We start from the raw sequence: 72,089 nt of genomic DNA, 5'->3' as shown, positions 1-72,089 counted from the left end.
TACAGAGCTGTAGTGATACCCGCCCTCCTGCATGGCCCAGAGACGTGGACCATATACAGTTGACAGGGACACCCTCAAAGCCTCCTTGATAAAGTGCAACATCCCCACTGACACCTGGGAGTCCCTGGCCCAAGACCGCCCTAAGTGGAGGAAGTGCATCCGGGAGGGCGCTGAGCACCTCGAGTCTCAACACCGAGGGCATGCAGAAATCAAGCACAGTCAGCGGAAAGAGCGTGCGATGAACCAGTCCCACCCACCCCTTCCCTCAGTGACTATCTGTCCCACCTATGACAGAGTCTGTGGATCTCTTATTGGACTGTTCAGCCACCAAAGAACTCACCTCAGGAGTGGAAGCAAGTCTTCCTTGATTCTGAGGGACTGCTTATGATGACAGTAGACACCTCAAATCGCTGGAGAAATACCACCAATGCTGCCTCCGTAAGATCCCCTGGGAGGACAGATGTACCAATGTCAGTGTTCTCGATCTGGCCAACATCTCCGTCATCAAAGCACTGACCACACTCAACCAGCTCCATTGGGCAGGCCACATTGTCTGCATGCCCGACACAAGACTCCCAAAGCAAACGCTTTACTCGGAACTTCTACACGGCAAGCGAGCCCCAGGTGGGCAGAGGAAACATTTCAAGGACACCTTCAAAGCCTCTTTGATAAAGTGCAACATCCCCACCAACACCTGGGAGTTCCTGGCCAAAGACCACCCCAATTGGAGGAAGAGCACATTCAGCTCCAGAAATGTGATGCCCAACATATTGGTAAAGATAGAAAAGGAGGCTTCCAGGGCATATGCCAATAAAGGACCTTGCGCCCGTTTTAGATCTCCCTCCCTCCTTTTGCAACATTGGTCTGCTCCGAACACAGCCACTGTTCAGGGTAACTAGGTCTACATGCGGCCTAACCAGCGGTCCTTAAAGGGACAGCTGCAGCCCACCTGCAGAGAGGTAAGTTGGTTAAAAATTACTGAACTGAATACGGAGCTGGGAGGAGCCCAGTTCGTGAGGTCTTCCTTTCGTGCAGAGCAAGTAGAAGATAGAAAGGAAGACCCTAAAATACCTCCACAAGAAGCAAGATCCGTCTTTCGCATGAAACGTTAAACCGAGGCCCAGTCTGCCCTCTCAGGTGGGCATAAAAGATCCCATGGCACTATTTCCAGGAAGAGCAGGGGAGTTATCCCCGGTGTCCTGGCCAATATTGATCCCTCAATCAACATCACTCAAACAGATTATCTGGTCATTATCACATTGCTGTTCGTGGGAGCTTGCTGTGCACAAATTGGCTGCCGTGTTTCCTACATTACATCAGTGACTACACTCCAAAAGTACTTCATTGGTTCTTTCTTTCTTTCTTTCTTTCTTTCTTTCTTTCTTTCTTTCTTTCCTCTTTCCTTCCTTCCTGAATGGGAGCAAAAATGAACAGATAGAAGACCAGAATTTAAGGTGCCAATTTATGATATCCCTTTGCTCCCTAGTGACTTGATGGGAAGTGTGTTTAAGTGAGGAAAACAGCGTGATGATCAGTCCTCGATCTGTGAAGGATGAATATCCAGGAAGGAAGATTATGTTTCTCTCCACAGATGCTGCCTGACCCACTGAAATTTCCAGCATTTTCTGTTTTCATCATTTATTATTAACGAAGATCAGTTGATGTAAAGAGTTTGAAATATTTGTTGATTACACATGGCCTCAAGGCAGAGCGCTATCTTTAGCTGGACCAATAATGTTAGTTTGAAGAACTGAAACTCCAGTTGGTTGTTGAAGGGAAGCTAAAAGCTGCCTGCTGACAATGAGTGGAGGTTGTGGGATGCCAATGTTATTGTGTCTCGCAGTCTATGATATGAGAATGTGCATAGTGCAAGATCCAATGAATCAATAGTACAATTGAATCTATCATTTTGACCTCTGCCAAAAATGACATACCTTCACCACCAACTCCATCCCTGACTATTGCCTCGCACTGAATCACATTGTTTGGAAACATACCGTCCGGTTTAGTGCCGAGCTGACCTTCCCAACCCTTGTCCTCTCCATCACAAAGATAGCCTGCTTTCACCTCCGTATCATCATCTGCCTCCATCCCTGTCTCAGCCTATCCACCACAGAGGCTCTAACTCTCCCCATGGACAGATTATCTGGTCATTATCATGTTGCTGTTTGTGGGAGCTTGCTGTGTATGAATTGGCTGCCGTGCTCCCTGCATTACGACAGTGACTACACTTCAAAATTGGCTGTAAAGCGCTTTGGGATATCCGGTGGTCGTGAATGGCTCTATATAAATGCAAGTCTTTCTTTTCTTTCATGGCCTTGCCCCTCCCTCCCTTTCTCCTCCAGCTCTGCAATTCCCGAGAACTTGCTGTTCCTCATTTGTACAACCCCCACCTCCCTTCACCCTGCCATCGTGCCATCAACCTCGGTCCCATTCGCCAGAAATCCCTTCCTAAATCCCGCCTCGTCCTTGTCCGCCTTTAAGACCCTCCTTAAAATCTACCTCTTTGGAAAAGCTTTCCAACACCCCTTCTAATCTTAAGAACATAAGAAATAGGAGCAGGAGTAGGCCATTTTGCCCCTCGAGCCTGCTCCGCCATTCAATAAGATCATCGCTGATCTTCTATTTCAGTTCCACCTTCCTGCACGATCCCCATATCCCTTGACTCCCTTAATATCTAAACATTTGGATTTGCCTTGCCGTTCAGTTTCCACAAAATTCTGTGAAGCACCTTGGGGTTTTTGTTCTACATGAAAGACTCGATATAAATGTAAATTGTTGCTGTTATTCATCATTTCTGTTTGCTCTCATAATGCTGTTAATTATAAATCATGTTGGGAAAGTTAATCTTGCCGGCGCTTTACACAATGGCCCAGATTTTTCTGAAGTCTCCCACCACATAGTGGCTCATCTGTGGCATACGCCAATAACTTAGGAACAAATCATTGGGACGTGGGCTTCGCTGGCAAGGCCAGCTTTTATTGCCCATCCCTAATTGCCCTTGAGAAGTTGGTGGTGAGCTGCCTTCTTGAACCGCTGCAGTCCGTGTGGTGAAGGTACTCTCAAAGAGCTGAATTTAAATTTAAATAAATCTAGAATAAAAAGCAAGTATCAGTAGTGGTGACCATGAAACTATTGGACTGTCATCAAAACCCATTCTCTGATGTTCTTTTTAGGGAAGGAAATCTGCCGTCCTTACCCGGTCAGGCCGATATGTGACTCCAGACCCACAGCAATGTGGTTGACTCTTAACTGTCCTCAGCATTTCTAGAAGGCAGCTGACCACCACCTTCTCAAAGGCAATTGGGGATGAATGCTGGCCTTGCCAGCGATGCTCACATCCTGTGAACAAATTTAATTAAAAAAACGCCGTGGGACCCCTGGAGAGCTGATCGACCACGCAGATTAATGGGAACATTGGTCTGAGCCGTAAGAGCCATGGAGCAAATCGCCTATTGGCCCTTCCGATATGCCGCCATGTTCGCATGGTGGGAAAGCAAATTGTGAGGAGGACACAAACAATCTGCAAAGGGATTTGGGGCTAGATTTTCCACTTTTGTGCTTATCGCCCAAAAATGGGCGTTATTTCCGGCGTGGGTGGTAAAAAAGGATTTTCAGATCGCCGGCTTCTTGCCATTCTCAAAGCACCTCGACTCCATTTTTTAAAATGGGCGTTACCGCGAGCGATATGAAATGGGCAGCAGCGTTAAATCTCACTGAGCTTCTGCCGTAAAGTGTTGCCGTCCTTAGCAATGGCATGGCAACGCTCAATTCCCGCGATTCAGGAGGTCACCAATGAAGCATCGCCTGAGGAGCTCCTTGGCCAGGCGGCTTGGAGTCAGAAGGGGAAGAGGAAGGGATAGAGGTGGGGAGGAGAAGCGGGGAGGGTGGGGGAAGGGTTGGTTTTTACAGAAATACTGATGATTTCAGACAAATGTTCGGGTTAACAGTTTTTTATTTAACAAAACCTTGTTGCGCATTGGCTCAGATAGCTGCACCGTTACACGCTGGTGATTCCTTAACATCAAAGGGTATAATGAAACTTAACTTCAATCAACTTAAACATTAACTGCCACCAAGGTGATGCCCACCATTGGTGTATCACCTGCATACCCAGCAGTGTGTCAGCCTTGTAAATAACACCAATGTTCTTTCAGGCAAAGCGATCATTGATGAGCTCCTGACGTAAGGCTCTTGCAGCTATCACGCCACCATGGGCCCTTTCATGCGGTCTACAGGTAGGGCGGGGGCATGGCGTCAGCCTGATTGTCTGGGTCGATGTCAGCGTCCGCCTCCTCGTCCTCCTCTATGGCAGCGTCCGCCTCCTCGTCCTCCTCTTCCTCTCTCTGGTGTGGACTGTCAGACTCATCAGACAATTCTTGTCCCCTCCTGATAGCCAAGTTGTGTAGCATGGAGCACACCACCACGAATTGAGCTACCTGCTCAGGGTGGTATTGGAGCTCGCCTCCTGAGTGGTCTAGGCATCGAAAGTGCTTTTTCAGCACTCCAATGGTTTTCTCCACGATATTGCGAGTTGCTCTGTGGCTCTCTTGCATCGCCTCTCGGCCTCGATGTGGGTGTCAAGCAGGGGGGTCATCAGCCAGGTGGTGAGCCCATATCCTTTGTCACCAAGCATCCAGCATTGACCTTGTGGCTGATTGTTAAACAAGTCAGATACAGTGCTCTCACGCAGGATGTGAGCATCATGGATGCTGCCCGGAATTTAAGCATTCACTGCCAGTATAATTTACTGGTGGTCGACAACCAGTTGGACATTCAGGGAGTGGAATCCCTTGCGATTCCTGAAAACCTTTGCATCCTGAAAAGGTGCCCGCATCGCGATGTGCGTACAGTCTGTTGCTCCCTGCACCTTGGGGAAGTTTGCAATTCTGGACAATCATGGAGCCCTCTTACTCTGTGCCTCTCTGGTCACAGGGAAGCTGATCAAATCCCTCCTGCATGCGTACAGGGCTTCAGTGACGTGTCTGATGCAGCAATGTGTGGCATGCTGAAAATGTCTGCAAATGTCACCAGCTGTGGCCTGAAAAGAACCCGAGGCATAGAACGACAGTGCCGTGGTGACTTTGAACTCGACAGACAGTGCAGTACTGATGGTGCTGGCAGGCTGCAGATCTGTCCTTATCAGCTGGCATACCTCAGTGATAACCCCTTTGTGGAAGCGCAGTCTCCGAAGGCAGGTGGTGTCGGGCAAATTGAGGTAAGAATGCTTCTCCCTGTACTTGCAGGAGGTGTAACGTCTGGCCCTCCTCAACAGTCTGTCACGTCTTACATTGGGCACATAATGCTGTGGAGCGTATCTTTGGTGATCTCGAGTCCGCTGCATGTAATTGGTCATCAAGAGAGGGTGAGAAAGGACAGGCCCCATTGCAATAGCTCTCATTTTTACACCAATTGGTCACAAACAATGAATGTCCTGATGAAGACACCTGTTCAATTCCAATCGGTCACAGTATGGTCACATCAACTCCAACGACCTCCAGAGTACATCCGAACTCCCCCGAGGTTGAAGCACAGCAGCCTTTTAAAGGATGCGTCATGTGATGTAGAACATGGCATCCATAACGCTGTGATTAGTTCCGGTTAGTTCCACTTTTTCTGGGTGTTTTTTTGGGCGAGCGATATTGTGGGCAATATGTGTGCGAGGTGGTGAAAGTGACGCTGGGCGATCTCATCGCCGCGAGTTTCAGTAAATATGCTCTTCACGGCGCGCGTGTATTATTTTTTCCGGCATTAAGCACATAGGGAAAGTAACGCTCGCCGATAAGTTTCCGAAAAATGCCCGTCAGTTTCCATTTTGTGGCTAAATGGGTGGTATATGGGCTTTAGACATCATTTCAGCGGTAAAATGGGCGTTAAGTGGCCGTTAAGCATGCAAAAAACGTGGAGGTTCTAACCCATAGACAGATTAAGTGAGTGGGCAAAAATTTGGCAGATGGAGTATAATGTGGGAAAATGAGAGGTTATCCACTTTGGCAGCAAAAATAGAAAAGCAAATTATAATTTAAATGGAGAAAAATTGCAAAGTGCTGCAGTACAGAGGGACCTGGGGGTCCTTGTGCATGAAACACAAAAAGTTAACATGCAGGTACAGCAAGTAATCAGCAAAGCAAATGGAATGTTGGCCTTTATTGCAAGGGGGATGGAGTATAAAAGCAGAGAAGTCCTGCTACAACTGTACAGGGTAGTGATGAGGCCACACCTGGAGTACTGCGTACAGTTTTGGACTCCGTATTTAACGAAAGGATATACTTGCATTGGAGGCTGTTCAGAGAAGATTCACTAGGTTGATTCTGGAGATGAGGGGGTTGATTTATGAAGATAGGTTGAGTAGGTTGGAACTATACTCATTGGAGTTCAGAAGAATGAGAGGTGATCTTATCAAAACATAGAAGATCATGAGGGGGCTCAACAAGGTGGATGCAGAGAGGATGTTTCCACTCATAGGGGAAACAAAAACTGGAGGACATAGTCTCAGAATAAGGGGCCACCCATTTAAAACTGAGATGAGGAGAAATTTCTTCTCTCAGAGGGTTATAAATCTGTGGAATTCGCTGCCTCAGAGAGCTGTGGTGACTGGGTCATTGAATATATTTATCATAGGCAGTCCCTCAGAATCGAGGAAGACTTGCTTCCACTCTTAAAATGAGTCCTTTGGTGGCTGAACAGCCCAATACAAGAACCACAGTCCCTGTCACAGTTTTGGTCTCCATATTTAATGAAGGATATACTTGCATTAGAGGCTGTTCAGAGAAGGTTTACTTGGTTGATTCCAGAGATGAGGGGGTTGATTTATGAAGATAGGCCTATACTCATTGGAGTTCAGAAGAATGAGGTGATCTTATTGAAACATATAAGGTAATGAGAGGGCTGGACAAGTGGATGCACAGCGGATATTTCCACTCATAGGAGAAACTAAAACTGGGGACCAAACCTGTGCTTGGTTTCTGCATGCTCTCAGCGATGAGACTCGAGGTGCTCAGCGCCCTCCCGGATGCACATCCTCCACTTAGGGCAGTCTTTGGCCAGGAACTCCCAGATGTCAGTGCGGATGTTGCATTTTATCAGGGAGGCTTTGAGGGTGTCCTTGTAACGTTTCCTCTGCCCATCTTTGGCTCATTTGCTATGAAGGAGTTCCGAGTAGAGCGCTTGATTTGGGAGTCTCATGTCTGGCATGCAGACAATGTGGCCTGCCCAGCAGAGCTGATCAATGGGCAGGCCACATTGTCCACATGGCAATATATTTAAGGCGTAGATGGACAGATATTTGAGCGATAAGGCAATAAAGGGTTATGGGCAGCGGGCAGGGAAGTGGAGCTGATTCCATGATCAGATCAGCCATGATATTGACTGGTGGAGCAGGCTTGAGGCCTACTCCTGCTTCTATGTCTTATGTTCTTATGTTCTTATGTACTGACCCTTGAGTCTGCGGATCAATCTGAAGAGATTGCAATGTCTCTGTTTAAAGAATGGGCTCAGTCGAGAATATTTCTTGGACTTTATGGGTTTTTTTCTCTGAGGTACTTTCCCTGTGATGGGGTCACCCTGTGCAGATACGTGAAAAGACTGGTTTGTTAAAACTCCAGAGATCGCATGGCAGTTGGCTGTGACAAAGAACTGTCAGTCATCCAGAATGTATGGGTTTGCCCCAGCAAAAGGAAAGGGGCTCCGATATCTGAGGCATGTATAAACTATTGGAAAACCAATCTAATATGCAAAGGCACTTCTCACCTCCATCTCAGAAGAGAAGCAGAACAATGGACTCTCTAGAGGGGCCAGTTCTTCCCGACACAAAAGCCGAGAGATGTTCCAGGCCCTGGGCCATCAGTCCAATACACATGGGTCTAATGGCCCATCACCGACTAAGCACCGGAGTACTTAGAAGCAAAAGGATTTCAAAGATTGGCGGGAGAGATAAACATAGAAAATAGGTGCAGGAGTAGGCCATTCGGCCCTTCTAGCCTGCACCGCCATTCAATGAGTTCATGGCTGAACATTCAACTTCAGTACCCCATTCCTGCTTTCTCGCCATACCCCTTGATCCCCCTAGCAGTAAGGACCTCATCTAACTCCTTTTTGAATATATTTAGTGAATTGGCCTCAACAACTTTCTGTGGTAGAGAATTCCACAGGTTCACCACTCTCTGGGTGAAGAAGTTCCTCCGCATCTCGGTCCTAAATGGCTTACCCCTTATCCTTAGACTGTGACCCCTGGTTCTGGACTTCCCCAACATTGGGAACATTCTTCCTGCATCTAACCTGTCTAACCCCGTCAGAATTTTATATGTTTCTATGAGGTCCCCTCTCATTCTTCTGAACTCCAGTGAATACAAGCCCAGTTGATCCAGTCTTTCTTGATAGGTCAGTCCCGCCATCCCGGGAATCAGTCTGGTGAACCTTCGCTGCACTCCCTCAATAGCAAGGATGTCCTTCCTCAGGTTAGGAGACCAAAACTGTACACAATACTCCAGGTGTGGCCTCACCAATGCCCTGTACAACTGTAGCAACACCTCCCTGCCCCTGTACTCAAATCCCCTTGCTATGAAGGCCAACATGCCATTTGCTTTCTTAACCGCCTGCTGCACCTGCATGCCAACCTTCAATGACTGATGTACCATGACACCCAGGTCTCTTTGCACCTCCCCTTTTCCTAATCTGTCACCATTCAGATAATAGTCTGTCTCTCTGTTTTTACCAGCAGGACTCCTTTAAAGATAGACTCTTTTCCACCATTCTCTAGCGTTCTGGACCGTTCTCCAGCATTCGAGCGTTCCCCCTTTCTCTCTCGCTCCAACAAGACTGACGTGACAAGAAGAAGGACCAGCTGAGCGATCGAGACCAACTGGTGAACATGGTCACGAGTGTCCCAAGCCGGTAACCAGAACGCCAGGTGAGCTGTGTGGGGTGTAAAGGTCTCAGAGTTTTCTTGGAAATGAAGCTTTTTCGAGCTATTCTGGGGAGGGCGCTACATGTGACTGGGCGCTACATGTGACTGGGTAATTCGCTTGATAGGGGGGAGTTAGACTCCACCATAGCAACAAGGAAATTACTGCATGTCACCGGTCCTCAGTGTTGTACTATATGTTGTTTTAACCTGGGTCTTATTCTCCACAGAGATAGTGATTTCGTTTAGTAGTGCATGTTTTAACCAGTGTATGTTAGACCAAATAAATAAGTGCGATTTTTCACCGAAGCATTCCTGTCCGTGACTCATTCCATTTACACTCTGAATAATAATCCCCGGGTATAGAATTCTCGTAAGGCGAGGGCGATTCGAACCGTCCATCTAGCCATTGGGCTAGGATCAAAACCGCTTACAAATCCAACTTGTAATTTTGATTTGATTGACTTGATTTTCATAATTTTGGGTCACTTGATTTGAATTAGGTTGCGAGCTTATCAACTTGGCTGGCTGCTAATGAATTAGGAAAAGGGCAACCACAGGGAAAAAGCCTCAATTCAATTCGGGTCATTCAAGATTGGACAGATTCTGGAAGTGAGATTTTCAGGCGCGCAGCTATAAATTGGAATATTTCCTTAATGGTAAGAGACTGGTAGCTGTGGAGGGGCGAAGAGGTTTGGGTGTGTGTGTACACAGATCACTCAAAGCTAGTTCACAGGGACAGAAAGTAATCAAGAGGGCTTTTTTCTCAAAGCGGTTGGAATATAAAAGTGAGGAAGTGATGCTTCAGTTTTACAGAGCCTTGGTCAGACCCTATCTTGAGTGCCTGCGCTCAATTTTGGGCACCGAGTCTCAGGAAAGATATATTGGCCTTGGAGGAGGTGCAGTGCAGATTCACCAGAATGATGCCAGGGCTAAAGGGGTTAAATTATGAGGACTGGTTGCATAAACTTGCTTTCTATTCCCTTGAGTTTAGAAAGTTGAAGGGAAATATGATCAAAGGGTTTAAAATGCTAAAGGGATTCGATTGGGGAGATATTTATTGTAAGGCATGGGTATTAAGGGTTACGGAACCAAGGCCGTTATTATGGAGACAGTTATTAAGATACAGATCAGCCATGATCTACATAGGATTACACAGGATATACAACAGAGAAACAGACTATTCAGTCCGACCAGTCCATGCCGGCATTTATGCTGCACTCGAGCCTCGTCTTTCCTCATCTAAATCGATCACCATAACCCTCTATTCCCGTTTCCCTCATATACTTGTCTAGCCTCCCCTTAAAGGCATCTATACTATTCGCTTCAACCATTCCCTGTGGTAGCGAGTTCCACATTCTCACCAATCTTTGGGTAAGGAAGGTTCTTCTGAATTCCCTATTGGATTTCTTGGTGACTATCTTATATTGATGGCCTCTAGTTATGCCCTTCTCCAGAAGCGGAAACATTCTCTCTGTATCCACTCGATCAAAACCTTTCATAATTTTAAAGATCTTTATTAGGTCACCCGTCAGCCTTCTGTTTTCACACGAAAAGAGACCCAAGAGAAAAGAGAATGGCATAAGAGGCTGGAGGGTCTGAATGGCCTAGTCCTCCTCCTGCTCCTCAGATAATGAAGCAGTCCATGCCCGCATGCAGTAAGTCTGGGGCTGATAAATGGCAAGTAACATTCACGCCACACAAGTGCCAGGCAATGATTATCTCCAACAAGCGAGAGTCTAATCACCGCCCCTTGACATTCAACAGTATTACCATCGCCATCAACATCGTCACCATTGATCCGAAACTTAAGTGGACCAGCCGCATAAATGCTGTGGCAACAAGAACAGAAGCTGGGAATTTTGCGACGAGTGTCTCACCACCTGACTCCCCAAAGCCTTTGCACCATCTACAAGGCACAAGTCAGGAGTGTGATGGAATACTCTCCACTTGCCTGGATGAATGCAGCTCCAACGACACTCAAGAAGCTCGACACCATCCAGGACAAAGCAGCCCACTTGATTGGCACCCCATCCACCACCTTAAACATTCACTCCCTCCACCACCGGCGCACCGTGGCTGCAGTGTGTACCATCTACAAGATGCACTGCAGAAACTCGCGAAGGCTTGTTCGGCAGCACCTCCCAAACCCGTGACCTCTACCATCTAGAAGGACAAGGGCAGTAGGCGCATGGGAACACCACCACCTCCATGTTCCCCTCCAAGTCACACACCATTCTGACTTGAAAATATATTGCCGTTCCTTCATCGTCACTGGGACAAAATCCCGGAACTCCCTCCCTAACAGCACTATGGGAGTACCTTCTGCACACAGACTGCAGCGGTTCAAGGAGATGGCTCACCACCACTTTCTTAAGGGCAATTCGGGATGGGCAATAAATGCTGGTCTCGCCAGCATCGCCCACATCCCATGAACAAATAAAATAAAATTTATAAAATGAAACAGAGAAACTATTTCCTCTGGTTGGAAAATCTAAACAAGGGTGCATAATCTTAAAATTAGAGCTAAGCCATTTAGAAGTGGAATCAGAAACATAGAAACATAGAAAATAGGTGCAGGAGTAGGCCAGTCGGCCCTTCGAGCCTGCACCACCATTCAATAAGATCATGGCTGATCATTCCCTCAGTACCCCTTTCCCTCTTTCTCTCCATACCCCTTGATCCCTTTAGCCGTAAGGGCCATATCTAACTCCCTCTTGAATATATCCAATGAACTGGCATCAGCAACTCTTTGCGATAGGGAATTCCACAGGTTAACAACTCTCTGAGTGAAGAAGTTTCTCCTCATCTCGGTCCTAAATGGCCTACCCCTTATCCTTAGACTGTGACCCCTGGTTCTGGACTTCCCCAACATCGGGAACATTCTTCCTGCATCTAACCTGTCCTGCCCCGTCAGAATGTTATATGTTTCTATGAGATCCCCTCTCATCCTTCTAAATTCCAGTGAATACAGGCCCAGTCGATCCAGTCTCTCCTCATATGTCAGTCCAGACATCCTGGGAATCAGTCTGGTGAACTTTCGCTGCACTCCCTCAATAGCAAGAACGTCCTTCCTCAGATTAGGAGACCAAAACTGAACACAATATTCCAGGTGAGGCCTCACTAAGGCAACTGCAGTAAGACCTCCCTGCTCCTATACTCAAATCCCCTAGCTATGAAGGCCAACATACCATTTGCCTTCTTCACTGCCTGCTGTAACTACATGCCAACTTTCATTGACTGATGTACCATGACACCTAGGTCTCATTGCACCTCCCCTTTTCCTAATCTGTTTTTGCCACCAAAGTGAATAACCTCACATTTATCCACATTATACTGCATCTGCCATGCATTTGCCCACTCACCTAACCTGTCCAAGTCACCCTGCAGTCTTTTAGCGTCCCCCTCACAGCTCAAACTGCCACCCAGCTTAGTTTCATCTGCAAACTTGGAGATAATACACATAATTCCCTCATCTAAATCATTGATGTATATTGTAAATAGCTGGGGTCCCAGCACTGAGCCCTGCAGCACCCCACTAGTCACTGCCTGCCATTCTGAAAAGGACCCGTTTATCCCGACTCTCTGCTTCCTGTCTGCCAACCAGTTCTCTATCCACGTCAGTACATTACCCCCAATACCATGTGCTTTAATTTTGCACACAAATCTCTTGTGTGTCAGGAAGCACTTTCTCCCACATGGGTCGTGGAAATCTGGAACTCTCTCCCACAAAAGGCTGGATCAACTGAAATTTTTAAGACTGAAAATGATCGATTCTTCTTGGATTAGGGTATCAAAGGATAAGGAGAAAGACTGGATAAATCAAGTTGAGGTACAGATCAGCCATGATCTAATTTAATGGTGAAAGAGGCTTGAGGGGCTGAATGGCCTCCTCCTGTTCCTTTACTCCTATGAGCTGTATACTCAAGCCCTCGCCTCATACTGAGGAATTTAAAGTTATTGAAAGCACTGTGCTGCATCCATCCTGTGGGCTACAGAGATTAGTATTAGCTTAGCTGTTATATAGGCAGACTATGAATATACTCTCTGTTTAACCACTGTATGGTTGCATAAGATGGAGACTTGTTTACCTGATGTACTTAAAATAAGGTTTACACTGTGTATATACTATGCTGGCACCACTAGAGGGTGCAACTGGTGGAGACTGGGTTTTCCTGCCCTGGCGGTTGCCTCACTCTGGAGTTATGAATAAAGGACCAAAGTCACTCCAGTTTGAGTACAACACATTGCCTCGTGGAGTCATTCATCACTACCTTTATGATAATTTTCCTTTCTCTCTCATTCTTTTCCCCACCTTTCTCTATTTACCCCTTTATTTGCTTTTCCCATTTTTTCATTTCACAGCTTGCCCGGCTGTGAGATTGACTCATGTCTCCTTTGCTTTCTTTCCCAATCCCATGCGTTAGGGTCCACCTGCCTATTATGGGACCAATGGTGGGCTGGCAATGTCCAGAATGAGAAATAAGAACAAAAAAGGTTAGAAAATGCTCAGCAGGTCAGGCAGCGTCTGTGAAGAGAGAAACAGAGTTAATGGCCCGAAAATTGCGGTCGGACATGCCTCCGACCAAAATGTTTTTGACGAAAATACCTGGTGGCCCCGAAGGAACGTAGATTTGCACTCTGAGGCTTAGTCCAGGTCAGAGGCCCATGTATTCCAGGATCGTATGTGTATCCTGGGATCACGTGGGCCTGGACCACCAATCACAGTGTAGTATTCTCATTCACAGTAATGGCAGCCCCGAGCTCCAAGCTCCCATTACTATCAATGAGAATACCACTAAAATTAAATAAAACACACACATAAATAAAAAAACACTTCACTTTTTCAAAATTAATAGAAATTGGATTCAATTGAATGTTTTAGAGAAAAATTTATTTGTGTGATTTAAAGAAAATTGTTTTAATAGTGTTCAAAATGAACTTACCTTCATAGACAGGGTTTTTAATATAAAAATAGATAATAACATTTATTTTTTTCTATGTTTTAACACTCTTACACTGGTAAAAGTAAGCTATAGGTCTGCTTTTACTAGGCGTAAAAGTTTGAAGGACATCCACTGTGCAAGTGTTGGACAAATAGCCCAAATCTCTGCCCGTGAATGTCCCTTTCCCGGGGCTGCTTGCGATCTGTCAAAAAACTCGCAAATGCCAGTTCTCGGCGCGTGTGCATCGCGTGCTGAGAACCGGATTTGTGGGGCCTCTTCAGATGCGTGCGCACATCATACGCACCCAGAGAGGCCGCAATTTCCGCGCCATTGTTTAAGGTTAGTTACCTTTCATCACTCTGATGAAAGGTCATCGACCTGAAACGTTAACTCTGTTTTTTACAGATGCTGAACTGCTGAGTGTTGCCAGCATTTTCTGTTTTTAATTCAGATTTCTGACATCTGCAGTGTTTCGCCTTTATCTCCACAGTGAGTCTCTGTAGGATTATAGGCCGGAATTCTACCTGCTCTGGAAGTGCGATTTTGGAGACGGGCCAGCTGTCAAAATGGCAGTGATTGACAGTGGGTTGGAAGTCGGCTCTGAACCCGCCTCCATGTCAGTTTCTCAAGTGTCGGGTCTTCCTGTGGTTTACAGACCCACACTAGGCAGCTGGGGAGGCGGGGTGGGGGGCAATTGAAGTCGTTAACAGTTTGTTTAAAGGTATTTATAAAAGGATTTTACCAGATACTTACCATTTCTCCAAGATTCCCAGCACTTGGCGATCACGCCAGGTAAGTATGTTGGGTTGTCAATGACTCTTCATTGCTGTAAATAGCTGACAGCTGCAAGGGTTTTATTAAAGCTACCATTTCACAGCTGTTCAATCTCCAATCTTTGAAGCTGAAGCCTTCAAGATTTGGAAGATGCTTTCCAGATGTCTGGAGGTTTGAAGTGTTTGGAATGAACTCTCTCTCACTATTGATAGATCACTTCTGTAATCTCAACTTCAGCTGCCATCTATTCCAGCAGCATTGGTGCCTTGAAAAAATATCACCTTGGTCCTCAGAATCCCACCATGATCAACCCCAACACCAATATCACTAAACACACCAGCAACACCAACCGTCTCTGCACTCACCTGATGCTGCACAGTACACAGGGCATCAGTACATGACCTCATTGCTGCTCGGGAGGCCAGGGATGACCTCACCATGACCAGATTTACTTCTGTTGACACTGTACACCCTGGCTGTCACATGATGCACCAGTTTGCCACCACCCCACACCAAGACCAGAATGCATCCCTACAATGTCCAAGCCATTCTTTTCACACTCATCACCATTGAGGGAGTACCATTATGTCTCACCATTCACGACAACTCATTAAGCCACTTCCAAATGTGCACACAGATCTGTCCAAGAAGGCAAAGGGTTGAAAACAAAGATTTCAATGTTTGACAACACATCAACATAAATTTACATGAGCATTTGCTAAAAGACCATAGTCTCAACCTTTGTGTGTAATTAGTTGGTATGATTAGACAAGAATGAGGGTGAGTGTGAGATGGGGAACTGATAATGTAGATAGAGAGAGAGAGGGCTGGGTGGAGATGCAAGATAAGTTGGTGTGAGTAAGGATTTGCAGGGCTCGCATAGGGGAGGCAGAGTGATGGGGATGTGATGAGTGGCACGGCAGGATGAGGTTGAGTGTGACTTTGCAGTAAGGTTTCGTGATCCACTGAGATCATTAAAAGGTTTGCTCCACTGCAACCAGGTCCTCCTGCTGACATCAGTGCTTGTGCCCTCCTGTGCGATGTGCAACCAGGCTGTATTGGTGTCCTGGGGTGGTCACTTCCGCCCATGGGAAGGGAAGAGAACCTCCCGTGTGCTGTGACTCCCTCCATATGCATATGGAGGCAATCATGGGAGAGCCTGGGTACAGCCGTGCACCTCTGTGCAGTGTTTGTCAGTGTTGGCAGCACCTCCATGTTGTGGAACACTGACAGCACAAGTCTCAAAATCAATGTGGGCATGGTCCCTTTAAGGAAACCAGCTGATGACATGTCATCAAATGACGTCATCAGACCTGCTTCCTTTTTATTTGCCGGGAACCTTGCAACGCGGGCGTAACAAGCCCAATCAGGGGAAGGTCGTGGGGAGAGCTGACATGGAGTCAGGAGTATGTGGAAAGGAAAAGGGATTGAGAATAAGTGGATGTCTCTTTCAGAGAGCTGATAAAGACATCCTGGACCCAATGGCTTCCTTCTGTGCTGTAAAATTCCATCATTGTTTAATCTTGACACAGGCAGCAGGGGCAATGTTCTCTCGAGGCCATGGAGAGGGATTGCAGTAATTATCAGGTCCTGGACTGCCTGCGATCATGTGCCACGCTGGTGTCAGATGACTGGCTGAGGTTTGTCTTGGTTCTTTAACAGGTTTATTTACACATCGAAAAGAACAGCATTCTAGAAGTTCTTAGCAACTTCAATCATACATACAGGTAGCACTCTCACCTCTGAATCAGAAAGTTGCGGGTTCGAGTCCCATTTTTGGTTGAGAAGTTAAACCGAGGCCCCATCTGCTCTCTCGAGTGGATGTAAAAGATTCCAGGGCACTATTTCGAAGAAGAGCAGGGGAACATAGGGACACAGGAATAGGAGGAGTCCATTCAGCCCCTCGAGCCTGCTCCACCATTCCATGAGATCAAGGTTGATCTGCGACCTAACACGCTATGGATTGGATTTTCAGTTTTGATGATTTCGGGGCGGTAATAGCGGTGGGGCGGTAAAGTTTGCCCCTCATGAACAGTTTGCGCCTCAGTCACCAACATTGGGCAACTGAGCCTTGAGTCTGGGCTGCAGCGCTAAGGGAGGCATTGTACACCTCTCTTGGACGTTAGCATAGGACACTCCCGAGCTAAAGAGCTGGGCCGGGAGCGCTCTGTGAGATGCCTGGAGGGTTAAAAAGAAAGCTGAAAAAAAAAAACAACAAAACATTCCAGAAACATTGACCACGCCACCACAACATAAATCGCAAAAAATTTAAAGACAAAACAATCACACATACCTTAGGACTGCATTTCTTCCCTCTCTGCAGTCGGTATAGGTTCCCTGCCTGATTTCCAAGGCATTCCATGTAGGGCGCGCGGGTAGGGCGGGAGTCAAAAAGCTCGATGGTCTCACAACCAGGGGCATTGTACACCGGCATAACTCATCCAGGTGGTACTGCTCCGCGTCTGCCGCAAAACCGGCCTCGAGAACCCCCGCGGGGCGCTGGAGACTTACCGCCCGCCCAGAGGACCTCACCACCGCCATTGCCGCTGCTCCTGGGCGAAAAACCGAGCGCAAAGGACTGAAAGATCCACTTACTAATTACCTGCCTTTGGCTCACATCCCTTAATACCTTGGGTAACAGAAAGCTAGCAATCTCCGATTTGAAGTTAACAATTGATCTAGCAGCAATTGTCATTTTGGAAGAGAGTTCTAAACGTCTCGCACTCTTTGGCCGTGATTTCGCCTACCGAGGAGGGCTAAGTGTGGTCGAGGTAGGTGGCGGGTTGCAACCCCACTCCCAGTGCCGTCGGGCTCTGTTGCAGAGATTTTGCCCTGATCAGGCATGTTAAGCCCGCCCTGCGAGGGTCCCGGCCAATTAAAAGGAAGCAGGTCTGACGACATAATTTGATGACACGTCATTCCTTAAAGGGACCATGCCCACATTCATTTTGACAGTCGTGCTGTCAGTATTCTACAGCTTTGAGGTGCTGCAAACACTGACAATCATTGCACAAAGGTGCACGGCTGTACCCAGGCTCTCCTATGACTCCCTGCATATGTTTTTGAAGGGAGTCACAGCACACAGGGAGGATTTCTTCCCTTCCAATGGGCGGAAGAGACCTCCCCAGGACATCAATGCAGCCTGGTTGCACATTGTACAGGAGGACACAAGCATGGATGTCGTCAGGAGGACCTGGCTACAGTGGCACAAATCTTTCTATGATCTCAGTAGATCACAATACGTTATTGCAAAGCCATACTCAACCTCATCCTGCTGTGCCACTCATCACATCCCCATCACTCTGCCTTCTCTATCCTGCACATCCTTACTCACACCAACTTACCTTGCACCTCCATCCATCTCTCTCTCTATCTATCTACACTATCACATCCCCATCTCACTAGCACCTCTCACATTCAACCTCGTCCTAGTCTAATCATACCAACTAAAACACATAAGGCTAGGCACTTGGATCTTTTAGCCAATGTCATGTCAAGTTTCTGTCACTGTGTTGTCAAACATTGAAATCTTTATTTTCAACACTTTACCTTCTTGGACAGATATGGGTGCATGTTTGGAAGTGATTAGTGAGTTGTAGTGAATGATGAGACATAACTGTACCCACCGCGATGGTGATGAGTGTTAAAGGAATGGCTTGGGCATAATAGGGATTTTTTATGGAGCTGGTGTGGGGTGGTGCCAACCTGGCACATCATGTGGAAGCCAGGGTGTACAGCGTCAAGTGAAGTAAATCTGGCCATACTGAGGCCATCCCAGGCGTCCCAGGCAGCAATGTGGTCAAGTGCTGCTGCCCTGTGTCCTGTGCAGCATCAGGTGGTTGTGGAGATGGTTTGTGTTGTTGGTGGCGATGCTGGTGTGTTTAGTGATGTTGGTATTGGGGCTGATCGTGGTGGGATTCTGAGGACCAAGGAGAGATTTTTTCAAGGGCACTAATGCTGATGGAATAGATAGCATGTAAGGTTGAGATGACAGAAGCGATCTGTCAATGGTGAGTTAGGTTGTTCCAAGGAGGTGACACTGGATAGAGAGTATACTCAAACGCTTCCAACCTTCCTGAAGCTCAAAAGCTTATTCCAAAGCTTCCTGAAGGCTTCAGCTTCTAACATTGGAAAGTGAACAGCTGTGATGTGTAGCTTTTATAGCACATTTGCAGCTGTCACCTATTCAGAGGAATGGGGAGTCACTGAAAACCCAATCTACTTACCTGACGTGATCCCTGAGCGATGAGAACCTCGTGAAAAAATTGGAAAATCGAAGTAGCTGGTAAAATGCTGTTTAAATACCTTTAAACAACCTCTTAACTGTTTAGATTGGCTCACCCGCCGCTTCGTAAAGTGCAGGCAGAGCCGGCACTTGGGAAACTTACACGGAGGCGGGTTCAGAGCGGGATACGGCTCCACTGTCAATCTTTTAGAATTTGATAGCGGATCCGCCTCCGAACCTGCCCTCTGAGCACCGGCAAGATCGAACATTTTGGGCCCAAGTTTCGGGCTCCGCCTAAAACGGCGCAGGCCAGACCTGGACGCCCGTTTGTCGCACCACAAAGTGCGCCTAAAAAAAACTCACCGATGGGTGCGGCGCAGCATGAGCTGGGGGGGGGCGGAGCCAGGTCCCGGCACTGAAAACAGTGCCGGGACCTCTACACATGCGCTACAGTGGGCGCGCATGTGCAGTAGCTCCAGGCGCCCAAAACTGTGGGAGGGGCCCGAAGCACGCAGCCCCTAGCCCTGGCCGAATGGCCTCACTGGGGCTGCGTGGATAAGGCTCCTCCCACTCGACCCGACCGAACCCGATCCGACTTGATTCCCGCTCCCTGGACCGGACCCGACCCGACCCCCGCTCTCCCCCCCCCCCGCCCCGGCGACCCGACCTCCGCTCCCCCCCCACGCCCCCCCCGGCAACCCGACCTCTGCACCCCATCCCCCCCGGCGACCTGACCTCCGCTTCCTCCCCCCACCGGCGACCCGACCTCCGCTCCACCCCCGGCAGCACGACCTCCACTCCCCCCCACTCCCCCTGGCGACCCGACCTCGCTCCCCACCCCGACCCGACCCAACCTCCGCTCTCCCCCCACCGACCTCCGCTCACCCAACCCCCGCACCACCCCCCCCCGGCGACCCGACCTCCGCTCCCCCCTCCTCACCGGTGACCCGACCTCCGCGACCCCCCCAACCTCCGCGACTAACCCCCCCGACCTCCGCACTCACCCCCCCCAACCTCCGCGACTCCCCACCCGACCTCCGCGACACCCCTCCCCGACCTCCGCAACTCACCCCCCCCCAACCTCCGCGACTCCCCCCCCCGACCTCCGCGACACCCCCCCCCACGACCTCCGCGACTCTCCCCCACCGACCTCCACTCACCCAACCCCCCCCACCCCCCCCCCGGCGACCCTACCTCCACTCCCCCCCCCCTCCCCCTGGCGAACCGACCTCCGCTCTCCCACCCGACCCAACACGACCTCCGCTCCCCCACCCGACCCAACCCGACCTCCGCTCCCCCACCCGACCCAACCTGACCTCCGCTCTCCCCCCACCGACCTCCGTTCACCCACCCCCCCCGGCGACCTGACCTCCGCTCCCTCCTCCCCGCCGGTGACCCGACCTACGCGACCTCCCCAACCTCCGCGACTACCCCCCCAACCTCCGCAACTCACCCCCCCCACGACCTCCGCGACTCTCCCCCCCCGACCTCCGCGACTCTCTCCCCCCCGACCTCTGCGACTCTACCCCCCCGACCTCCGCGACTCTCTCCTCCCCCCCCGACCTCCGCGACTGTCCCCACCCCGACCTCCGCGACTCTCTCCCCCCCCCGACCTCCGCGACTCTCCCCACCCTGACCTCCGCGACTCTCCCTCCCCCGATCTCCGCGACTCTCCCCCCATCTTGACCTCCGCGACCACGCCCCCCCGCCCACCCCGGACCCGGGACCTGAGACCCGAGACCCGACGCCACCTACCTGTAAATCCAGCCCGAAGTCTTGTGCCCGGCCGTTCAGCCTCCTTCTCTCCCTCCCTCCCCTCTCCTTCCCTCCCATCTTCTCCTACCCCCCCCTCCTCCCCTCTCCTTTCCTCCTCCTCCCCCCTCCCCTCGCCCTCACCTCCCACCCCCCAACCACCCCCTCCCCCCACCCCCCTCTACCTCCCTCCTCCTTCCTCCCCCTCTCCCCCCCCACCCCCCACCTCCCCCTCCCTCACCCCCCTCCCCTCGCTGTCAGAAACACAGACACTGACAGACAGAGAGTGAGAGACACACACACAGACAGACAGAGAGATAGAGACACTGACAGGGACACACTGGGGGGACCATCCCAGCACGCTGTTGGAGGACTCCCGGTGCTGCAGTCGGTAAGTAGAAAATGTTTTATTTATTGATTTTTTAAATTTTTTTAATTTTTTATTAATTTTTTTTGATTGATTTATTGGTTGATTTATTGATGTATTTATCATTTATTATTGATGATGGCTCTCTATTTGTAAAACTGAAGTGTTTAATGTTTGTAAACTTTCATTTAAACCCCCCCCCCCCATTCCCTACGCCTGATTTGTAACCTACGCCTGATTTTCTAAGTGTAGACAAGGTTTTTCTGAGCGTACAAAAATCTTCACTTACTCCATTCTAAGTTAGTGTGGAGTAAGTTTTCACTGCCTAAAATTTCAAAACGGGCGTAAGTGGCCAGACACGACCTCTTTTGAAAAAAAAAATCTGTTCCAAACTGAAACTGTTCTAACTGACTAGAACTGGAGCAAACTAAATGCCGAGAATTGCAATTTCTAAGACACTCCATTCTAAACCAGTTGCTCCAAAAAAACAGGAGCAACTCAGGCTGAAACTTGGCCCCTTTTTGTGTAGAAGTGTTTCTTAATTTCACTCCTAAAAGGTCTGGCTCTAATTTTTAGACTATGTTTAGTTTAATTTAGAAATAGTTTCTCTATCCATCCTATCTGATCCCCTTAATATCTTGAAAATTTTGATTAAACTATCCCTTAATTTTTTTAATTCTAGGGAATAGGGAGTTCTCCCCACTTGATATTCATCCCTTAACCAACTTCACTAAAACAGATTTGTCATGATCACATTGCTGTTTATGGGAGCTTGCTGTGCGCAAATTGTGGGCCGCTTTTCCTACATTACAACTGTGACTACACTCCAAAAGTATTTCATTGGCTGTAAATCACTTTGAGATGTCCGGTGCTCATGAAAGGTGCTATATAAATGCAAGTCTTTCTTTTTTTTATCACAGCTACGGATGATAATTGGTCGGTAAACCCAGAAATGCTATGGGAGGTCCCGACCTCATGAAAGGCGCTATAGAAATGGAAGGATATTTTTTTTCTTTATCTGACTCCTTTTCTTAAAGTAGAAATATATTTTCATTATAGTCAATGCTAATTATCATACGTATTAGGAAATGAAGCTGGTGCATCATTTTATGGGTGGAGAGGGTCATCCAATCACCACCACTGGGAAGTATTAGTATATTAACTACTTCCTCTATCATGGCTGATAAATTGAGGGTCTCTCACAAGGTGAGAGGTATCTAGTTGCTGGGTAGATAATACAGTAGAAAAAAATAATGCCGAGCGATTTGTTCAGGGGACTGAGTGCAGCCGCTGGATCTAACAAAAGTACAAAACATTGCTGCAGTGTTTTGGGCCCAAATAGGATCATCCACACTTGATAGGTTTAAGCAGTCTTCAATTTCTGAACTTTTGATACTTGGTAATGGAAAAATAAGAGATAAGAAATAGAGGACGAGTAGAAAGCATGCAAGGGACCGCTTAAACGTCACAAGAGTGTGGAGTGTCAAGGTCTCGGAGAGCTTGGGAATGAACCGAAGTCTCACCATGTCAATGCAATTGAAAACAATTTGAGCAGCATAGCTCCTTGTTAGATGTGACTGACTATCCAGAATTGATTGAAAATAATATGTATGAAGAGGGAGGCTTGCTGTGACAGGATTATCAGAGGACTCGAATCTCACTGTTAATAATGATTTAGAATAGAAGAACATAAGAATTGGTGCAGGAGTAGGCCATTCGGCCCCTCGAGTCTGTTCCGCCATTCAATAAGATCATGGCTGATCTTCTACCTCAAATCCACTTTCTTGCACTATCCCCCTATCCCTTGATTTCCTTAATATTCAAAAATCTATCAATCTCTGTCTTGAATATACTCAACGACTGAGCCTCCACAGCCCTCTGAGGTAGAGAACTCCAAGGATTCACCACCCTCTGAGTGAAGAAATTTCTTCTCATCTCAGTCCAAAATGGCCGAACCCTTATCCTAGGACTGTGACCCCTGGTTCTAGACTCCCCAGCCAGGGAAACATCCTCCCTGCATCTACCCTGTCAAGCCCTGTAAGAATTGTGCATGTTTCAATGAGATCACCTCTCATTCTTCTAAACTCTATAGGCCTAGTCTATTCTCCTCATAGGACAATCCCCCATCCCAGGGATCAGTCATTTATATTGTAGATATCAGATTATTATATTATATATATTAATTCTAGGGATATGGGCATCGCTGGCAAGGCCGGCATTTAATACCCATCCTTAGTTGCTCTGAGATGGGGTAGGGGAGATGGTGGGCCTCCATCTTGAACCACTACAAATGATTTGACACAACTGACTGGCTCGCTAGGCCGCTTCAAAGGGCCGTTAAGAGTCAATCACGTTGGTGTGGGTCTGGAGTCACAAAAAGAGCAGTCCAGGTAAGGGCATCAAATTTCCTTCCCGAAAGGACATTAGTGAACCAGTTGGGTTTGTATGACAAGAGGATGGCCTCATGGCCACTTTTACTGCTAGCTGCTTTTTATTTCCATATTTTTGAACTGCATTCATATTCACAATGCCAATGGTGGGATTCAAACTCAGGTTCTCTGAATTATTAATCCCGGCATCTGGATCACTACGAAATAATAATTCTTGGCTTTATTTAGCACCTTATCAGACCAAAATATTTCAACCGCTTGTCACGATGAGTTTCGTTGGAGTGCACTGAATGTTGTGACAGAGACAAATACACCCATTCCAACACCAGCAAGATTCTGTAAACAGCAATGAGATGAATGACTTAAGAAATATATTTATCTTCATGTGATAGCGGCGAAGGGAAGAATTCTGGCCAAGGTTCCAGTAGAACAGTGTGTGTTCTTTGTCGAGTGCCATGGGATCTTTGATGGGAGATTAGCTAAGAAAATGAACCCTTTAATGTCTGTCTTGAACCAATGGATCGGGTAGATGGGGCTTTGGTTTAAAGCAATGTGGGCTGGATTTTTAGGCTGTTGCCACCTCTGTTTGTGCCCCGGAAGATCGGTAATGGCAGCGGAAAGCCGGTTTGCGGGAGCGTGGAACAGTACCACCCAGGAATGGCGAGTCGGTGTGCAACGCCTCTGGTTGCAACGCCAACTCAAAATTTGTTTTGCATGCGATCCGTAGCAGCCTGTAGCACCCCCTAGTGGGAAAGTGGGCGGTCCGAGCTGTACCGGTCGCAGTGAGGGAAGGAATGTCTACCTGAGGTAAATGTGATTGTTTATAATTTTTTGTTTTTGTGATTTATGTTCATGTGGCTTCAGTAATGTATTGGAAATGTTTTTGTTGGTTTTTTGGATGATTTTTTTTCCCCCGAGGGATGCCTCTCTTCGGGAGCTCCAAAGCCGGCTCTTTAGCTCGGGATTTTCAGTTGCTCAGCCAGCCTAGTGCCCTAAAAGAAGAACACCTCCCTTAGCGCCCCGCTCCACACTCAGGGCCCAGCTGATGAATTTTACAGCTGCGGACGCAAACCATTTCCCGGCGCAATATTTACCGCTCCGCCGCCATTACTGCCTCAAAATTGGCGGTACCGAATTTCCACCCCACAGTGCGCCTCTGGCCATGCAGCACTCTCTCAGTACTGCACAGCAGGTCAGATTATTTGCTCAAAACCTGGAATGGGGCACCTGCAATCTTTTGATGCTGAGGTGTGAGTCCTTCTGATACACCACTCGCTAATTGTAGAGCGCTCATTGATTAGAGAGTTAATGCATGATATACAGCACATAAGTAAGTCCAATGTGAAATAATGAAGTTACTTCAGTGGTCGATTATGCCAAAAAGCTCTTCTTCTTGAATTTGCCGATGCCATTTGCCTTCACAAATCTCTCTGGGGGGGTCTGTTTCTACACACTCACCTCTCCATGTGAAGTCGTCAAACACCTAAACTGCCTATTCGCCTTCCCTCTTAGCAACCATCCATTTAACTTTGTCCCTGCTGGGAACATCCCACTCTTTTCCTTAATAAAAACAGAAAATGCTGGAAACACTCCGCAGGTCAGGCAGCATCTGTGGAGCGAGAGACGGAGTTAACATTTCAGGTTGATGACCTTTCCTTGGGCTTTACGTCTCCACTATTTACTCAAACCCACTCTGAGTGGGAGCTTAATTTACTTTGTAGCTTGTATGTAAATGAGGGGCTCCTGATGCCTTTCGCCCAGTCAGACCAGAACGGAATGCAATACTCCAGATGTGGTCTACCCAGAGCTCTGCACAACTGTACCTTAACTTCAGCCTTGTCTGCTTCCCTGCCTTCTGGGCCTCTGTCGTGTGGATGGATTCTCTGGAGTGCCAAACAAAGCAACCTCCTTCTGTCTCACTTCATCTAGCAACGCCCCTACAGCTTTATCTGTAAATCTGCGGCTTGCGCACGCCACTGCTCCATGCTGGCAATGTTTCAGACCGAACGGCATAACCATAATGTGCTCTCTTTTCGACTGCTGCTGAAAACCATAGTGCTCCTCCAGCACGGCTATAACTGTGTCACATGCCAGGAGCACCCTACACATCTACAATTAGACCAAGCACTGGAAGATTTGATTGTGATCGTGGTAGAGGTACGGCGAATGAGGGTACGGGGCCCAGAAGAGCCGAGGGCCCAGGGGCAGCACAGGCCAGCCCACACTGCAATATGTGTGCGCACTAGGTTCGTGCAGCAGAACAGGTCTCCAGTCATTCTGGTTAACCCTTGCCACTGGATAAAGGCCTAGCTCTGTCAAGCCCGTGTGGTGGCTGATATGCAATGGTCACCACACGTTAAAAAAATCCACGCACAGACATCTCAATTGGAGTTCAGGACTGCAACATTGGGTCCTTCATTGCATCTGTGAACTCATGTGGAAGCAAGTCATCTTCGTTCGAGGGACCACCTATGAAGGTGATGATGATGACGACACATCTACAATTGGACCAAGCACTGGAAGATTTGATTGTGGCACCGATGTGTAATTCTGGCCTGCACACAGCCCAGTGGGCAAGGTATCTGCCATATAAAGCCTCCCATCATAGGAACATTGAGCAGGCCATTCAGCCCCTCGACCCCGTTCCGCTATTCAATGAGATCGTGGCTGATCTGTATCTTAACTCCATCTACCTGTCTTGGTTCCATTACCTTTAATACATTTGGCTAACAAAAATCTATCAATCTGTGGCTCGAACCCTCAGGGTTGTGGGTTCACACCCCACATTGGGTGAATAGTTTTTAGCGGGGGGGAGGGGGTGTGACTAGCTGAAGTGCTCTTTGCAGAGAGCCAGCACGGGCTCGATGGGCCGAATAGCCTCCTTCTGTGCTGTAACCATTTTATGATTCTATCTCAGTTTTGCAATTTTCAATTGACACCCGTCCTCAACGGCATTTTAGGCAAGAGAGTTCCAGATTTCCACTATCCTTTATGTGAAGAAGTGCTTCCTGACTTCACCCCCTAAATGGCCAAGCTCTAATTTTAAGGTAATGCTCCATCCCCCTCCCCGACCCTTGTTCTGGTCTCCATCATCAAAAAATCTACAGTCTTCATTGATGAAGAGGCCATGATAAAGCAGATTGTGTGTGGTCTGTGAAGCTTGGTGATCTTAAATATTCTTTCTATGTCGTCCATGGAGTTTAATGAGAGAGATGGCTTTTACTCATTTTCATGCCTTGTGTTCTTAAATGTTTTTTTTCCATTAATGATGAGTTACTGTTTCTTGCTCATAGCCCTTAATAGCTAAAATAATAAGCACAGGGTCATTCAAATAGTGTAGCCTGAACTGGGCCCGGTTGGGTTAATTCACAGCATAGATGCAATTATCCTATTCTGAAGCTTTGGGATTGGCAGTACATGTCACGTTGAACATAAATGCCGGTATTTGTATGCTGAGAGGCAAAGTGATCTATTTAGCATTCATGCTGTTATTTTACTTTCTGTCAACTATGTCCAATTCTAAAGTCAGAGGAAAAAAAAAACTATCAAAGAATGGCATAAATCCAAGAGTAATTCCCAGAATAATTCCAACACAGCGTGTAAGGCATGATTTCAAATAAATAATCAAGCAGCGGCACACAGAAATATCAGTCACAGTATTTATGATATTCATCAAGTAACAGATCCACAGAAACACAGAGGCCAACAATGAGGACAAAACCTGTTTGCATACAACCGATTCTAAGAACAGACCACACTGAGCTCCAAAAGATAAAAAGATACAGAAATAATGGCTCAGAAAATAGTCCCATTTTAAGTTGCTAAAAAATGGGCTATTCAACATAATAAATTGAACACATCAATAGTGTTTACAAAAAGCTTGTTAAATAGCTTGTTACCTCTTTGACTGTTACCAGGTTCAAGGACATTTATGTCTTCCCGGACCATATTTTCAATTCTGGAAATCACCATTAATATTCCAGCACAAAAGGTAATCAGATATCAGGAACAATTGAGGCTGTTCCAATTGAGATTCTAGTCAGTGGTGACCACAGGATGTTGATGCTGGGGGTCTCGGTGATGGTAATGTCGTTGAATATCAAGGAGACAGGTTTAATTACAAAATAGAAGTGATATAGAGTTCCAGAAAGGCAGAATATCTACAATTTAAACAGCTGCTTAAAGCTAAAACTCATCCATTGTATAAAAAACATTACATCAATAAAATTCATTCCCTCTTGTTGAAGATGGGCATTGACTGATACTTGTGTAGCACGAATGTTACTGGCCATTTATCAGTCCAAGCTGGTTACATAGAATTAAATAGAGTTTACGGCACGGAAACAGCCCATTCAGCCCAACTGGTCTCTGCTCCACACGAGCCTCCTCCCACCCCTCTTTATCTAACCCTATCAGCATATCCTTCTACTCCTTTCTCCCTCATGTGCTTATCTAGCTTCCCCTTAAATACATCTATGCTATTCTCTTCAACTACTTGTGGTCGCATAGTCCATATTCCTACCACTCCTTGGGTAGAGAAGTTTCTCCTGAATTCCCTATTGTATTATTGGTGATGGTTGTTGGAGATGGTCATTGCCTGGCAGTTGTGTTGGCATTTAGTACCTCAGCATGATTCAAAATGCAAACGAGAGCTTGTCTTTATGGGTCAATATTACACTGGATAGTACCATTACTCGAAAGGCCATTGAGCAACCCATTTAAAGTATACTTTCAGCGTCATCCATTTTGTCTTAAACATCACTGTAATTAGGAATTACTCAATTTCTGCAGCTGGAATAGAAACATAGAAACATAGAAATATAGAAAATAGGTGCAGGAGTAGGCCATTCGGCCCTTCAAGCCTGCACCACCATTCAATATGATCACGGCTGATCATTCACCTCAGTACCTCATTCCTGCTTTCTCTCCATACCCCTTGATCCCTTTAGCCGTAAGGGCCACATCTAACTCCCTTTTGAATATATCTAACGAACTGGCCTCAGCAACATTCTGTGGTAGAGAATTCCATTGGTTAACAATTCTCTGAGTGAAGAAGTTTCTCCTCATCTCTGTCCTAAATGGCTTACCCCTTATCCTTAGACTGCGGCCCCTGTATCTGGACTTCCCCAACATCGGGAACATTTTACCTGCATCTAACCTGTCCAATCCCATCAGAACTTTATATGTTTCTATGCGATCCCCTCTCATTCTTCTAAATTCCATTGAATATAAGCCTAGTCGATCCAGTCTTTCTTCATATGTCAGTCCTGTCATACTGGGAATCAGTCTGGTGAACCTTCGCTGCACTCCCTTAATAGCAAGGATGTCCTTCCTCAGATTAGGAGACCAAAACAATATTCAAGGTGTGGCCTCACCAAGGCCCTGTACAACTGTGGTAAGACCTCCCTGCTCCTATACTAAAATCCTCTCGCTATGAGGGCCAACATGCCATTTGCCTTCTTCACCGTCTGCTGTACCTGTATGCCAACTTTTAATGACTGATGTACCATGACACCCAGGTCTCGTTGCACTTCCCCTTTTACTAATCTGTCACCATTCACATAATATTCTGCCTTCCTGTTTTTACCACCAAAGTGGATAACCTCACATTTATCTACATTATACCGCATCTGCCATGTATTTCCCCATTCACCTAACCTGCCCAAGTCACCTTGCAGCCTCTTAGCATCCTCCTCACAGCTCATACTGCCAACCAGGTTAGTGTATTGGAGATATTATATTCAATTCCTTCATCTAAATCATTAATGTATATTGTAAATAGCTGAGGTCCCAGCACTGAATCTTGCGGTATCCCACTAGTCACTTCTGAAAAGGACCCGTTTATTGCTACACCTTGCTTCCTGTCTGCCAATTAGTTCTCGATCCACATCAGTACATTACCCCCAATACCATGTGCTTTAATTTTACACACTAATCTTTTGTGTGGGACCTTGTCAAAAGCCTTTTGAAAGTCTAAATACACCACATTCACTGACTCCCACTTGTCCACTCTACCAGTTACATCCTCAAAAAATTATAGAAGATTTGTCAAGCATGATTTCCCTTTCATAAATCCATGCTGACTTGGACTGATCCTGTCACTGCTTTCCAAATGCGCTGCTATTACATCTTTAATAATTGATGCCAACGTTTACCCCACCACCGATGTCAGGCTGGCCGGTTTATAATTCCCTGTTTTCTCTCTCCTTCTTTTTTTAAAAAATGGGGTTACGTTAGCTACCCTCCAGTCCATAGGAACTGATCCAGAGTCTACAGAATGTTGGAAAATGACCACTATTTCTAGGGCCACTTCCTTAAGTACTCTGAGATGCAGACTATCAGGCCCTGGGGATTTATCGGCCTTCAATGCCATCAATTTTCCAAACACAATTTCTTGACTAATAGGATTTCCTTCAGTTCCTCCTTCTCGCTAGACCCTCGGTCCCCTAGTATTTCCGGAAGGTTATTGGTGTCTTGCTTCGTGAAGACAGAACCAAAGTATTTGTTCAATTGATCTGCCATTTCTTTGTTCCCCATTATAAAGTCACCTGATTCTGACTGTAAGGGACCTACATTTGTCTTCACTAATTTTTTTCTCTTCACACATCTGTAGAAGCTTTTGCAGTCCGTTTTAATGTTCCCTGCAAGCTTACTCTCATATTCCATTTTCCCCCTCCTAATTAAACCCTTTGTCCTCCTCTGCTGAATCCTAAATTTCTCCCAGTCCTTCGGTTTGCTGCTTTTTTTGGACAATTTATATGCCTCTTCTTTGCATTTAACATTATCCCTAATTTTCCTTGGAAGCCATGGTTGAGCCACCTTCCCCGCTTTATTTTTACACCAGACAGGGATGTACAATTGTTGATGTTCATCCAAGTGATCTTTAAATGTCTGCCATTGCCTATCCACCGTCAAGCCTTCAAGTATAATTCACCAGTCTATCCTAGCCAATTCACCTCTCATACCATCGAAGTTACCTTTCTTTGAATTCAGGACTCTAGTCCCTGAATTAACGGTGTCACGTTCCATCTTAATGAAGAACTCTACCATATTATGGTCACTCTTCCCCAAGGGGCCTCGCACAACAAGATTGCTAATTAATCCCTCATCCCCTCTCATTACACAACACCCAGTCTAGGATGACCAGCTCTCTAGTTGGTTCATCGAGATAAAAAGTTTAGAAAACCATCCCTTATACACTCCAGGAAATCCTTCTCCACCGTATTGCTACCATTTTGTTTAGCCCAATCTATATGTAGATTAAAGTCACCCATAATTATTGCACGGATCCCTAATTTCCCGTTTGATGCCATCCCCAACCTCACTATGACTGTTTGGTGGTCTTTACACAACTCCCACTAGCGTTTTCTGCCTTTTGGTGTTCCGCAGCTCTACCCATACAGATTCCACCTCATTCACGCCAATGTCTTGCCTTACTATTGCGTTCTAATGTAGGACAGGAAGGCCAACCTAAAATTAGGCGGGAGTTTGGGAGACGAGCGGCCTACAAGAGGCCCGTCAGTGAGCAGCGGGAGTTTGTGGTCGGAGGCAGGAGTTTGAGCAGCCAGCGGCCTTTGAAGGCCAGTCAGTGAGCAGCGGGAGTTTATGCTCGGAGGCGGGAGTTTGAGCAGCCAGCGGCCTATAAAGGCCAGCCGGTGCAGCTGTAGCAGGGAGGCAAAAAAGAAGTAGAAAGAAATTGAAAGGTGACATCACAGCCAAGGGGTAAGTGATTGGCTGGTGATTGGTAAGTAGTTTTTATTTTTCTTTTCTTTATCAGTAAGTAACCTTGAGCATTGTTGTTGCCAAATTAAGTTCATCTAAGGGTTAAATCATGGCAGGACATCTCGGACACGTGTTATGCTCCTCCTGTACTATGTGGGAAGTCAGGGACGCTTCCAGTGTCCCTGACGGCTACGTGTGCAGGAGGTGTATCCACCTCCAGCTCCTGACAGACCGCATTACGACACGATGCTGAGAATGACGTGAATAGCACATTTAGCGAGTTGGCCTTACTGCAGGTAAAGGGTACACAGCCAGATAGGGATGGGTGACCAACAGGAAGAGCAGTGCAAGGAAGGTAGTGCAGGGGTCCCCTGCGGTCATCCCCCTGCAAAACAAATACACCGCTTTGGGTACTGTTGGGGGGGATGACTCACCAGGGGAAGGCAGCAGCAGCCAAGTTCATGGCACCATGGGTGGCTCTGCTGCACAGGAGGGCAGGAAAAAGAGTGGGAGAGCTACAGTGATAGGGGATTCAATTGTAAGGGGAATAAATAGACGTTTCTGCGGCCTCAACCGAGACTCCAGGATGGTATGTTGCCTCCCTGGTACAAAGGTCAAGGATGTCTCGGAGCGGGTGCAGGGCATTCTGAAAAGGGAGGGTGAACAGCCAGTTGTCATGGTGCATATAGGTACCAACGATATAGGTAAAAAACGGGATGATGTCTTACAAGACGAATTTAGGGAGCTAGGAGTTAAATTAAAAAGTAGGACCTTAAAAGTAGTAATCTAAGAATTGCTACCAGTGCCATGTGTTAGTCAGAGTAGGAATCGCAGGATAGCTCAGTTGAACATGTGGCTTGAGGAGTGGTGCAGAGGGGAGCGATTCAAATTCCTGGGATATTGGAACCGGTTCTGGGGGAGGTGGGACCAGTACAAACTGGACGGTCTGCACCTGGGCAGTACTTAAACCAATGTCCTAGGGGGAGTGTTTGCTTGTCCTGTTGGGGAGCAGTTAAACTGATATGGCAGGGGGAATGGAAACTTATGCAGGGAGACAGAGGGAAGTAGAATGGGGGCAGAAGCAAAAGATAGAAAGTGAAAAGTAAAAGTGGAGGGCAGAGAAACCTAAGGCAAACAGCAAAAAGGGCCACAGTACAGCAAAATTCTAAAGGGGAAAAGTGTGTTAGAAAGATAAGCCTGAAGGCTCTGTGCCTCACTGCGAAGAGTATTCGGAATAAGGTGGACGAATTAACTGTGCAGATAGCAGTTAACGGGTATGATATAATTGGCATCACAGAGACATGGGTCCAGAGTGACCAAGTCTGGGAACTCAACATCCAGGGGTATTCAACATTTAGGAAGGATAGACAGAAAGGAAAAGGAGGCGGGGTGGCATTGCTGGTTAAAGAGGAATTTAATGCAATAGTAAGAAAGGACATTAGCTTGGATGATGTGGAATCGGTATGGGTGGAGCTACGGAATACCAAGGGGCAGAAAACGTTAGTGGGAGTTGTGTACAGACCACCAAACTGTAGTAGTGAGGTTGGGGACAGCATCAAACAAGAAATTAGGGATGCATGCAATAAAGATACAGCAGTTATCATGGGTGACTTTAATCTACATATTGATTGGGCAAACTAAACTGATAGCAATGCGGTGGAGGAGGATTTCCTGGAGTGTATTAGGGATGGTTTGCTAGACCAATATGTCGAGGAACCAGCTAGGCAGCTGGCCATCCTAGACTGGGTGATGCGTAATGAGAAAGGACTAATTAGCAATCTTGTTGTGCGGGACCCCTTGGGGAAGAGTGACCATAACATGGTAGAATTCTTTATTAAAATGGAGAGTGACACAGTTAATTCAGAAACTAGGGTCCTGAACTTAAGGAAAGGTAACTTCAATGGTTTGAGGCCTGAATTGGCTAGGAGAGACTCGCAAATAATACTTAAAGGGTTGACGGTGGATAGGCAATGGCAAACATTTAAAGATCACATGGATGAACTTCAGCAATTGTACATCTCTGTCTGGAGTAAAAATAAAACTGGGAAGGTGGCTCAACCGTGGCTAATAAGGGAAATTAAGGATAGTGTTAAATCCAAATACAAGACATATAAATTTGCCAGAAAAAGCAGCAAACCTGAGGACTCGGAGAAATTTAGAATTCAGCAGAGGAGGACAAAGGGGTTTAATTAAGAGGGGGAAAATAGAGTACGAGAAGAAGCTTGCCGGGATCATAAAAACTGACTGCAAAACCTTCTATAGATATGTGAAGAGAAAAAGATTAGTGAAGACAAATGTAGGTCCCTTGCAGTCAGATTCAGGTGAACTTATAATTGGGAACAAAGAAATGGTAGACCAATTGAATAAATACTTTGGTTCTGTCTTCATGAAGGAAGACACAAATAACCTTCTGGAAGTACTAGGGGACCAAGGGTCTAGTGAGAAGGAGAGGAACTGAAGGAAATCCTTATTAGGCAGGAAATTGTGTTCGGGAAATTGACAGGATTGAAGGCCGATAAATCCCCGGGCCCTGATAGTCTGCATCCCAGAGTACTTAAGGAAGTGGCCCGAGAAATAGTCGATGCATTGGTGATCATTTTCCAACAGTCTATCGACTCTGGATCAGTTCCTATGGACTGGAGGGTAGCTAATGTAACACCACTTTTTAAAAAGGGAGGGAGAGAGAAAGCGAATAATTATAGACCGGTTAGCCTGATATCAGTAGTGGGGAAAATGTTGGAATCAATTATTAAGGATGAAATAGCAGCACATTTGGAACACAGTGACAGGATCGGTCCAAGTCAGCATGGATTTATGAAGGGGAAATCATGTTTGACAAACCTTCTTTAATTTTTTGAGGATGTAACTAGCAGAATGGACAAGGGAGAACCAGTGGATGTGGTGTATTTGGACTTTCAAAAGCTTTTGACAAGGTCCCACACAAGAGATTGGTATGCAAAATCAAAGCACATAGTATTGGGGGTAATATACTGACATGGATAGAGAACTGGTTGCCAGACAGGAAGCAGAGAGACGGGATAAACGGGTCCTTTTCAGAATGGCAGGCAGTGACCAGTGGAGTGCCGCAGGGCTCAGTGCTGGGACCCCAGCTATTTACAATATACATCAATGATTTGGATAAAGGAATTGAGTGTAATATCTCCAAGTTTGCTGATGACACTAAACTGGGTGGCGGTGTAAGCTGTGAGGGGGACGCTAAGAGGCTGCAAAGTGACTTGGACAGGTTAGGTAAGTGGGCAAATGCATGGCAGATGCAGTATAATGTGGATAAATGTGAGGTTATCCACTGTGGGGGCAGAAACGCGATGACAGACTACTAACTGAATGGCGGCAGATTAGGAAAAGGGGAGGTGCAACAAGACCTGGGTGTCATGGTTCATCAGTCATTGAAAGTTGGCATACAGGTACAGCAGGCAGTGAAGAAGGCAAATGCTATGTTGGCCTTCGTAGCTAGGGGGTTTGAATATAGGAGCAGGGAGGTCCTACTGCAGTTGTACAGGGCCTTGGTGAGGCCTCACCTGGAATATTGTGTTCGGTTTTGGTCTCCTAATCTGAGGAAGCACATTCTTGCTATTGAGGGAGTGCAGCGAAGGTTCACCAGGCTGATTCCCGGGATGTCTGGACTGACATATGAGGAGAGATTGGATCAACAGGGCCTTTATACATTGGAGTTTAGAAGGATGAGAGGGGATCTCATAGAAACATACAAGATTCTGATGGGACTGGACAGGTTAGATGCAGGTAGAATGTTCCCGATGTTGGGGAAGTCTAGAACTAGGGGACACAGTCTTAGGATAAGGGGTAGGCCATTTAGGACTGAGATGAGGAGAAACTTCTTCACTCAGAGAGTTGTTAACCTGTGGAATTCCCTGCCGCAGAGAATTGTTGATGCCATTTCATTGGATATATTCAAGAGGGAGTTAGATATGGCCCTTATGGCTAAAGGGATCAAGGGGTATGGAGAGAAAGCAGGAAAGGGGTACTGAGGGAATGATCAGCCATGATCTTATTGAATGGTGGTGCATGCTCGAAGGGCTGAATGGCCTACACCTGCACCTATTTTCTATGTTTCTATGCTTCTATGTATTATTCTACTCATCATCTTGAAAGTAAGTCGGGAGGGAGTGGCCCTGTGAGTTCTCAACATTTACTCCGGACCCCATGAAGTCTCATGGCTTCAGGTCAGGCATGGTCAAGGAAACCTCCTGCTGATTTCCACCTACCTCCCTCTCTCCGCTGATGAATCTGTACTCCTCCCTGCTGAAGATCACTTGGAAGAAGCACCGAGGGTAGCAAGGGCACAGAATTTACTCTGGGTGGCGGACTTCAAAGTCCATCACCAAGTGTGGTTCAGTAGTACCACTACTGACCGAGCTGGCCGAGTCCTGAAGGACATATCTGCCAGACTGGGCCTGCAGTAGATGGTGAGAGAACCAACATGAGGGAAATACCTACTTGACTTTGTCCTCACCAATATACAAGTCGCAGATGCATCTGTCCATGACAGCATTGGTAGCAGTGATCACCGTATATTGTGGAGAAGAAGTCCCATTGAAGACACACTACATCGTATTGTGTGGAACTATCAAGGTGCTAAATGGGATAGAGTCAGAACAGATCTAACAGCTCAAAACTGGGCATCAGCGGCAACAGAATTGTATTCCACCACAAGCTGTAGCTTCATGGCCCGGCATATCCCTCACTCTACCGTTACCATCAAGCCAGAGGACCAACCCTGGTTCAATGAGGAATGCAGAAAAGCATGCCAGGAGCAGCACCAGGTGTACCTCAAAATGAAGTACAAACCTGGGAAAGCTGCAACATAGGATTACATGCATGCTAAACAGCGGAAGCAGTATGCTATAAACAGAGGTTGGGGATCCCACAATCAATGGATCAGATCAAAGCTCTGCAGTCCTGCCACATCCAGTCGTGAATGGTGGTGGACAATTAAACAACTAACAGGAGGAGGAGGCTCCATGAATATCTCCATCCTCAGTGATGGCGGATCCCAGCACGCAAGTGCAAAATATAAGGCTGAAGCATTTGCATCCATCTTCATCCAGAAGTGCCGAGTGGATGGCCTCCCGCTGAGGTCCCCATCATCACAGAAGCCAGACTCCAGCCAATGCGCATCACTCCACATGATGTCAAAGGCTATGGGCCCTGACAACATCCCGGCTATCATGCTAAAGACATGTGCTCCAGAACTAGCTGCACCTCTAGCCAAGCTGTTCCAGGACAGCTACACCACTGGCATCTGCCCAACAATGTATCCTGTCCACAAAAAGCAGGACAAATCCAATCTGGCCAATTGCCGCCCCTCAGTCTAAACTGAATCATCAGCAAAGTGATGGAGGGTGTCGTCGACAATGCAATCAAGCGGCATTTACTCACCAATAACCTGCTCACCGATATTTTGTTTGGGTTCCGCCAGAACCACTCGGCTCCAGACCTCATTACAGCCTCGGTCCAAACATGGACAAAAGAGCTGAATTCCAGAGGTAAGGTGAGAATTTCTACCTTTGACATCAAGGCAGCATTTGGCCGAGTGTGGCATCAAGGAGCCCCAATAATACTGGTCAATGGGAATTGGGGGGAAAACTCTCCACTCGCTGGAGTCATACCTCGCACAAAGAAGGATGTTTGTGGTGGTTGGAGGTCAATCATCACAACCCCAGGACATTGCTGCAGGAGTTCCTTGGGGCAGTGACCTCGGCCCAACCATCTTCAGTTGCTTCATCAGTGACCGTCCCTCCATCATAAGGTCATAAGGTCAGAAGTGGGGATGTTCACCGACGATTTCACAGTGTTCAGTTCCATTTGCAACTCCTCTGATAATGGAGCAGTCCATGCCCACATGCAGCAAGACCTGGATGACATTCAGGCTTGGGCTGATAAGTGGCAAGTAACATTCGTGCCACACAAGAGCCAGGCAAAGACTATCCCCAATAAACGAGAATCTAACCATCTCCCCTTGACATTTAATGGCATTACCATCGCCGAATCCCCCACCATCAACATCCTGGGGTCACCATTGACCAGCCACATAAATAGCTAGGCAACAAGAGCAGGTCAGAGGCTGGGTATTCTGTAGCAAATGTCTCACCTCCTGACTCATCAAAGCCTTTCCATCTACAAGGCACAAGTCAGGAGTGTGATGGAATACTCTCCACTTGCCTAGATGAGTGCAGCTCCAACAACACTCAAGAAGCTCGACACCATCTAGGACAAAGCAGCCCACTTAATTGGCACCCCATACACCACCTTCAACATTCACTCCCTCCACCACCGGCGCACCGTGGCTGCAGTGTGTACCATCTTAAAGATGCACTGCAGCAACTCGCCAAGGCTTCCTCCAAACCGGCGACCTTTACCACCTAGAAGGACAAGAGCAGCAGGTGCATGGGAGCAGTATCACCTGCAAGTTCTCCTCCAAATTACACACCATCCTGACTTGGAAATATATCGCCATTCCTTCATCGCCACTGGGTCAAAATCCTGGAACCCCCTCCCGAACAGCACTGTGGCAGTATCTTCACCACACGGACTGCATCAGTTCAAGAAGGCAGCTCACCATCAGCTTCTTAAGGGAAATTAGGGCTGGGAATAAATGCTGGTCTTGTCAGCGATGCCCACATCCAAGAACAAATTTTTTACAAAATATTTTGACAAGTATCAGTTTGTGCAAGATACGATACCCAGTTTTACCTCTTCACTACTACCCTTCATTATAAAACTGTTGCCATGCTTTTGGACTATCTGTTCAACATTAAGTGCTGAATGATATAACTTATTTCTGCTTGATATTGGCCAGTATGAAGCAATCCTGTTGGTCCTCTGCACGAAGTTCTGCCCTAGCACCTGATTCCATACCAGTCCCAAGATTAAGCCAACAGTATACAACCTCTGTTCCTGCTTGATTCTGAGATGAGCTCCAAGCTCCCATAGAAACATAGAAACATAGAAATTAGTGCAGGAGTAGTCCATTCGACCCTTTGAGCCTGCACCACCATTCAATGTCATGGCTGATCATTCACCTCAGTATCCCTTTCCTGCTTTCTCTCCATACCCCTTGATCCCTTTAGCCGTAAGGGCCATATCCAACTCTCACTTAAATATATCTAATGAACTGGCATCAACAACTCTCTGCAGAAGAGAATTCCACAGGTTAACAACTCTCTGAGTGAAGAAGTTTCTCCTCATCTTGGTCCAAAATGGCTCACCCCTTATCCTTAGACTGTGACCCCATGTTCTGGACTCCCCCAACATTGGGAACATTTTTACTGCATCTAACTTGTCCAATCCCGTCAGAATTTTAGATGTGTCTATGAGATCCCCTCTCATTCTTCTAAACTCCAGCGAATACAGGCCCAGTCGATCCAGTCTCTCCTCATATGTCAGTCCGGCCATCCCGGGCATCAGTCTGGTGAACCTTCGCTGCACTCCCTCAATAGCAAGAACGTCCTTCCTCAGATTAGGAGACCAAAATTGAACACAATATTCCAGGTGAGGCCTCACCATGGCCCTGTACAGCTACAGCAAGACCTCCCTGCTCCTATACTCAAATCAGCTAGCTATGAAGGCCAACATGCCATTTGCCTTCTACACCGCCTGCTGTACCTGCATGCCAACCTTCAATGACTGATGTACCATGACACCCAGATCTCATTGCACCTCCCCTTTTCCTAATCTGCCACCATTCAGATAATATTCTGCCTTCATCTTTTTGCCCCCAAAGTGGATAACCTCACATTTATCCACATTATACTGCATCTGCCATGCATTTGCCCACTCACCTAACCTGTCCAGGCCACCCTGCAGCCTCTTAACATCCTCCTCACAGCTCACACTGCCACCCAGCTTAGTGTCATCTGCAAACTTGGAGATATTACTCTCAATTCCTTCATTTAAATCATTGATGTATATTGTAAATAGCTGGGGTCCCAGCACTGAGCCCTGCGGCACTCCACTAGTCACTGCCTGCCATTCTGAAAAGGACCCGTTTATACTGAATCTCTGCTTCCTGTCTACCAACCAGTTCTCTATCCACGTCAGTACATTACCCCCAATACCATGTGCTTTAATTTTGCACACCAATCTCTTGTATGGGACCTTGTCAAAAGCCTTTTGAAAGTCCAAATGCACCACATCCACTGATTCTCCCTTGTCCATCGACTAGTTACATCCTCAAAAAATTCTAGAAGATTAGTCAAGCATGATTTCCCTTTCATAAATCCACGCTGATTGGTACCGATCCTGTCACTGCTTTCCAAATGTGCTGCTATTTCATCTTTAATGTTCATCCATCACTCAGACCTCCTGCTCCCACCTCCAAGACATCACCTATCATTGCTTCTCCCTCATCACCATTGTCATAGAAACCCACACCACACCTTTTGTCATCTCTGTACTGGACTTTTCCAATGTGTTTCTCACGACCTTTCCCAATTCGATTTTTCCTCCAATTCATCCAGAGCTCTGCTGCTCAGATCCTATTGGAATAATCCCATACAACTTCTCACTTATCAAATATTCCAATTCTTCCTGACCTCCATTGTTTCTATGTCCCTCGGTGAATCAGTTTCACTGCTTACCTTTATCTTCAAATCCCTCAATAGCTTTGTTCCTTCCTTCCCTTGCAATCACCTCAATCCTTATATCATTGCTTGCTCTCAACACTCTTCTAACCATAGACCGATGCACTTCCCCCCCCCCTCTCTTTACACTCTATCATTGGTGGCGGAACCTTCAATCATCTTGCCTCCTTCCCAACTTGGAACTCCCTCTCTGGAAGCCTCTGGTGCTGAAATTCTTGGGGCTGTAGAGGGTATAGAGTGAGCTTATCACCAGTGGGGTGTGGCCAAGATTTGGGACGGGACCCAGACCTACATGTTTTCCACACTGTGTAAAATCTATCCGATTTCCAGCCTGGTGGAGGGTCTTCCACAATCTCGCCCTCACAACAGCAAAATGATTTGGGGTCATTATTGGGTAGTCCCTCAGCAATGCCAGATATTCCACTATTATGCTACACCTAGGCCCAACCAACTTCATGCCAGCAGAGAGCTGGTGAGAGTTCTACTGTGACCCAATAATGTATCCAAAATTCTTCCCAGCGATGATACCCAAACCCAGAGATGATTGATTTAACTCAAGACGGCAGGCACTGGTTTGAACATAAGAACATAAGAACAATAAGAACATAAGAAATAGGGGCAGGAGTGGGTCATTTGGCTCCTCGAGCCTGCTCCACCATTTAATAAGATCATAGCTGATCTGATCATGGACTCAGCTCCACCTCCCTGCCCGCTCCCCATAACCCTTGACTCCGTTACCGTTTACTTTCAGGCCGAAGATTTAAAAGCTATCCCCTTACTACTTCGGCCTTGTAAAGGTCTCACTTGAGGGCAGTGCAAGAGAAAAATTTGGCATTAGGGGTACCAGCAGGACAAGCGTTCAAGTGCTGGTTCCTGCACCGACCCATAAGGAGGTAAAAGGCCTCTCTACGGCCTTGTACATTCCAGTACCAAGGCTCCAGAAGGTACTGTTATGGGTTGGGATACCAGATAGCATTTTTCAACAAGACATGTGTATATGAGAGAGCCTAAACAGACCACTGATAAGGCCTTGTGAAGAGGCCCGAGGTAGACTTCATGGCACCAAAGGAAATGTTTAACAAATTCTAACCTAATGATATAATTCTGGGTATGGTCTAAGGTGGTCACAAGATCATGGCCTGTCAATCCGAAGTAGCACCGATAAGGAAGTCCAATTAGAGAAGTAGTACTGATAAGGTAGTCCAATTAGAGATCTCGGGAGGTTTTGCCCAGGAACGGAGGTGTTTTTGAAATGTATAAAAGTTGTATGATTGTGCTGTTCGGGGAGCATCTCCACTCACAGGCGGCTGTGATGAGAGGTGTTCCCGGACGTTCGTAATTAAAGATCGTTGTACCTTGCCATCCGGCTCTGTCTGCTAACTTCGAGAACTGCTACCCGGGTTGGGGCAAGCGTCAACCCTCTATATCAGGGGGCCCGCTTGTGGGAGGAGAAGCCTTCCTGTTTTCCCCTTACAGCAGAAAGCCGCTATGATTTTCTGCCAGGCAATTGGGTCAGATAGTTCAAATATTTAACTATGTCGTAGCTGCAGACAGCTGGGAGTCCTGTTCTGTCACATTCCTGGTTCGATCCCAGAATTTTGAGCTCTTCAGTCTTGCTACGTCTTTCCCCACTTTCAAAAGCCTCATTAAAAACCTTTCTCCTTGACGACACTTTCAGTCATCTCCACTGCTCAATTCTAAAACTGTGAGTGCCTTGGGATATTTTGCTATGCTGAAACTACTGTAAGAATGCATGTTGTTAAGAAAGACTTTCATTTCATTGACTAAGTGCCTTTCACAACCATCGAATGTCCCAACGCGCTTTACAATCAATGAAGTACTTTTTAGAAGTGTAGTCTCTGTTGTAATGTAGGAAACGCGGCAGCCAATTTGCGCACAGCAAGCTCCCACAGCTATGTGACGATGACGAAATTAATCGATTTCTTTTAGTGATGTTCATTGAGAGATGAATATTGGTCAGGACAATGGGGAGAACGCCACTGCTCCTCTTTGAATTGTTGTTTATTGTTATTAATGTTTCTAAGCAGCAATAGGACACCTTAATAGAACTTAAAGATGATTGGGCTTAGTATTAAAACGAATCTTCCTTCCAATCGAAAGAAGTCTGTGAAAAAGGGACTGCAAAAGGGGTGAATGTGGAGTCTGTGCAATCTTTTAAGAAGACACTGGATGTGATCCTGAACAGGGAGCAGGTGGAAGGACCCAGACTTCACACTGAGCAGGACGGAAATAAACTCAACTATCTGGAGCACAGTGCCAGAACGTAGACTTCAATTGAAGCAAGGTGAATGAGCCTATGGCCTTCTCATTGCCACCCTTCTTACATCTTTAAAATATGTCAAACAGAAAATAATGCTTGAGACATTTGGCGTCAGGTTCCCAGAAACAAAATAATTGTTATCATCTCATCGACACTAAAACAAAGGATAGGATGTTGGAAACATCTCCATTACCATGGCAACTACGAGGTTGCCAGGATACTGATTCTAGTTTTGCATCTCTTGAGTGTGGAATGGGAAGAGTGAATATGACGAAATGCATTCGAGGCTTCGAACAGAGGCCATCGATTCTTCAGTATTTATTTGATCTCTTGGATATGAATAGCCACAATTAAACCTTTAAAGAAAAGAGATCCCACTAATACTTTGGCTGATAATGGTGTGGCAGTGTTATCAAGCTCAAGGTCAAAAAAACATAGAAACATAGAAAATAGGTGCAGGAGTAGGCCATTCAGCCCTTCGAGCCTGCACCACCATTCAATAAGATCATGGCTGATCATTCCTTCAGTACCCCTTTCCTGCTTTCTCTCCATACCCCTTGATCCCCTTAGCCGTAAGGGCCATATCTAACTCCCTCTTGAATATATCCAATGAACTTGCATCAACAACTCTCTGCAGCAGTGAATTCCACAGGTTAACAACTCTCTGAGTGAAGAAGTTTCTCCTCATCTCAGTCCTAAATGGCCTACCCCTTATCCTAAGACTATGTCCCCTGGTTCTGGACTTCTCCATCATCGGGAACATTCTTCCCGCATCTAACCTGTCCAGTCCCATCAGAATCTTATACGTTTCTATGTGATCCCCTCTCATCCTTCTAAACTCCAGTCAATAACGGCTCATGAAGGTCTGTTTGCTTCAAGGCTGTATGTGTACCTTTATTGCAGTGCTAATGCTAATGCCCCCTCAGGGAAGGAAATCTGCTCTCCTTACCTGGCCTGGCCTAAATGTGACTCCAGACCCATGCTTAAGACTGCAGACATATGCAGGAAATTCCTGTCTCTCCTGGGTGACCATTTTTCAGCTTACACATTAATGGGGGTGATTTTAACCCTACTCGCTCAGCAGAAACCTGGCGGGTGGGCAATTAAAATCGCCCATGGCTCTTACCTGTCCAAAAGCTGCCATGATTGCAATATCTGCAATTTTAACCTGCGCTCCTGAGCAGGCAGCAAGGGCATGCGGACGGAGCCAACTGGATCCTTTTTATAAAAATATTCGCTCATGGGATGTGGGCATCGCTGGCAAGGCCAGCATATATTGCCCATCGCTCTTTGCCCTTGAGAAGGTGGTGGTGAGTATACTGCTGCAGTCCATGTGGTGAAGGTACTCCCACAGTGCTGACTTCGTCACAGTGGTTTGGTAAAATCAAGAGCTATTAGATCGCCAGCGCAGGGCATTTCTGAGCCTTAAACAACAACCCAATGCGGGAGCAGCAAAGCAGCATTACAGACGGCTCAAGGCTGAGGTCCAACAAAAAACCCAGGACCTAAAGAACAGGTGGTGGATGGAGAAAACACAGGGGATACAGCAGCTGGCCGACAACCATGATGCGCGAGTATTCTTCATCGCAGTCAAGGCCACCTACGGTGCATAGTCCCAAGACCCTACCCCACTGCTGGCCAAGAACGGGGAAACACTCATCAAGGACACCGAGGCAGTCAGGGCTCGCTGGAAGGAGCACTTTGAAGATCTCCTCAGTAGAGACTCTGCCTTCGACTCGAGTGTTCTCGACTCCATCCCGCAGCATGCTACCCACCACCACCTCAGTGAGATCCCAACACTGCACAAGGTAGAAAAAGCCATAAGACAGCTAAAAAAACAACAAAGCTGTTGAGGCATTGAAGTATGGTGGAGAGGCACTGCTGGCACGAATACACAACCTCATCTCTCTCATCTGGAGGGAGGAAAGCATGCCGGGGGATCTCTGTGATGCAGTAAGCGTGACCATCTTTAAAAAAGGGGACAAGTCGGACTGCGGCAACTACAGAGGAATCTCCCTACTATCAGCCACAGGGAACGTCGTCGCTAGATCTTCCTCAACCGTCTTCTCCCTGTGGCCAAGGAGCTCTTCCCGGAGTCACAGTGCAGATTTCGTCACCTATGGGGCACAACGGACATGATTTTTGCAGCGCGACAGCTACAGGAAAAATGCAAGGAACAGCGCCAGTCCTTATACATAGCCTTCTTCAATCTTACAAAGGCCTTTGACACTGTCAACCGCGAGGGTCTATGGAGCGTCCTCCTCCATTTTGGATGCCCCCAAAAGTTCGTCACCATCCTCCGTCTGCTCCACGACGACATGCAGGTCGTGATCCTTGACAACGGAGGATGCTATGAGGCTGCAGAGCGACTTGGATAGGTTAGGTGAGTGGGCAAATACATGGCAGATGAAGTATAATGTGGATAAATGTGAGGTTGTCCACTTTGGTGGTAAAAACAGAGAGACAGACTATTATCTGAATGGTGACAGATTTGGAAAAGGGGAGGTGCAGCGAGACCTGGGTGTCATGGTACATCAGTCATTGAAGGTTGGCATGCAGGTACAGCAGGCGGTTAAGAAAGCAAATGGCATGTTGGCCTTCATAGCGAGGGGATTTGAATACAGGGGCAGGGAGGTGTTGCTACAGTTCTACAGGGCATTGGTGAGGCCACACCTGGAGTATTGTGTACAGTTTTGGTCTCCTAACTTGAGGAAGGATATTCTTGCTATTGAGGGAATGCAGCGAAGGTTCACCAGACTGATTCCCGGGATGGCGGGACTGACCTATCAAGAAAGACTGGATCAACTGGGCTTGTATTCACTGGAGTTCAGAAGAATGAGAGGGGATCTCAGAGAAACGTTTAAAATTCTGACGGGTTTAGACAGGTTAGATGCAGGAAGAATGTTCCCAATGTTGGGGAAGTCCAGAGCCAAGGGTCACAGTCTAAGGATAATGGGTAGGCCATTTAGGACCGAGATGAGGGGAAACTTCTTCATCCGGAGAGTGGTGAACCTGTGGAATTCTCTACCACAGAAAGTTGTTGAGGCCAATTCACTAAATATATTCAAAAATGAATTAGATGAAGTCCTTACTACTAGGGGGATCAAGGGGTATGGCGAGAAAGCAGGAATGAGGTACTGAAGTTGCATGTTCAGCCATGAACTCATTGAATGGCGGTGCAGGCTCGAAGGGCCGAATGGCCTACTCCTGCACCTATTTTCTATGTTTCTATCACCGTCGGTGTCTACTGCCTCAAAGTGCGATATTCAGTTGTATCGCCCCAAGAGGAGAATGGAGCGCTCAGAGAAGTGTTCCACATTCCTCTTCGGGCGCTAACAGGATAATAGCTCAGGAGGCCCTCTCAATTTTTGGCGCTAGGATGAACAAAAAAAATCCTGTCAAAAAATTGAATGAACCTCACCCACACTTCCCCACTGCTGCAACAAATAAATCGAAGTTGACAAACTGAAATGTCAGCGCTTACCTTGCGCTCTGGACGATATTGGCCCGGTATCATCGCTGGACCGCCAGGCCCTACGACAGGTGAAAGACTGAATTTTGCAAACGCGGGGCTACGGGGGCGTTGCACATGCGGTGATGTCACTGAATGGACAGGGCTAGCGAGCGCAACACAAACTGCCGCTAAACCTTCACTGACAGTCCGACAACTCGAGTTTAATCGGGCGCTAGGAGTTGGAATTGGACAAGTTTTAAGGTTTTGTAACCCAATGTTTATGGATTGTAATTGTTCCACAGCCTCCTTTTCCTTTATGTAGGTTGTGAGGAAGGAACAGTCTAAGATGTCTTTTCTTGTTCGATGCTTTATTGTGTTCCAACCTCAAACATCGTCCTTCGGGAGAAAAAAAAACACTCCTGTAATTGGTTTGGCGTTTGGAATGCTAGACCTCTTCCCTTGCAGCCTCTGCTCTGCTTGATTTGCGGCCTGAGATTTGGCTTGAGGCAGGAACATGTAGATTGTGATCAGAGTCAGCAATGTGCAATTATGGAATCTGCCCGTCGGTAACTCAGAATGTGCTGTGTTTGAACAGAAGTATTTATTTGACTGAGAATGTCTTGTCTACTGAGTGAAGTCTGCTGAAAGAGCCCTGATTATGCGTACTGTTAAGACTGCTTACGGGATGATGCATTGGATTGATCTGCAGGAATGCTCTGAATATCACCCGACTTAACCAGTGTCTCAAAACTTTTCTCCAATAATGTCCAACTTGGTTTGAACTTGATAGCAAGATGAAGCAGGGCCATAGCTTCTCCTCAGTGCTTTTGTGCTCAGCATGGATCGCAAGTGGAGCTGGACTGGATTGTGCATCCAGACGCCACTTGACACCGAGAAAGAACATGCTGTTTTGATTCAATGCGTATGCTTAAATCATTCATCAGCTATGAGGCAAGATGAGCGGCAAGGTGAGTGGGAGCCTAAGGCTGCATTTACATTACAATGGAGGTTGTGCCAGCAGGCCGGACTAAGGCAGCAATGTTGTATTATAAAAGAGATGCGTAAGAAATGGACTGACACATGGAACAGCTGTGGGATGCAGATAGTTAATCGCATGCTCGTGGTTGAGACTGCAAATCCACGAATGATCAGGGAGAAAACATGGGATGTCAATCATCATCCACACAGAACGAATCAACACCAGATGTCTCCTGACAAAAGCTACCAACGCCCGCACAGAATGTGATAGCACAAAAGTGTTTCCTGAAAGACAGAGGCTATCAGATTCGAAGTTATAGTTGAGAGTTTCTGCTGACAGGATGAGGGAAAAAGACGCCAAACGTGAATGACTCAGGATGAGGTCAAATAGGATATAAACCAAAAGGCAATCAACCTTTTTTGCTGCAGTCGGAAGAAGAAGGGCTGATCTGGTCAAGTTGAACCCAGAGGAACTATAAGCAATATAACATGACCGCTCAGGGGTAATTGTATGTATAAGTATGTATAAGTTAGCAACCACGCACTAACCACGCTCGACCAGCTCCTTTAGGCGGGCCACATCGTCTCCATGCCCGACACTAGACTCCCTAAGCAAGCGCTCTACTCAGAACTCCTACACGGCAAGCGAGCCCCAGGTGGGCAGAGGAAACATTGCAAGGACACCCTCGAAGCCTCCTTGATAAAAATGCAACATCCCCACCGACACCTGGGAATCACTGCCCCGAGACCGTCCAAAATAGAGGAAGAGCATCCAGGAGGGCACTGAGCACCTCAAGTCTCGGCGCCAAGAGCATGGAGAAACCAAGAGCGGGCAGTGGAAGGAATGTGCGGCAAACTAGACTCCCACCCACCCTTTCAACCACTGTCTGCCCCACCTGTGACACAGACTGTAATCCCCGCATTGGGTTGTACAGTCACCTGAGAATTCACTTTTAGAGTGGAAGCAAGTCTTCCTCGATTTCGAGGGCCTGCCTATGATGATGATGAAGTTGATGACTATTGTGTAAAACCACAGGCTTTTATTTGAGTAAATGCAGGCAGCACCGATCAATTGGCTGGGATAGATTGGCGAATGATACTTAAGGGGTTGACTGTGGATGGGCAATGGCAGACATTTAGAGACCGCATGGATGAACTACAACAATTGTACATTCCTGTCTGGCATAAAAATAAAAAAGGGAAGGTGGCTCAACCGTGGCTATCAAGGAAATCAGGGATAGTATTAAAGCCAAGGAAGTGGCATACAAATTGGCCAGAAATAGAAGCGAACCCGGGGACTGGGAGAAATTTAGAACTCAGCAGAGGAGGACAAAGGGTTTGATTAGGGCAGGGAAAATGGAGTACGAGAAGAAGCTTGCAGGGAACATTATGATGGATTGCAAAAGTTTCTATAGATATGTAAAGAGAAAAAGGTTAGTAAAGACAAACGTAGGTCCCCTGCAGTCAGAATCAGGGGAAGTCATAATGGGGAACAAAGAAATGGCAGACCAATTGAACAAGTACTTTGGTTCGGTATTCACTAAGGAGGACACAAACAACCTTCCGGATATAAAAGGGGTCAGAGGGTCTCGTAAGGAGGAGGAACTGAGAGAAATCCTTATTAGTCAGGAAATTGTGTTGGGGAAATTGATGGGATTGAAGGCCGATAAATCCCCAGGGCCTGATGGACTGCATCCCAGAGTACTTAAGGAGGTGGCCTTGGAAATAGCGGATGTATTGACAGTCATTTTCCAACATTCCATTGACTCTGGATCAGTTCCTATCGAGTGCAGGGTAGCCAATGTAACCCCACTTTTTAAAAAAGGAGGGAGAGAGAAAACAGGGAATTATAGACCGGTCAGCCTGACCTCAGTAGTGGGTAAAATGATGGAATCAATTATTAAGGATATCATAGCAGTGCATTTGGAAAGAGGTGACATGATAGGTCCAAGTCAGCATGGATTTGTGACAAATCTTCTGGAATTTTTTGAGGATGTTTCCAGTAGAGTGGACAAGGGAGAACCAGTTGATGTGGTATATTTGGACTTTCAGAAGGCTTTCGATAAGGTCCCACATAAGAGATTAATGTGCAAAGTTAAAGCACATGGGATTGGGGGTAGTGTGCTGACATGGATTGAGAACTGGTTGTCAGACAGGAAGCAAAGAGTAGGAGTAAATGGGTACTTTTCAGAATGGCAGGCAGTGACTAGTGGGGTAGCGCAAGGTTCTGTGCTGGGGCCCCAGCTGTTTACACTGTACATTAATGATTTAAACGAGGGGATTAAATGTAGTATCTCCAAATTTGCAGATGACACTAAGTTGGGTGGCAGTGTGAGCTGCGAGGAGGATGCTATGAGGCTGCAGAGTGACTTGGATAGGTTAGGTGAGTGGGCAAATGCATGGCAGATGAAGTATAATGTGGATAAATGTGAGGTTATCCACTTTGGTGGTAAAAACAGAGAGACAGACTATTATCTGAATGGTGACAGATTAGGAAAAGGGGAGATGCAACGAGACCTGGGTGTCATGGTACATCAGTCATTGAAGGTTGGCATGCAGGTACAGCAGGCGGTTAAGAAAGCAAATGGCATTTGGCCTTCATAGCGAGGGGATTTGAGTACAGGGGCAGGGAGGTGTTGCTACGGTTGTACAGGGCCGTGGTGAGGCCACACCTGGAGTATTGTGTACAGTTTTGGTCTCCTAACTTGAGGAAGGACATTCTTGTTATTGAGGGAGTGCAGCGAAGGTTCACCAGACTGATTCCCGGGATGGCGGGACTGACCTATCAAGAAAGACTGGATCAACTGCGCTTGTATTCACTGGAGTTCAGAAGAATGAGAGGGGACCTCATAGAAACGTTTAAAATTCTGATGGGTTTAGACAGGTTAGATGCAGGAAGAATGTTCCCAATGTCGGGGAAGTCCAGAACCAGGGGTCACAGTCTAAGGATAAGGGGTAAGCCATTTAGGACCAAGATGAGGAGAAACTTCTTCACCCAGAGAGTGGTGAACCTGTGGAATTCTCTACCACAGAAAGTTGTTGAGGCCAATTCACTAAATATATTCAAAAAGGAGTTAGATGAAGTCCTTACTACTAGGGGGATCAAGGGGTATGGCGAGAAAGCAGGAATGGGATACTGAAGTTGCATGTTCAGCCATGAACTCATTGAATGGCGGTGCAGGCTAGAAGGGCCGAATGGCCTACTCCTGCACCTATTTTCTATGTTTCTATGTTTCTATGTAATAAAGTTAGAGTTGGCTCAAATTTGATCTGGTCAGGTTATTCTTCAGCAATTCTCGGGGTCTGAACTCTCTTGTCAGAAGGCAAACTCCTACGGATGGGACTATTCCACCGCGTCAGGAGCTGCTCTGTCCACATACTGCCGAACACAACACCACCAGCAAAGGTTGGTCAGGACATGGAATGTCCGACCACAAACAATGATGGATGCAGAATTTATAATAAGTTTTAAAACAGAAGTGGTAAATATTTGAAAATCAACATTTTAAAAGGGTAGAGGTAGATTGCATGGGAAAGGACTCAGAGGTTAACTGCTTATTAAAACTGGCTCACACACGATGGGCAGAATGGCTTCCTTCCTTGCTGTAAAATGACGATTGTCTCATAAAACACTCAAAAGTTTAACATTTATATATTTTTTAAAAATCTGTAATCCTCAAAAATAATTCAGAAGAGAGAGATTTGTTTTTCCGCTGAAATGAAAGTATAAAATAAAATAATTCTCAATAATCATCATTATTGGCAGTCCCTCGGAATCGAGGAAGACTTGCTTCCACTCTAAAAGTGAGTTCTCAGGTGACTGAACAGTCCAATACGGGAATTACAGTCTCTGTCACAGGTGGGACAGTCAGTCGTTGAAGGAAAGGGTGGGTGGGCAGTCTGGTTTGCTGCACGTTCCTTCCGCTGCCTATGCTTGTTTTCTGCACACTCTCGGCAACGAGACTCGAGGTGCTCAGCGCTCTCCAGGATGCTCTTCCTTCAGTTAGGGCGATCTTTGGCCAGGGACTCCCAGATGTCGATGGGGATGTTGCACTTTATCAAGGAGGCTTTGAGAGTGTCCTTGAAATGTTTCCTCTGCTCACCTGGGGTTCGCTTGCCGTGTAGGAGTTCTGAGTAGGGTGCTTGCTTGTGAGTCATGTGTCAGGCATGCAAACAATGTGGCCCACCCAACGGAGCTGGTCGAGTGTGGTCAGTGCTTCGATGCTGGGGATGTTGGCCTGATCGAGAACACTGCCATTGATGCGTCGGTCCTCCCAGGGGATTTGTAGGATCTTGCGGAAATTGGTGGTATTTCTCTAGCGATTTGAGGTGTCTACTGCATATGGTCCACGTCTCTGAGCCACACAGGAGGGCAGGTATCACTACAGCCCTGTAGACCATGAGCTTGGTGCCAGATTTGAGGGCCTGATCTTCGAAAACTCTCTTCCTCAGGCGGCCGAAGGCTGCGCTGGCGCACTGGAGTCGGTGTTAAATCTCGTTGTCGATGTCTGCCCTTGCTGATAGTAGGCTCCCGAGGTATGGAAAGTGGTCCACGTTGTCCAAGGCCGCAGCGTAGATTTTGATGACTGGAGGGCAGTGCTGTGTGGCGGGGTCAGGTTGGTGGAAGACCTTTGTCTTACAAATGTTTAGAGTAAATAATCTTGTTGGAAGTTATAAAAGAATAATCACACATGTCACTAATCACAGGCGTCTGTGGGCAGTTCATGATAGAAAATCACATTTTCAAATAAATGTCACGGCATGACTGAAATAAGGCTTGCAGAATGAATCTCTAACTTGTTTGAAAATCTTTTTTATTAAAACCAACCCTCATAGTGTGAGGGAGACACCCGAACCCTTTACTAAGTCTGCTGCACACATCACATGCTGGCAGATTCTGTAAACCGCGCATGGTCATAGAAACATAGAAACATAGAAAATAGGTGCAGAAGTAGGCCATTCGGCCCTTCGAGCCTGCACCGCCATTCAATGAGTTCATGGCTGAACATGCAACTTCAGTACCCCATTCCTGCTTTCTCGCCATACCCCTTGATCCCCCTAGTAGTAAGGACTACATCTAACTCCTTTTTGAATATATTTAGTGAATTGGCCTCAATAACTTCCTGTGGTAGAGAATTCCACAGGTTCACCACTCTCTGGGTGAAGAAGTTTCTCCTCATCTCGGTCCTAAATGGCTTACCCCTTATCCTTAGACTGTGACCCCTGGTTCTGGACTTCCTCAACATTGGGAACATTCTTCCTGCATCTAACCTGTCTAAACCTGTCAGAATTTTAAACGTTTCTATGAGATTCCCTCTCATTCTTCTGAACTCCAGTGAATACAAGCCCAGTTGATCCAGTCTTTCTTGATATGTCCATCCCGCCATCCCTGGAATCAGTCTGGTGAACCTTCGCTGCACTCCCTCAATAGCAAGAATGTCCTTCCTCAAGTTAGGAGACCAAAACTGTACACAATACTCCAGGTGTGGCCTCACCAAGGCCATGTACAACTGTACACAGATGTGGTTCTTTTTAATAAAATTCGCTCACGGGATGTGGGCATCGCTGACAGGGCCAGCATTTATTGCCCATCCCTCATTGCCCTCGAGAAGGTAATTGTGAGCCGCCTTCTTGAACCGCTGCAGTCCGTGTGGCAAAGGTAACTCCCAACTGTGCTGACTTTGTCGCTGTGGTTTGGTACAACTGAGGGGCTTGCTGCGCCATTTAAAAGTCAAGCACATTGCTGTGGGCCTTGAGTCACATATAGACCATGAGAAGGACAACAGATTTCCTTCCCTAAAGGACATTAGTGAACAAGTTGTGTTCTTCCTGACAATCTGGTAGGACTAGCTTTTTCATTTCAAATTTATTTAAGTTAAATTCCACAGTTGCCATGGTGGGATTTGAACTCAGATTTTCTGATCATTAGTCTAATAACATAACCACTATGCTACCGTACCCGATAAAAACATCCGTCAAGACCAAGGCTATTGCGACAAGCTGAACTCTTGAAGTAAAGACTTTAGTGAAGATATTAGAAGGAGCAAAAGGTCGATTTAATAAGTAAATTTAATCATATTATTACAAAATATGCAATTTAAAAAAAATCTTTGTTTTGCTAAAAATCTTATTTTGGGTATTAGATCCCTGAAAATCAATAAATTTGCTGGGAATCTGCCGGAGGGCCTCTAAGTTAGGCTGGGATCCGGGGACCCGGCCTAACACTGGAGTTTCCAATTATCCCTGTGATACCTGTAATATATTCTTACGACATCACTAACTGTTGGGGTAAAAAGACTTCTCTTCCTCAAGGTAGACTCCCTGATATAAGGAATTGATACGCACCGCTCGTATAGTGACCACAGAATCACTCAGACTAAAACCTCAGTTCAACCGGTTTTTATTCAAGCATGCAGGGAGAGTGTTTGGATGAACACTTCTCAGAACAAAGATTTTACAATTATAGTTATACATTTTTCGAGGTGTGCGACCCTCCTACAAAACCATCGATTGGCCGTCTGCTCAGACTGGCTCTGAGTTGTCCCCCCAACTGTCCATCTCCCATCACATGTCACCCTCCCGGAATGTGTTGTTCAATGGTGTCAACTTTGCCTCATTTCCTCGTGACGTGTGAATTGACCTTGCTTCCCAGGGCTTGCTGTCTTTCTAGACTGTTGACTCTCCACTGCCCTTGGTGGATGTGTTATTCAATATTGAATGTATGTATTCATCTTCCATCAGTCTGTGCTAAGGGTCAATTGGCCACTTATGATGGTTCATTAACCATGTAAGATCAATTCACCACCTTCAGTATTCACTTTAGTGACCATCTTTTATCCCCTTACACTAACAAACACACTGTACAAGATGGCTCCTCGGTGTCATCATGTGACTTTTCCAAATGGCCCTTTTATTGTATTTATATCAGCAGTTGCATTACATCAGTTGTCCACTAGCTGGAGGAGTAGTCCACTAGGTGGCACTATATTACACCACCCAAAACAAGGTCATCGGTCTACAGCAGAGCAGAGTCAGAGATGGGGATTCCCTCTGTTTGATGTTCCCGCATCGCCAGACCTCAAGGTGACCTGACAGAGCCACCGTCTACTTTAATTGGCAATTCAAGAAAAGTGATTCACTCATTTCAGACAAACACCTGGTGGTGAAATAGTGGACAGAGGGTTTTGGTGTGAACACATTAAGCAAAGGGTAATTTCCACGTTATAGCTTCTTTCTGGGACCAATTTCTTTTTTATTTGAATTTTAGAAAGCTATTAATTGTTTTTTATTGAGTTTTAAAAGCCACTCATTGGGCTTTGCTGACACAGCGAGAGGGGACACAATTCAGCTCCTTATAATGCTCTGTAGCTCAGATAATCTGGATGTAAGCCAGTTATTCAACAAGAGTAGAAAGTGGTGTGGTGTGAGCACGTTTGGGAATAAGACAGAGGACTCCCCAGCTTTGGGAACTAAAATTTTGCCAAATGCTAGGTAAATCAATTCTTTGAAAAGGAGCTGTACTAATATTTGGATATGAAAAAGATTGAATGCTATACGAATATTGATTGATATTCTATAAAGCACAGGGACTCCAGTCCTGTGGGAACAATGGGATTGTCATCAATGAATGCAACTCGACAGGGCTCATTGTTGTAGGTTGTAATGATGGAGTGTTTTACTTCTCAAGAGACAGACTTTTCTTAAATAAATTAATTTACCCCATTCTCAATTATGTGGAGAGACTAGGGAAGATGCAATTATATTCTTTGAAGCAGAGAAAGTTAAGGGGAGCTTTAGTAGAGATGTTCAAAATGATGAAGGGTTTTGATGGAGTAGATAGGGGAGAAATTGTTTCCAGTGGCAAGAGAGTCAGTAACCAGAGGACACAGATTTAAGGTAATTGGCAAAAGAACAAAGGGGTACATGAGGAGAATTTTTTTTACGCAGCGAGTTGTCATGATCTGGAATGCGCGGCTGAAAGGTTGGTGGAAGCAGATTCAATATTAACTTTCAAAAGGGAATTGAATAAATACTTGAAAAAGAAACATTTGCAGGACTATGGGGAAAGAGCAGGTGGAGTGGAATTAATTGGATAGGTCTTTCAAAGAGCCGGTGTAATATATGCTCCTGTGAGGATGCTCACAGGTTTGTAGAGCTGTCGAGTTGGGAGTGGCTTAGTCAGTCACGTGATGTTCACAAGACTCAATAAAACCCCAGCCAGTTGGGTTTGGGGGATCCACGATGAGGCAGGTGGTTGTGAGCCTGGTGGATGAACGTGTGGCGTGATTGTTAAACCTATTGCTAATAAAGCAATTAATTCTTAATAGCAATGTGTTGCTATGAATTCTTAAGCAAAGAACCCATGAAGCAAATACATTACCGCCAGCACAGGCACGATGAGCCAAGTGGCCTCCTTCTGCGCTGTACTATCCTGTGACTCTTTGATTCTATGATTCGCTTCTCAAGGTGCTGATTCATACAAGGGCACAGTACTGCAGATGCCTATTGTTGTCTTCCAGTACATCTGCTACATGGCTATTCTTCATGTGTGAGCCGAGCTAGTAAGAACCGGCAGGCAAATAGACTATGAGGAGCATGAGGACAGAATCCCCTCCTGTTTTGCTCTATTGTCCATGCATGTACACTTTCCAAAAAGGGTTGCAACAACAACAAGAACAACAATTTAAATTTATATAGTGCCTTTAACGTAGTGAAATGTCCCAAGGAGCTTCACAGGAGTATTGTGAGATAAAAAAATTTGACACCGAGCTGCATAAATAGAAATTGGCGCAGGTGACCAAAAGCTTGGTCAAAGAAGTATGTTTTAAGGAGTGTCTTAAAGGAGGAAAGAGAGCTTGAGAGGCAGAAAGGTTTAGGCTGTGAGTTTCAGGGCCTACTGCTTGGGGCCCAGGCAACAGAAGGCACAGCCACCAATGGTTGAGCGATTATAATCGGGGATGCTCAAGAGGGCAGAATTAGAGGAGCATAGACATCTCGGGGGGATTTGTGGGGCAGGGAGTTCCAGAGCTAGTTAGGACATGGGCTGTCGAGTTTTTGATTTGTACGTAGGGTAGAATGTGGGAGGCCAGTCGGGAGTGCATTGGAGTAGTCAAATCTAGAGGGAGCAAAGACATGGATGAGGGCTTCAGCAGCGGATGAGCTGAGGCAAGGGTGGAGACGGGCGATATTACGGAAGTGGAAATAGGCGGTCATAGTTATGCTGCGGCTACGTGGTCGAAAGCTCATTTCAGGGTTAAATATGACACTAAGGTTGTGAACAGTGTGATTCAGCCTCAGACCGAAGTTGGGGAGAGGGATGGAGTCAGTAGCAGGAGTTTGTAGCAGGGACCGAAAACAATGGCTTCGGCCTTCCCAAAATTCAGTTGGAGAAAATTTCTGCTCATCCAGAACTGGATGTTGGACCAGCAGTCTGACAATTTAGAGACTGTGGAGGGGTCGAGAGAAGATGCAGTGAGGTTGAGGACAACTATGGTGTCCGAACTCTTGTTCTGGCTGAGATACTGGAACCTCCTAGCCTAGTGCGACACCAGTCAATGCCTTTATCCCACAGGCCACTAGGGAGTTGAAGATATATGTAATGGATACAGATGACCAAGTAGTCTATGGCGGTTTATAGCTCCATCCTGTTGGGACAATGTGAATGTCGCCAATGAGTGTAACCAGTAAGGGTTGAACAATATTAATTGCAATGTTGGCACACTGGAGTTTAATATCATTTCATGGTCGGGAGAAGATTTGCTTTTCTTGCAAATTTTCAATCGCAGCGATTCACCTCACTCAGGAGACTTAGCCAAATTGCAAATGGTTCACTGGGTGGATGTACTCCATTGGCCAAATTGCTTTTTTCCCCCTCATTCCATACCTTGCAATTTTCAATTAAATCGCTGAAATGATTTTAGTTCTTTCAAATGTCCATTCACAATTCACAAATAGAAGCAAAACATGTCTGTACAACCAAACCATTGAAAACTTAATGCTGATATTAAGCAGTTTGTTGCAGTCATTGGCACGCAGGAAGTGCGAACCAAGAGCCCATTACCGTTAGTCAAATCAAGCAGCGGATTGAAGGACGGATTTCTTCACTGGAACATTGTTCTCTGAATTAAATTAAGATGCTTTAAACATCTGTGGCAACACATTCCTGTTTCATGCAGTGGCGGTTATTGTGTTCCTGACACAGATGAGGCTGCACATAGGGAGGTTAAAGTAACAGTGACCTCAGTCTTTATTAAGGCACTCCAGAATGAGGAACAGGCCTCAGGGGCCGGCTTTTATACAGTGCTCCCAAGGGATGCTGGGATCCCTTGAGACTTCAGGGGATGCGCTCCCTGGTGGCGGAACATGGGAGTGCATGCTTTACAGATACACAACATCATTCCCCCGACCAAAGTCAAAGTGAAAACTATTTACAAGGTGAGGCGGTCGGGAGCCTTTCTTTCCCGGATGGACCACCTCAGTACAAATGTCTGTTCTGGTGTGTTGGCTGTGCCCTCGCTGGGCTGGAGTGTTGTTGGCCCTGCAGGGCTGCGAAGTGAGCCTGGCCTTGCGAGACTGTGAGGCGTGATGGGTTCGATTTCCTGGTCCGGCGTGGTGTCGGTGATCCTTTGGGTGTGTGTTGTGGGCTTGAAAAAGGTGGTGTCTGCTGTGGGTTGTTCAGGGCAGTCTGTGAACCGCAGCCTCGTTTGGTCCAGGTGCTTTCTGCAAATTTGTCCATTGTTGAGTTTGACGACAAACACCCTACTCCCTTCTTTAGCTATCACCGTGCCCACGATCCACTTGGGACCATGTCCATAGTTTAGCACATACACAGTGTCATTCAGATCAATTTCCCATGACACAGTGGCGCGACCATCGTTTACATTTTGTTGCTGCCGCCTGCTCTCTACCTGATCATGCAGGTTGGGGTGAACCAGCGAGAGGCTGGTTTTAAGTGTCCTTTTCAGTGTAGTTCAGCTGGGGGCACCCCTGTGAGCGAGTGGGTTCTCGTGCGGTAGCTGAGCAGTACTCGGGACAGGCGGGTTTGGAGTGAGCCTTCTGTGACTCGTTTAAGGCTCTGTTTGATTGTTTGCACTGCCCGCTCTGCCTGCCCATTGGAGGCTGGTTTAAACGGGGCCGAGGTGACATGCTTGATCCCATTGCGGATCATGAATTCTTTAAATTCAGCACTGGTGAAACATGGCCCGTTGTCACTGACCAGTATCTCAGGTAGACCGTGGGTAGCAAACATGGCCCTCAAGCTTTCAATGGTGGCGGTGGCGATGCTTCCCGACATTATTTCACATTCAATCCATTTTGAAAAAGCATCCACCACCACCAGGAAATTTTAGCGAGAAACGGGCCCGCAAAGTCGACATGGATCCTTGACCATGGTCTGGAGAGCCAGGACCACAAACTTAGTGGTGCCTCTCTGGGCGCGTTGCTCAACTGAGCACACACGCTGCATTGCCGTACACAGGACTCGAAGTCAGAGTTGATACCGGGCCACCACACGTGAGATCTGGCTAACGCTTTCATCTTACTATACCCGGGTGTGTGCTGTGGAGATCCGAGATGAACGTCTCCCTGCCCTTTTTTGGTAGCACTACGCGGTTACCCCACAACAGGCAGTCTGCCTGAATGGACAGCTCATCCTTTTGCTGCTGGAACGGCTTGATTAGCTTTTGCATTTCTCCCATGCAGTACACAGTTCTTTTACTAGGAACAGCAAAGGATCTGGGCTGGTCCAAGTCCTAATCTGGTGGGCCGTGACAGGTGATTTATCATTTTCAAATGCTTCCATGACCATCAACAAGTCAGCGGGCTGCGCCAGCATCAACAAGTCTGCATGCTGCGCCATTTCCACCCCCGTGGTGGGCAATGGTAGCCGACTGAGAGCATCCGCACAGTTCTCGGTGCCTGGCCTGTGGCGGATGGTATAGTTATACGCTGATAGCGCGAGTGCCCACCTTTGTATGCGGGCTGAGGCACTAGTATTTATCCCCTTGTTTTCAGCGAACAGGGATATGAGGAGCTTGTGATCGGTTTCCAGCTCAAATTTGGGGCCAAACAGGTACTGATGCATTTTCTTTAAACCGAACACACACGCTAATGCCTCTTTCTCAATCATGCTGTAGGCCCTCTCGGCCTCAGACAAGCTCTTGGAAGCATTGGCGACAGGTTGCAATTCCCCGCGATGTTAGCTTGTGAAAATACACACCCGACTCCATACGACGACGCATCACATGCTAGCACGAGTCTTTTACGCCGGTTATACAATACAAGCAGCTTGTTTGAGCTTAAATGTTTCAAAAGCAATTACTTGTTTTTTTCCCCATACCCAGTTCTCACCTTTACGCAATAACACATGTAGGGGCTCGAAGAGGGTGCTTAATTCCTGTAGGAAGTTATCAAAATAGTTGAGGAGTCCCAGGAACGACCGCAGCTCCGTGACGTTCTGTGGCCTGGGCGCATTCCTGATACCCTCTGTCTTGGCGTCTGTGGGCCAAATGCCGTCTGCCGCGATCTTTCTCACCAAAAACTCCACTTCTGTTGCCATGAAGACGCATTTCGACCTCTTCAGCCGCAGCCCTACGTGATCCAGTCGCTGGAGGACCTCCTCCAGGTTTTGCTCGACGGTGCACCAACCCGTGACCAATATGTCGTCCTGAAAGACCATCGTTCATGGTACCGACTTGAGTAAGCTCTCCATGTTTCTCTGGAAGATCGCTGCAGCCGACCGAATTCCAAACAGGCATCTATTGTCGATAAACAGTCCCTTGTGCATGTTGATGCAGGTGAGGCTCTTCGAGGACACCTCCAGCTCCTGCGTCATGTAGGCCGAAGTCAGGTTGAGCTTGGTGAATGACTTGCCTCCTGCCAGCATCGCAAATAGGTCGTCTGCCTTAGGTAGTGGTATTGGTCCTGCAGCGAGAAACGATTAATAGTTACTTTACAATCGCCGCAAATCCTGACCGTGCCATCAATTTTGAGTACTGGAACAATCGGGCGGGCCCACTCACTGAATTCCACTGGGGAGATGATGCCCTCGCTTTGCAGCCTGTCCAGCTCGATTTCTACTCTCTCCCTCATCATGTGAGGTACCTCTCGCACCTTGTGGTGAATGGGTCGTGCCTCTGGGACCAAGTGGATCTGTACCTTCGCCCCGGAAAAGTTTCCAATGCCTGGCTCAAAAAGGGAAGGAAATTTGTTCAGAACCTGGGTACATGAGGCCTCATCGACATGTGATAGCGCTCGGATGTCATCCCAGTTCCAGCAGATTTTGCCCAGCTTAGCTCCTTCCAAGCAGTGTGGGGCCATCGCCCGGGACAATCCAGAGTGGCAGTTCATGCACCGTGCCCTCGTAGGTGACCTTGACCATTGCGCTGCCCAGGACAGTGATAAGCTCTTTGGTGTATGTTCTCAGTTTTGTGTGGATGGGGCTCAGGGTTGGTCTGAGTGCCTTGTTGCACCAGTCTCTCAAACATCTTTTTACTCATGAAGGATTGGCTAGCGCCATTGTCCAGTTCCATGGCTATGGGTAAGCCATTCAATTTTATGTTAAGCATTATAGGTGGACATTTCAGCGAAAATGTGTGCACCCCGTGTACTTCAGCATCTGCCTCCTCTGTCTGAGGCTCGAAATTGCTTTGATCCACCATGGACCGATCTTCCTCTGACACGTGGTGGTTAGCAGGTTTTACAGAGCTTGCAGCTCGTCTGCAAGCTCGTTGGAGGTGCCCCATTGTTCCACAGCTCTTGCAAGCATACCCTTTGAAGCGACATGAATAGACTGAATGGAAGCTGCCACAACGCCAACAAGGTGTGAATTGCCTTGCATTCATCCTTTGTTGCGGACTCTGAGTCATCTGGGTCACCTGAGGCCTGCTGGCAGATGCAGACTCGTAGTTTCTGCCCTGTACATTTCTGCTCGCAAACACAGTTCCAATTAATTTATGAATATTGCTAGCACTTGTGTGCTGAGAGATTTGTTTGGTGTTATCACTGGTGGAAATAAACGCCTGTGCTATCGCAATGGCCTTACTGAGGGTCGGTGTCTCTGCAGTCAAACGTTTTCGTAGGATGGTCTTGTGGCCAATGCCCAGTACAAAAAAGTCTCTGAGCATTTGCTCCAGGTAGCCATCAAACTCACATTGTCCTGCAAGTCGCCTTAGCTCGGCGACGTAGCTCGCCACTTCCTGACCTTCAGATCGCTGGCACGTGTAGAACCGATACCTCGCCATGAGCATGCTCTCCCTCGGGTTAAGATGCTCCCAAACCAGTGTACACAGCTCCTCATATGACTTACCTGTGGTTTTCACCGGAGACAGAAGATTCTTCATGAGGCTGCAGGTCGGTGCTCCGCATACAAATTGGCCAGAAATAGCAGCGAACCCGGGGACTGGGAGAAATTTAGAACTCAGCAGAGGAGGACAAAGGGTTTGATTAGGGCAGGGAAAATGGAGTATGAGAAGAAACTTGCAGGGAACATTAAGACGGATTGCAAAAGTTTCTATAGATATGTAAAGAGAAAAAGGTTAGTAAAGACAAACGTAGGTCCCCTGCAGTCAGAATCAGGGGAAGTCATAACGGGGAACAAAGAAATGGCGGACCAATTGAACAAGTACTTTGGTTCGGTATTCACGAAGGAGGACCCGAACAACCTTCCGGTTATAAAAGGGGTCGGGGGGTCTAGTAAGGAGGAGGAACTGAGGGAAATCCTTATTAGCCGGGAAATTGTGTTGGGGAAATTGATGGGATTGAAGGCTGATAAATCCCCAGGGCCTGATGGACTGCATCCCAGAGTACTTAAGGAGGTGGCCTTGGAAATAGTGGATGCGTTGACAGTCATTTTCCAACATTCCATTGACTCTGGATCAGTTCCTATGGAGTGGAGGGTAGCCAATGTAACCCCACTTTTTAAAAAAGGAGGGAGAGAGAAAACAGGGAATTATAGACCGGTCAGCCTGACATCGGTAGTGGGTAAAATGATGGAATCAATTATTAAGGATGTCATAGCAGTGCATTTGGAAAGAGGTGACATGATAGGTCCAAGTCAGCATGGATTTGTGAAAGGGAAATCATGCTTGACAAATCTTCTGGAATTTTTTGAGGATATTTCCAGTAGAGTGGATAAGGGAGAACCAGTTGATGTGGTATATTTGGACTTTCAGAAGGTGTTCGACAAGGTCCCACACAAGAGATTGATGTGCAAAGTTAGAGCACATGGGATTGGGGGTAGTGTACTGACATGGATTGAGAACTGGTTGTCAGACAGGAAGCAAAGAGGTACTTTTCAGAATGGCAGGCAGTGACTAGTGGGGTACCGCAAGGTTCTGTGCTGGGGCCCCAGCTGTTTACACTGTACATTAATGATTTAGATGAGGGGATTAAATGTAGTATCTCCAAATTTGCGGATGACACTAAGTTGGGTGGCAGTGTGAGCTGCGAGGAGGATGCTGTGAGGCTGCAGAGCGACTTGGATAGGTTAGGTGAGTGGGCAAATGCATGGCAGATGAAGTATAATGTGGATAAATGTGAGGTTATCCACTTTGGTGGTAAAAACAGAGAGACAGACTATTATCTGAATGGTGGCAGATTAGGAAAAGGGGAGGTGCAAAGAGACCTGGGTGTCATGATACATCAGTCATTGAAGGTTGGCATGCAGGTGCAGCAGGCGGTTAAGAAAGCAAATGGCATGTTGGCCTTCATAGCAAGGGGATTTGAGTACAGGGGCAGGGAGGTGTTGCTACAGTTGTACAGGGCATTGGTGAGGCCACACCTGGAGTATTGTGTACAGTTTTGGTCTCCTAACCTGAGGAAGGACATTCTTGCTATTGAGGGAGTGCAGCGAAGGTTCACCAGACTGATTCCTGGGATGGCGGGACTGACCTATCAAGAAAGACTGGATCAACTGGGCTTGTATTCACTGGAGTTCAGAAGAAAGAGAGGGGACCTCATAGAAACATTTAAAATTCTGACGGGGTTAGACAGGTTAGATGCAGGAAGAATGTTCCCAATGTTGGGGAAGTCCAGAACCAGAGGTCACAGTCTAAGGATAAGGGGTAAGCCATTTAGGACCGAGATGCGGAGGAACTTCTTCACCCAGAGAGTGGTGAACCTGTGGAATTCTCTACCACAGAAAGTTGTTGAGGCCAATTCACTAAATATATTCAAAAAGGAGTTAGATGAGGTCCTTACTACTAGGGGGATCAAGGGGTATGGCGAGAAAGCAGGAATGGGGTACTGAAGTTGAATGTTCAGCCATGAACTCATTGAATGGCAGTGCAGGCTAGAAGGGCCGAATGGCCTACTCATGCACCTATTTTCTATGTTTCTATGTTTCTAGACCGTGAGGAGGACTGCTCTCCTTTTTGCAGCGCTTCCTTCTACGTCCAGCTCGTTGGCTATAAAGTACTGGTCTAGCCGTTCGACATAGGCTTCCCAGTCCTCACCCTGCGAGAACTTCTCCAGGATGCCCACAGTTTGCTGCATCTTTGCGTTGGATTCGTCTACTCGTTGCCAGTTATTGTGTTCCTAACACAGATGAGACTGCACACAGGGAGGTTAAAGTAATAGTGACCTCAGTCTTTATTAAGACACTCCAGAGTGTGGAACAGGCCTGAGGGGCCGGCTTATATACAGGGCTTCCAAGGGATGCTGGAATCTCTTGGGACTTCAGGGGATGCACTCCCTGGTGGCGGAACATGGGAGTGCATGCTTTACAGATACACAACAGTGGTAATCTCCGAGGGTAATAAAAAAAGACCAAAAAAATCCTGGTTTTACTCAGAGACGAAACTGTCAATGAAAAATCACATGCCCATCTTGCTCTAGAACAAATAAGGCTGCAATATTTCAGCAGTGCCTTCCCTTTGAAAGCTTCCATTGTTGGTTTTCCTTCAGGGTAACTTGTTCATGGTGCAGGCAGGCTTTTTGGCGCAATTATTTGTTATTTCAGCCCAATCTCAGGAAAAAACAACTTCCTAGCTGAAGCAGAGATCAAAGAGAGTGGTGAGGACACTGCCGAGGTTCAACAGAGTAAAAGACAAGGCAAGGCAAGGCAAATCAAAGCGCTTTATATCCAATGAAGGACTTTTATTTTGAAGTGCAGCCACTCTTGTAATGTAGGGAAAATTAGCAGCCAATTTTGTCCACAAACAGCAGTGTGCTAATGACCTGATGATCTGTTTTTGTGCTGTTGGATGAGTGCTAGATATTGGCGAGGACACCGGGGATAACTCCCCTGCCCTTCTTTGAACAGTGCCGTGGGATCTTTTACATCCACCTGAGAGGACAGATGGGGGCTGGATTTTCATGGGGAAGGCGAGTCGGAGGCAGGGAGGGGGCTCTGCGACAGTCGGGAAACCCAGGAGGTCAGATTTCCCTCAGGCCCTGGTGACTTGAAAGGCTGGGACTGATTTGCGTGCGAGGCCTCTGTTTCCCACGGAGAGGCCAGCTGGCTCCACGGGCGGGTCGGCCTGCAGCACTAGACCATATGGGGCAGGGAGGGAGGGATTGGTTGGGGGCTAAGGCCGGCTTCCAGAGGATCGGGGCTGGTGGTGGGGGAGGATCGGAGTTGGCCTCAGGATATTTTGGGGTGGGAGGGAGAGAAGATCGGGGCTGGCCCCCGGAGGATCGGAGTCCACCTCAGGATCAACAGTGGGGGGTCCGGGAAGGCGATCAGAAGCCTCGTGGGGGTGGGGGGGGCGGTTTCTGAGTAGGTGAGGTCACACCTGGAGTACTGCGTACAGTTTTGGTCTGAGTATTTAAGGAAAGATATACTTGCAATGGAGACAGTTCAGAAAAGGTTCACTCGGTTGATTCTGGAGATGAGGGGTTTGACTTATGAGGATAGGTTGAGTAGGTTGGAACTATACACATTGGCGTTCAGAAGAATGAGAGGTGATCTTATCGAAACGTATAAGATAATGAGGAGGCTCAGCAAGGTGGATGCAGTGAGGATATTTCCAATCATAGGGGAGACTAAAACGAGGGGACATACTCTCAGAATAAGGAGCCGCCCATTTAACACTGAGATGAGGAGGAATTTCTTCTCTCAGAGGATTGTAAATCTATGGAATTCTCTGTCCAGAGAGCTGTGGAGACTGGGTCATTGAATATAGTTAAGGCAGAGATAGACAGATTTTTGAGAGATAAGGGAGTAAAGGATTATGGGGAGCAGGCAGAGAAGTGGATCTGAGTCCATGATCAGATCAGCCATGATCTAATTAAATGGAGGAGCAGGCTCGGCAGGGAGTCCGGGGCTAGCGTCGGCGGCAGTCGGGAGCAGCGCCGAGGAGGTGCGTGGAGAGGCCTATAAAAGGCACAGCAGGGAGTCCGGGGCCCAGCGTCGGCGGCAGTCGGGAGCAGCGCCGAGGAGGTGCGTGGAGAGGCCTATAAAAGGCACAGCAGGGAGTCCGGGGCCCAGCGTCGGCGGCAGTCGGGAGCAGCGTCGAGGAGGTGCGTGGAGAGGCCTATAAAAGGCACAGCAGGGAGTCCGGGGCCCAGCGTCAGCGGCAGTCGGGAGCAGCGCCGAGGAGGTGCGTGGAGAGGCCTATAAAAGGCACAGCAGGGAGTCCGGGGCCCAGCGTCGGCGGCAGTCGGGAGCAGCGTCGAGGAGGTGCGTGGAGAGGCCTATAAAAGGCACAGCAGGGAGTCCGGGGCCCAGCGTCGGCGGCAGTCGGGAGCAGCGTCGAGGAGGTGCGTGGAGAGGCCTATAAAAGGCGTGACTTGTGCAGCTACAGGGAGAAGGCAAAAAAGAAGTAGAAAGAAATCAAAAGGTGACGTCACAGCCAAGAGGGTAAGTGATTGGCTGGTGATTGGTGAGTAGTTTTTCTTTTTTCTCTTCGATATCAGTGAGCAACTTTTAACATTGTTGTTGCCAATTTAAGTGTATCTAAGGGTTAAGTCATGGCAGGAGAGCTCGGTCGGGTGTTATGCTCCTCCTGTACCATGTGGGAACTCAGGGACGACACCAGTGTCCCTGACGACTATAGCTGCAGGAAGTGTATCCACCTCAAGCTCCTGACGGTCCACGTTGCGGAGTTGGAGCTGAGGGTGGATTCACTCTGGAGCATCCACGATGCTGAGAATGACGTGAGTATCACGTGTAGCGAGTTGGTCGTACCGCAGGGAAAGGGTCCACAGCCAGATAGGGAATGGAAGACCAACAGGAAGAGCAGTGCAAGGAAGGTAGTGCAGGAGTCCCATGTGGTCATCCCCCTGCAAAACAGATACACTGCTTTGGGTACTGTTGAGGGGGATGACTCATCAGGGGAGGGCAGCAGCAGCCAAGTTCATGGCATCATGGCTGGCTCTGCTGCACAGGAGGGCAGGAAAAAGAGTGGGAGAGCAATAGTGATTGGGGATTCAATGGTGAGGGGAATAGATAGGCGTTTCTGCGGCCGCAACCGAGACTCCAGGATGGTATGTTGCCTCCCTGGTGCAAGGGTCAAGGATGTCTCGGAGCGGGTGCAGGACATTCTAAAAAGGGAGGGAGAACAGCCAGTTGTCGTGGTGCACATTGGTACCAATGACATAGGTAAAAAAAGGGATGAGGTCCTACGAAACGAATTTAAGGAGCTAGGAGCTAAATTAAAAAGGAGGAACTCAAAAGTAGTAATCTTGGGATTGCTACCAGTGCCACGTGATAGTCAGAGTAGGAATCGCAGGATAGCGCAGATGAATACGTGGCTTGAGCAGTGGTGCAGCAGGGAGGGATTCAAATTCCTGGGGCATTGGAACCGGTTCTGGGGGAGGTGGGACCAGTACAAACCGGACGGTCTGCACCTGGGCAGGACCGGAACCAATGTCCTAGGGGGAGTGTTTGCTAGTGCTGTTGGGGAGGATTTAAACTAATATGGCAGGGGGATGGGAACCAATGCAGGGAGACAGAGGGAGACAAAAAGGAGGCAAAAGCAAAAGACAGAAAGGAGATGAGGAAAAGTTGAGGGCAGAGAAACCCAAGGCAAAAAACAAAAAGGGCCACTGTACAGCAAAATTCTAAAAGGACAAAGGGTGTTAAAAAAACAAGCCTGAAGGCTTTGTGTCTTAATACAAGGAGTATCCGCAATAAGGTGGATGAATTAACTGTGCAAATAGATGTTAACAAATATGATGTGATTGGGATTACGGAGACGTGGCTCCAGGATGATCAGGGCTGGGAACTCAACATCCAGGGGTATTCAACATTCAGGAAAGATAGAATAAAAGGAAAAGGAGGTGGGGTAGCATTGCTGGTTAAGGAGCAAATTAAGGCAATAGTTCGGAAGGACATTAGCTTGGATGATGTGGAATCTATATGGGTAGAGCTGCAGAATACCAAAGGACAAAAAACGTTAGTGGGAGTTGTGTACAGACCTCCAAACAGTAGTAGTGATGTTGGGGAGGGCATCAAACATGAAATTAGGGGTGCATGCAATAAAGGTGCAGCAGTTATAATGGGTGACTTTAATATGCACATAGATTGGGTTAACCAAACTGGAAGCAATACGGTGGAGGAGGATTTCCTGGAGTGCATAAGGGATGGTTTTTTAGACCAATATGTCGAGGAACCAACTAGGGGGGAGGCCATCTTAGACTGGGTGTTGTGTAATGAGAGAGGATTAATTAGCAATCTCGTTGTGCGAGGCCCCTTGGGGAAGAGTGACCATAATATGGTGGAATTCTGCATTAGGATGGAGAATGAAACAGTTAATTCAGAGACCATGGTCCAGAACTTAAAGAAGGGTAACTTTGAAGGTATGAGGCGTGAATTGGCTAGGATAGATTGGCGAATGATACTGAAGGGGTTGACTGTGGATGGGCAATGGCAGACATTTAGAGACCGCATGGATGAACTACAACAATTGTACATTCCTGTCTGGCGTAAAAATAAAAAAGGGAAGGTGGCTCAACCGTGGCTATCAAGGGAAATCAGGGATAGCATTAAAGCCAAGGAAGTGGCATACAAATTGGCCAGAAATAGCAGCGAACCCGGGGACTGGGAGAAATTTAGAACTCAGCAGAGGAGGACAAAGGGTTTGATTAGGGCAGGGAAAATGGAGTACGAGAAGAAGCTTGCAGGGAACATTAAGACGGATTGCAAAAGTTTCTATAGATATGTAAAGAGAAAAAGGTTAGTAAAGACAAACGTAGGTCTCCTGCAGTCAGAATCAGGGGAAGTCATAACGGGGAACAAAGAAATGGCGGACCAATTGAACAAGGAGGAGGAACTGAGGGAAATCCTTATTAGTCGGGAAATTGTGTTGGGGAAATTGATGGGATTGAAGGCCGATAAATCCCCAGGGCCTGATGGACTGCATCCCAGAGTACTTAAGGAGGTGGCCTTGGAAATAGTGGATGCATTGACAGTCATTTTCCAATATTCCATTGACTCTGGATCAGTTCCTATGGAGTGGAGGGTAGCCAATGTAACCCCACTTTTTAAAAAAGGAGGGAGAGAGAAAACAGGGAATTATAGACCGGTCAGCCTGACATCGGTAGTGGGTAAAATGATGGAATCAGTTATTAAGGATGTCATAGCAGTGCATTCGGAAAGAGGTAATATGATAGGTCCAAGTCAGCATGGATTTGTGAAAGGGAAATCATGCTTGACAAATCTTCTGGAATTTTTTGAGGATGTTTCCAGTAGAGTGGACAAGGGAGAACCAGTTGATGTGGTATATTTGGACTTTCAGAAGGCTTTCGACAAGGTCCCACACAAGAGATTAATGTGCAAAGTTAAAGCACATGGGATTGGGGGTAGTGTGCTGACATGGATTGAGAACTGGTTGTCAGACAAGAAGCAAAGAGTAGGAGTAAATGGGGACTTTTCAGAATGGCAGGCAGTGACTAGTGAGGTACCGCAAGGTTCTGTGCTGGGCCCCAGCTGTTTACACTGTACATTAATGATTTAGACGAGGGGATTAAATGTAGTATCTCCAAATTTGCGGATGACACTAAGTTGGGTGGCAGTGTGAGCTGCGAGGAGGATGCTATGAGGCTGCAGAGCGACTTGGATAGGTTAGGTGAGTGGGCAAATGCATGGCAGATGAAGTATAATGTGGATAAATGTGAGGTTATCCACTTTGGTGGTAAAAACAGAGAGACAGACTATTATCTGAATGGTGACAGATTAGGAAAAGGGGAGGTGCAAAGAGACCTGGGTGTCATGGTACATCAGTCATTGAAGGTTGGCATGTAGGTACAGCAGGCGGTTAAGAAAGCAAATGGCATGTTGGCCTTCATAGCGAGGGGATTTGAGTACAGGGGCATGGAGGTGTTGCTACAATTGTACAGGGCCTTGGTGAGGCCACACCTGGAGTATTGTGTACAGTTTTGGTCTCCTAACCTGAGGAAGGACATTCTTGCTATTGAGGGAGTGCAGCGAAGGTTCACCAGACTGATTCCCGGGATGGCGGGACTGACCTATCAAGAAAGACTGGATCAACTGGGCTTGTATTCACTGGAGTTCAGAAGAATGAGAGGGGACCTCATAGAAACGTTTAAAATTCTGACGGGGTTATACAGGTTAGATGCAGGAAGAATGTTCCCACTGTTGGGGAAGTCCAGAACCAGGGGATTCAGTCTAAGGATAAGGGGGAAGCCATTTAGGACCGAGATGAGGAGGAATTTCTTCACCCAGAGAGTGGTGAACCTGTGGAATACTCTACCACAGAAAGTTGTTGAGGCCAATTCACTAAATATATTCAAAAAGGAGTTAGATGAAGTCCTTACTACTAGGGGGATCAAGGGGTATGGCGAGAAAGCAGGAATGGGGTACTGAAGTTGCATGTTCAGCCATGAACTCATTAAATGGCGGTGCAGGCTAGAAGAGCCGAATGGCCTACTCCTGCACCTAGTTTCTATGTTTCTATGTTTCTATGTTTCAAATGGCCTACTCGTGCTCCTAATTCTTATGTTTTTATGTTCTAATCGACAGTGCCAACATTCATTTTGACAGTCGTGCTGTCAGTGTTCTGCAACTCTGAGGGGCTGCAAACACTGACAATCTCAGCACAAAGGTGCACGGGTGCACCTAGGCTCTCCCATGACTCCCTGCATGGAGGGAGTCACAACACGCAGGGAGGTTCTCTTCCCTTCCAATGGGCAGAAGAGACCTCTCCAGGCCACCAACGCAGCCTGGTTGCACATTGCACAGGAGGGCACCAGCAGGGATGTTGTCAGGTGGTAGATTTGAGGGTCTAGTCTTCAAACACTCTTTTCCTCAGACGGCCGAAGGCTGCACTGGCGCACTGGAGGCGATGTTGAATCTCCGCATCAACATCTGCCTTTGTTGATAAGAGGCTCCCGAGATATGGGACATGGTCACGTTGTCGAGGGCTGCGCCGTGAATCTTGATGATTGGAGGGCAGTGCTGTGCAGCGGGGACAGGCTGGTGGAGCTCATGGTCTACAGGGCTGTAGTAATACCCGCCCTCCTGTATGGATCTGAGGCATGGACGATGTATAGAAGGCACCTCAAGTCGCTGGAGGTATATCACCAACGATGTCTCCGCAAGATCCTGCAAATCCCCTGGGAGGACAGGCGCACCAACATCAGCGTCCTCGTCCAGGCTTGAAGCACTGACCACACTCGATCAGCTTCACTGGGCAGGCCACATAGTTCACATGCCAGATACGAGACTCTCTAAGCAAATGTTTATGGGGAGCTCCTTTGTGGTGAACGAGCCAAAGGAGAACAGCAGAAACTTTATAAGGACACTCTCAATGCCTCCCTGGCAAAGTGCGACATCACCACTGACACCTGGGAGACCCTGGCCGCAGAACGCCCGAGGTGGAGAAAGTGCATCCGGGAGGGCGTGGAGCTCTTCGAGTCTCAACGCAAAGAGCGTGAAGAGGCCAAGCGCAGGCAGCGGAAGGAGCGCGCGGCAAACCAGCCCCACCCACCCCTTCCCTCGACAAATGTCTGTCCCACCTGTAACAGGGTCTGTGGCTCTCGTATCGGATTGGTCAGCCATCAAAGAACTTATTTGGGAGTGGAAGCAAGTCTTCCTCGATTCCGAGGGACTGCCTATGATGATGATGTCAAGAGGACCAGGCTGCAGTGGCGCAAACTTTTCAATAATCTCAGTATATCACGAAACTTTACCACAAAGTCACACTCAGCCTCATCCTGCTGTGCCACTCATAAGAACATAAGAATTAGGAACAGGAGTCGGCCATCTAGCCCCTCGAGCCTGCTCTGCCATTCAAAAAGATCATGGCTGATCTGGCCGTGGACTTAGCTCCACTTACCCGCCCGCTCTCCATAACCCTTAATTTCCTTATTGGTTAAAAATCTATCTATCTGTGATTTGAATACATTCAATGAGCTCGCCCCATCACTCTGCCTTCCCTACCCGACTCCTGCACATCCTTACTCACACCAACTTACCTTGCACCCCTCCACCCATCCCACTCTTTCTATCGACATTATCACATCCCTATCTCACTAGCCACCCCTCACACTCACCCTCAGCCTAGTGCAATCATACCAACTGACAATACATAAGAGTAGGCACTTGGGTGTTGTTGCCTATGCTGAATTAAAGTTTCTGTTGTTGTGGTATCAAACATAAATATCTTTATTTTCAACGCTATGTCTTGGACAGATTTTGTGTGCACCTTTGGAAGTGACTTAGTAAGTTGTACTGAATTGTGAGACATAACGGTAACCCTCTCAATGGTGATGAGTGTGAAAGGAATGGCTTAGGCATTGTAGAGATGCTTTATGGTGTTGGTGTGGGGTGGTGCCAACATGGCACATCATGTACAGCATCAACTGAAGTAAATGTGGCCATGGTGAGACCATCCCTGGCATCCTGGGCAGCAATGTGGTCGGGTGCTGATGCCCTGTGTCCTGTGCAGCATCAGGTGATTGCGGAGACAGTTGGTGTTGTTGTTGGTGATGCTGCTGTGTTTAGTGATGTTGGTTTTGGGGCTGATCATGGTGGGATTCTGAAGACCAAGGTGAGATTTTTGCGAGCGCACCGATGCTGATGGAATAGATGGCAGGTGAGGTTGAGATGACAGGAGCTATCTGTCAATGGTGTGAGAGGTTTCTCCAAGGAGGTGATAGTGAATGGAGAGTTTATTCCAAACACTTTCAACCTGCATAAAATTCTAATGTGTCTTCCAAATCCTGTAGGCTCCAGCTTCTAAGACTGGAAAGTGAACAACTGTGAAATGGTTGCTTTTATGCCACATTTGCTGCTGTCAACTATTCAGAAGAATGGAGAGTCTCTGAAAGCAATGTGTGAGGAGGACACAAACAATCTGCAAAGGAACATAGACAGGCTAAGTGAGTGGGCAAAAATTTGGCAGATGGAGTATAATGTTGGAAAGTGTGAGGTCATGCACTTTAGCAGAAAAAAAATCAAAGAGCAAGTTAATATTTAAATGGAGAAAGATTGCAAAATGCTGTAGTACAGTGGGACCTGGGGGTACTTGTGCATGAAACACAAAAGAATAGTATGCAGGTACAGCAAGTGATCAGGAAGGCCAATGGAATCTTGGCCTTTATTGCAAAGAGGATGGAATATAAAAGCAGGGAAGTCTTGCTACAGCTATATAGGGTGTTGGTGAGGCCACACCTGGAATACTGTGTGCAGTTTTGGTTTCCATATTTACGAAAGGATATGCTTGCTTTGGAGGCAGTTCAAAGAAGGATCACTAGGTTGATTCCAGGGATGCGGGA

This window comes from Pristiophorus japonicus, chromosome 2, assembly GCF_044704955.1.
Source record: "Pristiophorus japonicus isolate sPriJap1 chromosome 2, sPriJap1.hap1, whole genome shotgun sequence".
In the NCBI taxonomy this organism is placed as follows: domain Eukaryota; kingdom Metazoa; phylum Chordata; class Chondrichthyes; family Pristiophoridae; genus Pristiophorus; species Pristiophorus japonicus.
Note: the sequence above shows the minus strand (reverse complement) of the source record.